At 42.6% G+C, this 71,672-nt stretch overlaps 2 protein-coding genes across 3 annotated transcripts; both read left to right on the top strand.

Annotated features, from left to right (window-relative positions):
* Positions 1 to 18,254: 18,254 nt before the first annotated feature.
* Positions 18,255 to 51,908, top strand: RASSF1 (Ras association domain family member 1). Of its 2 annotated transcripts, XM_063121092.1 has the most exons (6): positions 18,255 to 18,697; positions 31,304 to 31,428; positions 47,369 to 47,473; positions 48,093 to 48,390; positions 49,426 to 49,541; positions 51,307 to 51,908. In XM_063121092.1, exons 1-6 carry the CDS (start codon positions 18,367 to 18,369, stop codon positions 51,451 to 51,453), a joined length of 1,122 nt encoding a protein of 373 aa, XP_062977162.1. In that variant the 5' UTR covers positions 18,255 to 18,366; the 3' UTR covers positions 51,454 to 51,908. The 2 variants fall into 2 exon arrangements, with proteins under 2 accessions (XP_062977162.1, XP_062977164.1); XM_063121094.1 differs by lacking the exons at positions 18,255 to 18,697; positions 31,304 to 31,428 and adding an exon at positions 34,543 to 34,723.
* Positions 51,909 to 57,217: 5,309 nt separating this feature from the next.
* Positions 57,218 to 68,655, top strand: TUSC2 (tumor suppressor 2, mitochondrial calcium regulator). Its single transcript, XM_063121091.1, has 3 exons — positions 57,218 to 57,435; positions 61,043 to 61,163; positions 65,415 to 68,655. Exons 1-3 carry the CDS (start codon positions 57,290 to 57,292, stop codon positions 65,478 to 65,480), a joined length of 333 nt encoding a protein of 110 aa, XP_062977161.1. The 5' UTR covers positions 57,218 to 57,289; the 3' UTR covers positions 65,481 to 68,655.
* The last annotated feature ends 3,017 nt before the right edge of the window (positions 68,656 to 71,672 follow it).

Below are 71,672 nucleotides of genomic sequence, written 5' to 3'. Positions count from 1 at the left end.
CATTATATATAACTTCCCAGATTTCTATTACCTTTATTACTCAGCCCTATCTGCTTAAGTATTCCAGCTGTCCCTGGTGCCTTTTAATGTCTTTCATCCTTAAAAGGAGGGATGCAATGCACAGATATTTAGACAGCTCATACTTAATTTGAAAATTCCGTGACTATTGAGTTCTGGGTTGCAGTTGGAGAGAAGTGAAGTTCTATTGAAATGTGGAGGAAAGGAAGCAGTTGACGATTAAACTAGTGCTGAATGTAAATTTGAACTGATTAACTCAACCATGATGTAATTGCATAATCCAGGTGCTTAGTCTTAACCAAGTAAAACTTTATTTATTTACAATATTTATATACCGCTCCTCATTTAAAATTTTGAAGTGGTGGACAAAATAAAATAGACTAAAAACACATTAAAAGTACATTTTAAAAGAAAAAAGTGCAAAATAAACCGTGACTGGTCGCTAAGGGAAGGCTTTCTGGATCAACGTTTTCAGGAGGCTCCAGAAGGAATACAAAGTTGGTGCTTGCCTGACCTCCAAAGGTAGGGAATTCCATAAGAGAGGAGCCACCACAAGACTCTTCCCTTGGTGGACTCCAATCACACGATAGGTCTATTGGATGACCTCAGTGACCGGGCAGGTTGATAGGGGGAAAGGTATCTCAGGTATCCTGGTCCCAAGCTGTTTAGGGCTTTGTACACTAGTACAAGAACCTTAAACCTGGTCCAGTAGCGAATAGGCGGCTAGTGCAGTTCCCTCAGCAAAGGAGTTACATACTGGAAAGGGGCAGTTACGGACAAAAGCCGAGCTGTTGTCCAGGGGAATCCCAGAAATTCCAGGCTGGTTAGCTTGACATCTGTTCCAGGTAAATTGGTTGAAAGCATTATTAAAGACAAAATTAGTAAGCATATAGAAGGGCAGGTCCTGCCGAAGAAGAATCAACATGGCTTCCACAAAGGCAAGTCCTGTCTCACTAATCTGCTAAAATTCTTTGAGAGCGTCAACAAACATGTAGGCGGGGTGATCCAGTGAACATTGTTTACTTGGACTTCCAAAAGGCATTTGATAAAGTCCCCCACCAAAGACTCCTCGCAAACTTAGTAGTCATAGAATAAGAGGAGAGGTCCTCTTATGGATCAGTAACTGGTTAGAGAACAGAAAACAGAGGAATAAATGGTCAGTTCTCCCAATGGAGGGAAGTAAATAGTGGGGTCCCTCAGGGATAAATATTGGGACTAATCCTTTTCAACTTATTCATAAATGATCTGGAATTAGGACTGAGCAGTGAAGTGGTCAAGTTTGCCGACAACACCAAATTATTTAAACTTGTTAAAACACAAAGGGTTTGTGAAGAGCTCTAAAGGGATCTCTCCAAGCTGGGAGAGAGGGCATCCAAATAGCAGATGTGGTTCAATGTAAGCAAGTGTGAGGTGATACACATTGGGGCAAAAAAACCCAACTTCAAGTATAACCTAATGGGATCTGAGCTGATGGTGACTGAACAAGAAAGAGATCTTGGGATTGTGGTAGACAGCTTGATGAAAATGTCCATCCAGTGTCCGGCCACTGTAAAGAAGGCAAATTCCATGTTAGGCATTATAAGAAAAGGAACTGAGAAAAAACTGCCAGTATCATACTTCCATTATACAAATTTATGGCGAGACCACACTTAGAATACAGTGTACAGTCTTGGTCACCACACCTAAAAAAGGATATTATAGAGCTGGAAAAAGTGCAGAAAAGGGCAACAAAAATGATTAAGGGGCTGGAGCATCTCCCTTATGAGGGAAGGTTACATCAACTGGGATTGTTTAACTTGGAAAAAAGGAGGCTAAGAAGAGACATGATAGAGATGTACAAAATTATGCATGGTGTGGAGAATGTGGATAGGGAGACACTTTTCTCCCTCTCTCAAAATACTAGAACCCGGGGTCATCCCATGAAGCTGATTGGTGGGAGATCCAAGACAAATAAGAGGAAGTGTTTCTTCACACAGCACATAGTTAAATTATGGAACTCACTACCGCAGGATGTAGTGATGGCCACCAATTTGGATGGCTTTAAAAGGGAGTTGGATAAATTTCTGGAGGCAAAGGCTATCAATGGTTACTAGCCCTGCTGGTTGTGTGCAGTTTTAGGCCCTCCAGGCTTCCATCCGGGCCCCTCCACTGCTGTGACATCGACCAGCCCTGGCTGGAAGCCTAGAAGGCCTTAAACCACGTTTTCGAGCCCCTCCCACGCTTCCATTCGGGGCTCTTTGGTCAACATCACAGTGGCGACCAAGGAGAGTCCCAGTTGGAAGCATGGGCGGGCCTTAACCTGTGTGTTTTGGAAACGTGCAGTTTAAGGCCCTCCAGGCTTCCATCTGGGACTCTGCTTCTACTGTGACGTCAACCAGCCCCGGATGGAAGCCTGGAGGGCCTTAAACTGCGCATTTCCGCATTTCAAACCGTGGGCAGGGCCTTAAACTGCGCGTTTCTGCATTTCAGAAATGCATGGTTTAAGGCCCTCCAAGCTTCCATCCGAGCCTCTCCTTGGTTGCCGCTGTGACGTCAACCAAGGAGAGGCCTGGATGGAAGCCTGGAGGGCCTTAAGCCATGCTTTTGTCAAAACTGAGAAAAAACAGGGATTTCCCCCCAGACACGATTCCCCCCCCCCGTGTCCAGACATGTCAGGGCAAAACCGGATGTTTGGTCACCCTACTGGTTGGCCACTGTGTGAATAGAGTGCTGATCCAGCATGGCACTTCTTATGCAGCATTCTGCACTAGCTCCAGCTTCCGGAACAGCTTTAAGGGCAGCCCCACATAGAATGCATTGCAGTAATCCAATCTTGAGGTTAACAATGCCTGTACCACCTTGGCCAAACTGTCCCTGTCCAAGAGAGGATGAAGCTGGTAAAAGGCACTCTGAGCCGCGGCACCCACTTGAGCCCCCAGCGACAGAGATGGATCTAAGAGTACCCCCAAACTACAAACTTGATCTTTCAGGGGGAGTCTGAATCTCTATTTATTCCACAGCTTCTTTAGGTTCCAAGCTGTTTTACAAACTGTGCATACATTGGGAAGCTTCTTCTTTACCCCTCAGATGGAACAATTTCTGGAGCCTCACTCCAGAGGAGTAAGATGAAGAATGCCTTTGTTATATCAAAAGTTCATTTTCAAAACTTAATTTCATTCTACAAATATATGAATATCATTTCTGGGGTGTATAACAATCTCTGCAAACTTTCCAATTACAAAGGGGAAAATAAAAATGATATACTGGAGTTGTACTTCCTCTATAGCGTCTAAATGTTTTTGTTAACTTGTTCTCCTCCTTTTCGCTACTCTATTGCCCAGTCCTATACCAAGTTTCATAGTAGTAAGCCCCAATGGTCAAGTTGCATGATTGACATGTGCAGGCAGCAATTTGAATATTCATGCCCCCACTGTGACTTGTCTTGTCCAAACCTTGGGTTATGCAACCATGAATTAACCATATGAATTAAACAACCTTGCATAAACCATGGTCCCTAGGGTTTGGATGGCATGGATATTTAGAACCTTCCTGGCATGCACTTCAGCCCACCATGGCTTAAATAAACCATGGTGGGCTTTTTTCACTGACCAGGTCCAGACAATCAGTGGGGGAAACATCAAAATATGGTTTTTTTTCCCATCCCCATAAATACTGGTTGTGTGACCAGCATTTTCCTAATTACCTGTGCCGCAGGTTGCTGTGTCATCTGAACCTGGCACCCAATGCACCTGGATGGCTTCTTAGCCACTCTACAACCCATGGCTTGCAGTTAGGGTTGTGGAGTGATTGAGAAGCAACCCCGCCACATCACGTGCTGGGTTCAGACAACATAGTGACCCATGACATGGCACAAGTAATTAGAAAAATGCCAGTTACATGAACAGCATGTGTGGCAGTGGGGGAGCAACCCATACTGCATTGTTTCCCCTACTAATCCTCCAAACTCTGTCATTGGATGAACCAGGACATTGTGTAGGATTTTGCGGCCAGTTCATTTATAAAGTCTCAAAATTTAGGATGTAGTAGAAGTAAAAAACAAAACAAAAATGAAATGCTATTGTTACACACTCACTCTTAAAGGGAATTACTACATTCTTCAGAGAGACAACGTAAGGAGGTTTGGGAATCCTAAGGCTCTAGATTTTAGTCTACTCCAGGGTATCTCTCTATATATTGGCAAATTACTTTTCCGGTCCTGAGTTTCCTACATTAGAATAACTGGGATAAAAAGACATTGTTCCATTATGAAGCAATTTAAGGTTTTCAGAGGATATCATCTGTGTAAGCAACAAGCATTGTTTTCTGGCAGGGAAATACGCAGTGACACACATAATACTATATAATAGAAATCTCTTTCTTCCTTTATCAATTTCCGCTTTCCTTCCAGGTCACATATGCTACTAACATGACTTGTTCCAGTAAAGTGGAGAACAGCAAACCAGAGGTCATTGTTTTGTAAACAGGTTTTTAACAGATTAGCCAGCTGGAAGGAAGGAAGGGGACAGCCAAACTACAAGCCACAAGAGAGGAAAATGTTCCAGTAGTTGTGTTAATGTTAAAGGCCTCAGTCCCTCCTAGCTGAGACATGGGAGTGGTCAGATATAGAAACGGAAATTTAGAGTGTTGTTATCCCCACAACAGTGGTTTCCAATATCACCTACTGCTGCTACAGTGGTGTGGCTACTGCTGCCAGCAAGGTATATTTGTGTAGCTTTTCTTCAAAGCAAATAGTTTTTTGATATCCATTGATAAACACATACAAACATATGTTGCTTACATTGCTAGGATTTCTATACTGGCTTTTTCTCCACTTTCTTATATAATAAAGGCTAATGACCATATCAAAATAAACTTGAATCAAAGATTCATGTTGAGCAGGAAAACATCCAGACAGCACTAGTTTTTGAACTGCCATCAGTTCCTGCAAAATCAAAACAGCACTTGGAACCCTATCCTAGGAATCCTACTTTCAGCCAGCAGCACAACTCAGATTTCTGTTTCCTTTGCTGGTTACAGTTACTCTCCAAACTTTTCCCCAAGCCCCACCCGTGTGTCCCAGCTGCTAGCTAATAGCCACCAACAATCTACATTATCTGCTGGCCATCTTTCCCCATTAGCAAGCAGTCAAATTATAAAAGATGGCCATCTCCTCATGTGACACCGACACAACACAATACCAGTTACGTTTCTCTCTCTCATTTTTACAATACTCTCGCTTTAAAGCTAAGAAAATGTATTAAGAAAAATGTTCTATATTAGAGCCAAAGGTCTACACACAGTCCTAGTGGCACTTATAGTAGTACATATAATGTAGTTGATGCTCTGTTTCCTTGATTGTGCATATGGACCATGTGCAACTGAAAGATTTTAAAACACGGCTTTAACACCCATGATCTCTCACCATTGGCTATACTAGCTAGGGCTGATGGGTCCTAGAACAAAACATCTGGAGGGCCACAAGTTGTCCACCCTTGCTTTAAAGCAAGACATTATAAAATAGAGGCAGAGAAGCTCCAAGAGTGGACAAGAGGGCAAATGCAGAGTCTTTCCCAGTGAGTAGAATGCCTTCAAATTTGCACTAGCCTAGGAATCCCATGGCAAGAATTCCATATAGCAGAGCAGCTTAACAACAATTTCTGGCCAGATCATGCACATTATGATACAAGTGTGAAATTTGGTATGGTGGTATTTATTACCATGCAGATGAAAATTAAATATACGGACATCTTGGGAAACCATTGTAATGGCCACCATCTTGGAAAATGGTGCCCAAAATTCAGTTTTCTCACAATAACTAGGGTGACCATATTTTGGAAACCAAAAAGGAGGACAACATGGCCACCCCCAAAGGGGTGTGCTCACCAACATGTCCATCCCCCAAAGGGGCGTGCCCACCCAAACATGGCCTTGGTCACAGGTCTGATTTCACAGCACACAATAAAGACAAACCTGTTCTATATAACATCTTAATGTTAAAATCACTGAAATAAAGAACAAGTGAGACATTCAATGGATCTGAAATTAACTTCACTCATCCTTACTCATTCTTACTTTTGTAGCTTTTGCTGTACTTAGAATCTTTTGCTATACTCTGTGTGTTACAGTCTCCCCTTCCCTCAAATATCTTTTCTGACTGCAAATCCTTCACTGGATGACCATAGTCTCACCTTTCTTAACATTTAACACTCTTTCCCCATCACCTTTCTTATATCTACACTCACACATTCAGCATACTGCTACCACTGAACAAACAAAGCAGTTGACAGGTGCAGAAAAATGTAGTGGAACAAACTAGTAACCTAGCATTAAAAAGAGTATAAAATACAATTACACACTAGAGGCATTCAAGAGGGAGCTAGACAACCATCTGTCAGGGATGCTTTAAGGTAGATTCCTGCATTGAGCAGGGGGTTGGACTCGGTGCTCCCATAGGCCCTTTCCAACTCTACTATTCTAAGATTCTATGAGAACCATTCTGGGACAAGAGAATACTTTGCAATCAACCAGACATAACAGTCATAAACAAAAAAGAAACACACATACCTACCTCATTGACATAGCAATACCTAGTGACAAAAATGTTGCACAAAAGGAAGAGAACAGAGAGGAAAATATACACCACTGCCTATGGAAATTAAAGAACTATGGCAACGGGGAAATTACAATAATTCCGTTAGTTAGATCAGTCACCAACATCATATCATTTTAAAATTTTATTTTCACAGAAAACCTTCAGAAACTAGGCCTACAAAAATACATCCACACCAATATCCAGAAAGCAGCCATAATTAAAACATGCTCAATTGTCAGGAAATTCCTGAATCTGTAAAAGACAGCATGACTTGGCAAAGCCTGTCATGTTCATCAAGAAAAAACACCATGAGTGAGAAAGAGATAATAATAATAATAATAATAATAATAATAATAATAATAATTAATAATAGCAAGCCTGTTAATTTTTTAAAAAGATTTTTTTAAGAAGGATGAACAATTATCACCAATTATTACAAAATATATATCAGGCCAATTATAGCAAAAACTGGAGAGGAAGGTCTATGGATCAAAAAGCATTATTAAAAAAACAAATTACTATATTCTAGCACCAGTTTTTGTTGTTGTTATTATTATTATTATTATTATTATTATTATTATTATTATTATTATCCCACCTTTTGCCCAATACTGGGCCTCAAAGTGGACTTACAAAGTTTAAAACATACATTTTAAAACATAGGAAAAGAAATGTAAAAAACAAAAACAAAAAATTGCAGAGCAAGTAGGCACAAATAACTCAAGCAAGCGAGCCAAACCACATAACCCAGAGGATGGCTAAAAACAACTGTCTATGTTGGGAAAGAATTTCCTTCATGACTCAAAATTCCTGATCCCAAGTATGATGACCCAGCAAAGATTTTAGGAAATCTCATTCCTATTGGCATAGGTTGAGATATTGTGCTGGTCAGAATTTTTATCAGTAGGACTCCAATGGAAATACCTTAATGGGAGACTGTGGCAATCCTATACATGTCTACTCAGAAGCAACTGCATTGAGCTCAATTGGGCATACTTCAATTGGCTAGCAAACTTGGGACACAATCATATGCATGCCTGTTTAGACAGAAAAAAAGTCATACAACTTCCAGAATGTCATGCATATGTTGTGCTATTCTGAAGTCCTGTCTAAATGCTAAGTTTTTATTTTAAAAATCAGCTGCTTGCTTAAGTTGCTCAGTTTCACAGGCATTACACTGCACCAGCTGTGAACTTTTATTTTATATATATATATATATATATATATATATATATATATATACCTTGGCTGAAGTTTTAGATATTTTAAAACATTTTCGATCTATTAAACAACTAAACATTGCATCCCTACTCATTAAAAAGAAATCAACGAATATTTATTTATAGATTTCATGACAACAACAATAGCAGTTTGATTAAAACCCTTGGTAAACATATAAAAATACACCCAGTCCAGAACTTGGTGTATGCTCAGATGCTTACATGAAGCAACTGTGCACATGGGGTCACTTTTCATTTCAATGAAGGGATCCAATTGAGGTCTTCAAAGGAATGTGTATGTGGATCTAGTCCCTTCTTTGAAATGAATCAGCATGTTCTTGTAGTTAGAAACATTCTATATCTATATTGGAGCACTTGGATGCATAAGCAAGCTTGAGTCTCAGGCCTCCTGTACTCCTTCTCATGAATTTAATTTGCCTTTAATAAAAACTGTGCATTTTTTCCTCATTGCCTCTACTTTGAATACAAGAGGACGAAGCTTTGATACAAGCAGCACAAACCTATGCATATTTATTCAGGTAGGACAGTGCTCCTGTATCTTTAACAGATGTGTAGAAAAGGGTATTTCAGCAGGTATCATTGCTGAAATATCATACAGCACCTGGAAAAATCCCTTTTTATCACAACACATAAAGCTGCAGGAGCCTCTTTTGTAGCTTGTCACTCGAAAGAGGGCAGGACTCCTGCAGTAACACACTGGTAATGCTTACACATATCAGTCATCAGATTCTTACATCCTCTGTGACGATAACCCATAAAAAAGAGCTTAAAGTGGAAATAACTACATTTAATACAAATTATTTACCTCATGCTCTATATTTCAGACTATATATACGTAAGTGAGAAAGGGTGGATGTTGTGCCTTAAAACAGCCTGCAACTCCCAATACTCACTGCCTGGAAGGCTGCACTTACCAGGGGCCCAGAAACAGCGAGCACTTGTGGCGTTGCTGCTGCCACCAGCACAAATGCCTGCTTGTGCAATGCAGGAGGGACAGTCTATGGAGGGGTCATCTTCACCACTGCACATTTCCAGAGGATCCCACAGCTACCTGCTTCTCCAGAAAGCTCTGTATGAACAGCCTACAACTCCCTGCATGCATGTGAGAGAGGGCAAGACTGGGGGGGGGGGGAGCTTTTCCGGGCCTCCAGAAAAGCCCCCTTCCCCATGGCCCCTGCATTGCGGGGCTTTAGAAAGGTCCTCAGAAAGGGCCTGTTTGGGTGGATGCCATAGGGAAGCTGTTTTCTCTACCGCCACTCAAATGGCAGCCGCCATTTGAGTGGAAGGAAAAACAACTTCTCTATGGCATCCGCCCGAAACAGGCCCTTTCTGAGGCCCCACGTTTTTGGGGGCACTTCTCCAGGCCTCCGGAAAAGCACCCCCTACCCCTGCATCACAGGGCCTGTTAGGCAGACGGGGTGGGTGGGATCATGCTAGGAGGGCAGAGCCAAGCAGTCTCCAGAGCCTAGCTTCATCCCATCTCTGGACTACCACTCCCAGAATCCTCCCTGCTAGTCCAGAATGCAATATTTCTCCTTCCTTGGTCTCATCAGTGTCCATGTCCTGCAACTCGCCTCCCAGACTTCCTGGAGAAGCAGAGACGGTGCGTTTTTCCAGACATTTGAATAAATTATGAGAAAACTGGCTGGATTTCTCGAATGGATTTCATTTCCGGACATATCTGGGCATTTCCTGTCAGATGGTCACCTTACAATAACTCTATTATTTTCAATCTTCACAGAAAAGATGTCTCAGTACAAAATTAGAGAGCATAAAAGTTGCTACAAAAAAGTTTATCCACCTTTTCTCAGAGCAACTCTTCTTAAGATATTAAGGCTTTATTCCAACCCATTTGTCTGAGAATTCAACAGCAGGCACTATCTCACCCTCATTTCAATCTTACAGTTTGTGTTGCAAGCCTTAAACTTTCAGAGGTCATATTTTACACCTTTTTGAACAAGAATATATATTGAGTCATCCACGGGTGTGCGGGAGTGAAAATAATGTGAAATTTCCATAAAAGGCTGCTTTTTACTTGAGATTGATCTCAAGCATAATATGATTCATTATTATTTTTAACTTTTCTTTCTTTTTTGTTTCAGATTAGATCACAATTAAGAAGTTTACAGTGGAAAAAAGTGTCAGCAGGTTACTTTTACAAGGTATATCCACATCAGGCCCACAACCCAACAGAAGTGAAACAGATTGGACAAAATGCATATTTTGCCAAGAAGACAGTTCCAATGATCTTCAGTGCCCTGCTAATTCCAAAAGAAAATATTTTTTAAAAAAACAACAGTTGCTGAAAAGCTGATTTCCTTTGAGCTTTACCATGTAACATTGAGCTCACAAGATTAAACCCTGGAGAAGGAATAGAAACTACACTAAGAAAATATTCTGCCAAGTGGCACAAAAACTGCCGACTAAAATATGAGACAGAACTAAAACGGGCAATAAAGCTCTGATTAATACTGGCTTATGGGTTAGATGTAACAGAATGGGACACCTAACAGGGTGAATCCGACCTTCAATGGAGTAAAACATGGCTGCACACTGGCGCCCACATTTTTCAACTTTTACATCAATTAACTAATGAATTCTTTGGGGAAGGTATTTTTCCACCCTCCGAAATGAGCAAATAAACCTCTGTCTCTGTGCAGATGATGCAGTTCTATTATTGCGGATGAGTATAGGTCTAAGACATCTCTTAAGAGCTTTAGACTGTTCTTGTAAAATTGAACTATTGACGATGAACTATGCTAAATCTAAGGTTATGGTCTTCACTCACTCCCCCACCTCCAACTGATGCCTCAATACATATTCTTGTTCAAAAAGGTGTAAAATGTGGGCTCTGAAAGTTTTGAGCCTGCAACACAAACTGCAAGATTGAAATGAGGGTAAGATAGTGCCTCCTGTTGACTTCTCAGACAAATGTGTAGGAATAAAACCTTAATATCTCAAGAAGGGTTGCTCTGAGAAAAGATTGATAAGCTTTTTTGTAGCAAATTTTATGCTCTTTAATTTTGTACTGAGACATCTTTTCTGTGAGTTTAAAAATAATAGAATTATTGTGAGAAAAATGAACTTTGGGCAGCGTTTTCCAAGATGGTGGCCATTACGATGGTTTTCCAAGATGCCCTTATGTCTAATTTTAATCTACATGTAATAAATACCACCATACCAGATTTCACACTTGTATCATAATGTGCATGATTTTGATGCTAAGCTGCTCTACTAACAGCCATGATCTGGAAATACAAGTCTAGCTCAGCCTAGCATAATTGCTACCTCTGAATGTTAAAATAATAATTGTTCAATCCAAAAATGAAAACTTTCATTAAGTAAATGTTTGGTTCTTTTTATATCTTCTGATAGTCATTACAGCATACTCTGAAATCGTTTTTCTCAGATGCACCTTTTTTAAATTAACCTTTTTACCATTTATAAGCATAACAGCAGGCATTTAAAACACATTTAGGCTACAATCCTCTATGCACTTACCTGGGAATAAGTTGCACTGAACTCAGTGTGAGTAACTGAGTGGATGTGCACAGAATTGTAACTGAGTGGATGTAGGGTGACCATATGAAAAGGAGGACAGGGCTCCTGTATCTTTAACAGTTGCATAGGAAAGGGAATTTCAGCAGGTGTCATTTGTATATATGGAGAACCAGGTGAAATTCCCTCTTCATCACCACAGTTAAAGATGCAGGAGCTATACTAGAGAGACTAGATTTAAAAGAGGGCAGGGCACTTGCAGCTTTAACTGTTGTGATGAAGAGGAAATTTCCCTAGGTTCCCCATATATACAAATGACACCTGCTGAAATTCCCTTTTCAATACAAGTGTTAAAGATACAGGAGCCCTGTCCTCCTTTTCATATGGTCACCCTAAGTGGATGTGCACAGAATTGTTCTGTAAAACTCACAAACATTTTGATAAAATACAGGGAGAGGGATCTCCAACAGTAAGGGGGTACCATACATGAATATAGGACTTTGACTCTTTCTGTGTGTATCAACATACTAAGAAGAGACTGATTTCTACTTGTAAAGTCCATAACTTTAAAGTCAGTCATTATTATGAATACACAATGATATAAAACATTACGCTGCCTATCACAATTCATATATACACTGTGATGATGGGCCAATCACTAAATCCCTAAAAAAACGTGTAGCACATAAAATGCTAAGCAGATGCATACATGATTTGAAAGGAAACAATCATCTGAATATCCTGGGATTACAAGGGGCAGCAAACAAAAATCTCCACACATGAAAAAAACAGCCAAATTACTAAAACATCTACTTCTGAAATCATTCTAAATGTAACCTTTCCCTGTCAGAAGCTTACTCCCAGGAAATGGCAAAAATAGAACAATTTCTAGCCTCTTTCAAAACTATTTTTGGAATTATTCACATGGATTCTTTTTCTTGCAAGAGTTCAGACTTAGTGCCCCAGAGCAAGCGGAAGAAGCCTGTAACGTTCTCTCTGGCTTAATTTTTTTTTTCCATTCCAAACTGGGAAATGATTTTTAGGAAAAGAAGCAAACCCAACAATGTGGTTCCATGGTAACCACCAGCAACAGTCTGTTCTGGATAAGACGCAGTCAACACCTTCAGCAATAGGGCCTTGGCAGGAACATTGCCAAGGGTTTTGCTCAGCAGTATAAAAATCAGCTTGAGTGGCTGCTCAGGCCAATCTGTGCTATCATTTACACCAGGCAACAAGGCTGTAGCGCATTCTTAAAGCAGGAGTAATGTAAGAGTTCTAGCCCTTCTCCCAGGCTTGGGAGAGGAGGAGAATAATAATCATAATAATCATAATAATCATAATAGAGGCTCATCCCTATGGTCACACTTGACTGGACCAAAGGCTCAAGGCTGGAAGACGAGCTAACGCTCATCCTGCATACTACTTCATAGAGGTATGTGCTGCTTCTGAGTACCCCCAGAAGGTCACCAAGCCCATAACCTTACTCCTTCTGGATGCCTCTGAAGCCAGGTGCAATGTCAATGGGGGGGGGGGGAATCTCCACAAAACAGGTGGTGGTGGTGATGGTGGTTGACAGACAATAGGAACCACAAAGTTGGCTGGCTGTAGATGCTATGTAGAGTAGACTCATAGACATGAATTAGACTTAAATTAGTCATGAGTAACAAGTCCCATTCATTTCAATGGGTCTATTCTAAGGACTTGGATTCTATCCATAGAATGGATCCTTCTGTGTGGAGTGGACTGACAAAGCCAATTAATTCTTCTCTGCCTCACCTTTACCTGTTATACCACTGTGTTACTAGCACAGCTTGATATGAAGGGGGAAAGGCTGGATAGTTGCTTTGAAGCCTCCCTCTGCCCTCAACAACCTAACCGTCAACAGAACTACATGTTATGTGTGAAATGTGATGGCCTCAAGGTTCCCAAGCCTGTATTTTCCTCAGAAGTCAAATGTGGGTGAGGGGTGCAGAGGAGAATGAGCAGGCAGAGAGGGAGTGCTCACCTGTGGATTGTTCCCTGGAAATGCCTTCCAAGACTGTTCTTAAAACTTTTTTCCACACCTGTTTTGAAACCAGAAGTTAGCCTGGTTGTAGGGACAATGGCTTGGAGGGCATTGTGGCTGGGAAATTGCAAGTTCACCTTTACAGTGTCCCCTTCCCTTGCATTAACATGGATATAGGAACATGCATAATGTGAAACAGTACTCTAAACGTAGGCTGTTTATAAACCAATGTATGGCTCAGTATGCTGGATTAATTCACCCAAAGTCCAAAAAATCTTCCACACAGAAGTGTCCTTAGTATTTCTGTTTTGGGGTATTGCATCCCACTTGGGTGGGTGGGTAGGAATAATGAGGCTGAGGAGCAGCTTTGACTTGAAGAAGTCAATAGGAAATGATAAATCTATGCACCACAGAGAATTTTTAATGAAAAAGGAAGACCAGAATATTATGACTACACAAAAGGGAAAAAACAAATAAGACAATGGTTTTAAGCAAAGACAAAGGATAGAGATCTGTTTACAGGCAGGAAATGTGGGGAGGGAATTAAGATGTTCACCCAAATCTCCATGCATTGCTTGTGGTTGCTGACCTCAAAAGAATGCAAACAGGAAGAACACAGTAAGCGTCACCACACGGGGAAATCGCATTTGCTTACTGTCACTTTTCCGCCCACGTGATTGTCCCTCATTGCTTCCTCTTTTGAAAGAGGAAGTAAACAACATTCAGTGGGCTGTTTTGATCGCGCTGCTTCTCCTGCACATAGCAGGAGATAGCGGCAACTTCCATCTTTAAAAATAAGTCAGACTTACTGAGGGTTTTTTTGTTGTGTGAAGAAGGCTAGAAGAGGCGGGGGACACATGGGAGGCAGCCAACATCTTGAGAGGGGCCTGCAAACATCCATAAGTGCCCAGTAACAAGCATGCAATAAAACACTTGTCTGATGGCGCTCAATAGTGACATCTGTTAGCATGTGCACAACAGGTAATTTAATGGCTACTTTAACAGTTGCTGTCCAGAGTCCTATTCAACCTTTGCTATGATGCTTGTTCCCCAATACTTTGTCTATAGCTGAAAGACAGCAGGCTTTCTTGGGCACTAAGCAAGAACTATTTACATCTACACAGTCCCAACAGCACTGCCAGTTACAATTTATTTGAGAAAACAGTAATGGGGTGGGGGTGGAGAGAAGGAATGCTCACATACAAGGACAAAAAATAAGAGCAAAATAAAAGTCTAAATTATTATAATAATAGGCAATGGCTAATAAAATCTATTACAAGAGGAGTTGTGATATTATATTAATAATAGTAATTCAAATACAAAATCAAGTGCAATAAAATAAGAGTGCTAATACAAAGTTGAATATAGTAAAACAAAGCCATTCAGAAAAATACAGCCAAATAAAATACAAAGGGAAGATTTGCACAGTAATCAATTATATGACAGAATAGATAAGCAATTTCAAAATATCCAGAAATAGTTTGGTAGTCCTGCTGCTGCAGATTGTACACATCAAAGACAGGCTCCTCAGATAGTTTATTTCATAAAGATGTAGTTGTGAGCATAAACAGAGAGCTTCAGCTATTGGGCGGTATAGAAATGTTAATAATAATAGAAAAGATCCTGATGTATATACTGAATATAGAAAGAGGACTTGATTTCCCTGCTAAGTTGTTGCTTTCCATCAGGGCTGTTGATCCTCTGAGCTCCATCACACCAGCAATTTATCGCACACTCGCCATGCCTGGTATGCAGTTTTGCAGCCCAGTACTCTCATGACCTGCACGCATTTCGCCTCTTCCCCTCCATTTTTCATTTAATTTTGCAGCAGGGAAAATCTGTTTTCCCCCCTCCATGTGAAATAAATGCGCTCCTCCCTCTCGTGTATTGCTGTGCTCTATCAGACCATCCCATTCTTTGTTGGCGCTGTGTGTGTCTAAGGGCAGTCTCACTAACAAAAGAGAAGGGCGGGGTGGTTCTCCGTTCAACAGGGAAGGGGGAGGGACAGAGGTCCCATTTAACTCTATGTTCTTACTCCTGAGTAGGCATGACCAGGAGTACATTTTCACTTTAAAAGAAATTGCGGAAAATGCACTGGGACGGGGTAGTGGTTGTTCACCCCCACACCTCCCTAGAACTGCGAAGCTTCGCAGTTAAAAGACTCTCTCTTTTTTTTTTTAGAAATGGAGCGAGGCAACGATGCACCTGGTACTTGAGCTGCAGTGCATGTTCACTCCTCCCCCCCTGTAAACCTTTCCCAAGCCAAGCCGCAGGAACAGTCTCGGCCCATGCGCTCCCTCCTGCTTCCTTCAAGTGGCCTCCCTTCCTTCTCTCCCCAGAGTTTGTTTAATATGATCTTAGGGGAAAGTATAGTGTGTTGTTTTACAGTTTCAGGCTGCCTTACTATTGTATTTGCACAGAAATAAATAAAAATTTAACTGCAGGGGAAAGGAGAGCATGGTGTGGGAGGGGAGAGATTTTACCGGCATAGTAGCACTTCAGCTGAGAAGATACATGAGCTGAAAGAGCACAACAGTGCACAGACGTGAAAGTGCCCAGCGCTTAACGGTGGGGGAAACCATGGATGAAAACTGGATAAAAAAGTAGGTGTGATGGAACTCTCTTTCAGTCTAAGGACCAAATTCCATTTCAGAGAAGCTCTTGGGGTCATGTTCCAGTGTTGGGCAGGGCTGAAGGCCAATGGTTAGCAGGGGTGGTGGTATGTGGGGCCAATGGCAGGATATTGTTAGCGGCATTTCAATCTTTTAGAATGGGGAAAACTGCATAAAAGCCAGGAAATCACGAAATGGTTAGTGATGGGGGGGGCATGGCCTTATGGGAACTCCAGAGAGCTGCATTTGGTCTCCGGATTGATGAGCTACATGCCTGCTTTACATGAGTGGGATCTTTCTAAAGTGCTGGAAATATTCAGCATTTAGCCAGTTCCAAAATCAGGAAAACTGAAGAATGTAGAGATTCGGTGGTTAGGCATCACAACAAATTGTGTGGGAGATTACCAAGATTAGAGATTTGATTTCATTAAAGCTAACGGTTTCAAAAGAGCTGTTAAATTAAATGTGTTGCAATTTTAAAAAAAAACTGCTGCAGATATTTGAAATTTGTTGCAGCATTTTCAGTGAGAGAACAAAAGAAAGGCATATTAAATCTCTTGAGATAGTTTAAATGAGAAATTAATGGATTATCTTTGGAGAAGAAACAGGATACGATACATTCACTAGTTTATTAGCTGAACAATTGATGCCGTATATTGTATATTAAAATGTGCCTTGTAGTTTTGAAACTGTAAACAGATATGTCTTCTATATTTGCATTGATCTTATTTGTTTGGCTTTTAAAAAGAAAGAAAGGAAAACAAATATTAAAGGCAAAAGATCCCACTTCTGAGAGAGGGGTGTGTGGAGGGAGGGGATAGCAATTGTTCCAGCCCCATGATTTGTTGGGCCTCAATCAAGGCATCTTTGGTGGGTGCCTCCACTTGGAAGATGTGAAGTGTGCAGACTGAGTAATCCTACCTGACTTTCTTGGATGCACCATGCAAAGTGAGATTGGCAGCTGCCTAGGGGACAGTGGTCCTTTTGTCAGTTTTGATACCCCATTAAGCGCCTGACCTTGCAGCCCTTGAGTGGCAATCCTAGGAGTAAGAAGAGAGGCTCTGCTGCTCTTTACAGCCGAAGCCCAAACTGATAACCAGAAGAGTTTCTTACACACACACACACACACACACACACACACACACACACACACACACGCTCACTCTTCCACACCCAACCAAGCATCACAAACTGGCCGTTGAGGGTAGGTGGGTCCTTCGCCGCCTGCCTCTCCGGGCTGTTGTCTTGCTGGCTCCCTCTCCCCAGACTTGACGTCAGGCTCTGGCCTCTTGAAGCGCTGCGGTCGCCGGCTTCAAAACCAGCGGCATCGCTATAGAAACACAGCTGCGGAGGGCGAGCCGAAGAACCTCGCTGGGAGCCAGCAGAGGCCGACGGACACACGGGGCGGGGTGGGGCGAGATTCACCCTACCTCTCCCCACAGGCGCGCCGCCCCTCCTAAGAGGGACGCTTAGAAGAGCCGAGGAAAATAGCGGCTCCCCTGGCGGGGTCTTTCTCGCTGATGCAGTTGGTGGGATATGAGGGAAGCCTGGAAGCACCGCTGCTTTCCTGTGGAGCTTTTCAGTCGTTCTTTCTCTTCTTTTCATCTTAAAACACCCTCAAGTCTTTTCTAAACTCTCCGCGCTGCTTCACACTTCTCTCTCCCGCCTTTATTTTTTTTGTTCCCCCTGACCCGCGGTCAGCCTCTGTCAGTCTAACCCCCTCAAAATGACACCGCGCAGCTGTCAAGGGGGAGCTGCCTGGGGCTGCGGCTCTTCTTGAACCTGCGCTGGGGCGCCTGTGCTTCAGCCCTTGCTCCGGAGGTGCCTTAAGGGGGTGGGGAGCGGCAGCCCCGAGGCGGAGGAGGCACCGCCTGTGCAGTTTTTTCCCCAGTCGTGAGGAGGAGAGACATGAATGAAGAGGAGGGGAGTTGGGGTTTTTCCTCTGCTCGTTTGCGCGCATTAAAAGAGAGAGAGAGACAGAGTAACGAGTAGTACTTTTGAGTGTAGCTTGAAGTAATGCAACCCTCGTCGGCTTCCTCTCGTATAGAGCGGACGATTACTGCACCGAGAAGGCCGAATCCAAGAAAGTCCTCCCGTTAGCTTGTTCAAGGGACGGAGGAGAGTGGGGGGGGGGAAAGCCCCCCTGAGCTCCAACCATTAGATCTCTTGTGACTTTTCTGGCTGCTTTAAAACGGAGGGAGGGAAGGCGGGTGGGGGAATGGAGAGACGGGCGGAGAGAAGAAAAAGAGTGAAGTTCGACTGAAAAAGGAGCTAGCAAGGAGAGAGGCTGAGTTGCTCCGCGCAGCGACCGGACTTCCGAGCAACACGGGCAGGGTGGGAATGGTTCTCTGCCGCTGATGGGGACATCGAGCTGGTCTCCAGGCCCTTTCCTCGCTAACATCCTCAATCCAGGAGGGGGCCATGAACCGGCCCACGGACCAGGAGATGATCGAGCTGAAGAACCTGGGGCTGGAGAAGCAGCTGGACCTGACTCGAGGCCCGCGAGGCACGTCCGAACGCCCCGTCCGCTTGGAGCGGGCCAACGCCTTGAGGATCTCGCCGGGGAAAGTGCCCGAAATCCTGAGCCGCGTGCGCCAGATCCGCCTCCTGGGCGGCCAGAGCGACCCCAAACTGACCGAGGAGGTGGGCGAGGGACACGTCTTCAGGTGCTGCACCCAAAGTCAACCGACCTGGTGCGATCTGTGCGGGGAGTTTATCTGGGGCGTCTACAAGAAGCGTCTGCAGTGCATCCGTGAGTACCAGCCTCCAGCCGCACGTGGCGGCCTTCGCCAGGCTTGAGCTCGCAGGCAGTTCTGGGAGAAACAGAAGGGCAGAGTGGGTCGGGCATAGAGCAGAGCTTGCATGATGTGGTAGTAGTAGCAGCAGTAATAATAGTACAGCAGGTAGCTCAGAATATTGTGACCATATTGATTCCACAGCCCGCATCGGGTTGTTACCTCCCCCCCCTCCGCTCGCTTCCTGTAACAGCTGTGAAGTACAGACAGAAACTCAACAGGGGAAGCTTCCCCACCACTTCTCAGATTGATGAAACAAACTGCAATTTTGTTTGCCCTGCAGCTGTTAAGGGTATAGGAGCCCTGCATGGGAAAAGAAAAGGCCACAAACCTGCTAGGTAAAAATAAGTGGTAGTTTGGCTCAACCATGTTTGAAAGCGGCACATCTTGAAAAGTTCTTAAATTCCAGCGACGTTGATGCCTGGGGCTAAAATAACATACAGAGTGACTACTGAATGTTAGGGCAACTTGTTTGAATTTTGCCCAGTAGTGCAGTTAGGTAATTTCAGATTCTGGTCTTATAAGGCTCCTCTCTTTAGGTGGTAATGACCTGGTTCACATGACATGGCAGCCCTTTGGTTGTTTAACCGTGGGTTATCTGCATGAGTGGGAAAGAGCAGGTGTACTGGCTCTCATGCACCCGCCAATTCTGCTTTTTACTCAGCAACCTACAGGCAGCTCTTTTGCAGGTTGCTGAGCGTGTTGTCTGAACCTCAGACTAAACAACTCAGCAGTTAACCATGGTTTGTTGTTGGGTTAACATCAACATGTGGTAAGACATGTTGATGTATTTGGGGGCTCTCCTGCTCCTTCTGCTGAGAGGGGTCCTGAACTTCTGCCCCAAATTCCTGCCCTATTGGCACCACTGATTTTGGCTGAATGCCTACAACTTTAAAAAAATTTTACTTCCTTGTACCCTGTTCCTAAACTGAAGTCCAACTGATGTGAGTGGGACTTACTTCTAAGAAAGTATGCCTAGGATTGCAACTTTAGACTGACAGTAAAGATGAAGATGGAAACTTTTCACCTTTTCTTAAAAACACAGCTCTGCACCCTTCACATGTGACACTTTTCCTAAGCGAATTTAGAAAAATGTGTACAATGTGGGCCATAATGCATGAAAAATGCAATTAGTGTCTATTATACTGCAGCTACAGATACTTAGATATGACTCTTAATGAATAAAGACATGGATCTACATCTAATTCAATATTAGGGTTCATGCCAATACATTAATTTTGAGGTACAATTTTGATCATCCAGACTGGCTGATTTGGGAGTTAGTTTGAACAGTCTGTAGCAGAACTGGATCCTCTTTAGTGTTTTTATTTGTTTTTACTAACTCTGTCAAGGGGTAGGGTACCTCTGTAACAGCAATGAAGAACATCCTTGATGAGAATTTACATGCTTGTTACAGCCTAGCAGCTCATGATCATCACAATATGGTGGTACTTGGTAAACTCTGGCTATTATACCTCAAATGACCTGCAGTCATAGGTATTCCCATTTGGGAGGCTACAGAAGACCCACACCTAATGTCAATGTGCAATCCAGATAAAAGGATAGTGGTCACGGAATTTGGAAGGTCAATGGCAGCACCTAGCCAAGGAACTGCATCCATCTTAATGGCGTAATTACAGTTGCTATCCTTTTAAAAGTTCCTCCAATGACCTTACTAATCAGAGACTATGTTGGGGAAAGAAGATTTATTGAACAAAGCTTGCTTGGATCAGATCTGCTAGTCTTTCTTCTCTGCCATTGAAATATGGTGTTTTGGTGATATGTGTGAAAGCATATGTGTGTGTATATGAAGACAGATGGGATTTAAGGGCAAAATGTTGAAGTCTAGGGCTGCATTCGAACAACACAATAGTCAACGCTGTGCTAATAGTCAACTTCATGTTGTTTATTCATTCAGTCGCTTCCGACTCTTCGTAACTTCATGGACCAGCCCACACCAGAGCTTTCTGTCAGCCGTCGCCACCCCTAGCTCCCCCAAGGTCAAGTCTGTCCCCTCCAGAATATCATCCATCCATCTTGCCCTTGGTCGGCACCTCTTCCTTTTGCCTTCCACTTTCCCTAGCATTAGCATCTCCTCCAGGGTGTCCTGTCTTCTCATTATGTGGCCAAAGTACTTCAGTTTTGCCTTCGGTATCATTCCCTCAAGTGAGCAGTCTGGCTTTATTTCCTGGAGTATGGACTGGTTTGATCTTCTTGCAGTCCAAGGCACTCTCAGGATTTTCCTCCAACACCACAGTTCAAAAGCATCTACCTTCCTTCGCTCAGCTTTCCTTATGGTCCAGCTCTCACAGCCATAGGTTACTATGGGGAATACCATTGCTTTAACTATGCAGACCTTTGTTGTCAGTGTGGTGTCTCTGCTCTTAACTATTTTATCAAGATTTGTCATTGCTCTCCTCCCAAGAAGTAAACGTCTTCTGATTTCCTGGCTGCAGTCAGCGTCTGCAGTAATCTTTGCGCCCAGAAATACAAAGTCTGTCACTGCCTCCACGTTTTCTCCCTCTATTTGCCAGTTATCAATCATAGAATCATAGAATAGCAGATTTGGAAGGGGCCTACAAGGCCATCGAGTCCAACCCCCTGCTCAATGCAGGAATCCACCCTAAAGCATCCCTGTCAGATGCTTGTCCAGCTGCCTCTTGAAGGCCTCTAGTGTGGGAGAGCTGGTTGCCATAATCTTGGTTTTTTTTTAGGTTTAACTGCAACCCAGCTTTTGCACTTTCTTCTTTCACCTTTGTCATAAGGCTCCTCAGCTCCTCCTTGCTTTCAGCCATCAAAGTGGTGTCATCTGCATATCTGAGATTGTTAATGTTTCTTCCTGCGATTTTAACTCCAGCCTTAGATTCGTCAAGCCCAGCACGTCGCATGATGTGTTCTGCATACAAGTTGAATAGGTAAGGTGAGAGTATACAACCCTGCCGTACTCCTTTCCCAATCTTAAACCAGTCCATTGTTCCGTGGTCTGTTCTTACTGTTGCTACTTGTTCATTATACAGATTTCTCAGGAGGCAGACAAGATGACCATACCACCAAGAACTTGCCACAGTTTGTTATGATCCACACAGTCAACTTCGTGAATGACTATTAACATGTTGTCTTGGGTACCCCCCTAAATAGTCATCTGTGAAATAACCAACCATTGTGTGGGAAATGCTTGCCAGATGACACAAAAGTCAACATTGAACTATTTAGTCTACCGTGGCCTATTTAATCAACCATTGACTATTGTGTCATCTGAACCTCATCTAGAAATGGCTTCATTTCTGCACTGGATTCTCAAAGAAGGCAGCTGAGTGCTTGGGAGAGTTTTAGGGTTCTTGTAGATCAGGGACGCATAACCTTTTCAGCCCTGAATGCCTGATGTGATGTTGCCTTGGGAGTCAGGGGCCACACACACACACATGCACATACAAACAGGCACACACACACAAACACTCTCACACAAGTACTGTATTCTAGCAATCCTGATACTGATAATTCTTTCCTTGGTTCTAGCAGTGGTTGGAAAAGAACAATGTGAAAATCTCTCCATGAGGGAATAGAGTGTAGAGGCACGGTGAATTCAGTGTGTGATGGTCAGAATACCTGTGAGGGACTACAATAAAGGCCTTGGAAGCCAGAGGTTGTGCATTCCTATTGTGTAGATCCCAAATGTGTTCCATTTCTTCTGAATGCTTGTCGTATCAGAGTTGATGTACTGCCGAGGGCAGCTATTACATGAAGGATAAGGCTACTAATGACTTTTAATGATGATGGCTATATGCTACTTCCAGTATCAGAGAAAGTATGCCTATGTATTCCAGTTGCTGGGGAACACAACCAGGAAGGGGTTATTTCACTCATGCTCTACTTGTGAGTTTTCCACAGGCAGCTGGTTGATTACTGTGTGATCAGAATGCTATACTAAATAGATCTGATCCTGCAGGGTTCCTCTTATTTCTTAGGATATATTTAGCATGCATCCTGTAGAAGAGCAAGGTCTTTGAAATAAGCTAGCTTTCCTAATTCCCTGGTAATTAACATTCTACATATTTTCTGTAGCCCAATGGTTTTGCCTCAGATTGCAATTCCCATTAAAACCCTTTCCAAAAAGAATAATGGGTTGGATCCAGACTAAGTGAGTTGAACTTGAGTCCCATTGAAAACAATGGATCTAACTTCTCCCATTTAAATAAATGGGGCCTAAGTTTTGACATGGATCTGCTGTGAAAGGTTGGTGGCGCAGTTCTCAATGTGCTCAAAATGATTACTGAAGAAAGTGACTATTCCACCACCACCACCACCATGCACACATGCAAAAGCGAAAGCTGTCTTGTCTTGGAGCTGTAAGCCCAGGCAATTAAGCATGTTGCATAGAAGGTAATTAGGATTCTAGAGAATTAAATAAATAATAAGGTAAATAGGGAGGAACCGGAGCTAGTTCACACTGAACTTTAGGTAATTGTTATCAAAATGAAATTGCCAAAGCAGTTTGGAAAATATCCAAGGAGAATGCTGAATACATCATCACCAAAGATGAAAAGGATTATGTGATAAAATGGAGTGATATCAAACCGTATTATTCAGTGTCTGAGTGAACTTAAAGGTTTCACTTATAATTAATGAGCAAACAATATTTGTTTAAGGTATAAACATGAAATCTTATATATAGATGACTAGAAAATGTATGTACTTAGGTTCAATTAGTAAACTGAGTAAGAAATTGTTTTGCCAAAGACATCCAAATTAATTGTATCTAGTTTACGTATTAATTTTCCTATGTGTGTTTTGATCATCAACAATTCCTTTAGAAGTCAAGATTGTGAACTTAGATTCATGAAACAACAATTGGTATTGACATATTGGCAGCAGGGAAGTAGTATTTTAGAAACTGTATAAATATGGTCTGATTTGGGGGGGTCAGATAACTTCTTTAATATGAAGGTAGCAATAGTGTGGCAGTATGTCAGGCAAAGTGGGCATATATGTCAAGCATGTATCAATAAAAGAAGGAAATAGATTCAAAGTTTCCTGTACTATAAGTACTGTCAGTACTACACCTCGATTGCAACCCACCAAACAATCTTAGGTGTACACCTTGTTTAGAAATATTTTAATCTGCTATAGGGAGTAACAGGCAACTAAAAGCTCCCAAAGTACTGAACTATAGACAAATAGCTCAAACAAACCATAACAGTTCAACTATCTTAGTCTGGAACCAACCAAACTTGTGATACAACACCACGTTGCACAAGGATGCTGAACTCCACACCAGAGTTGCATGTGTGTCAGGGAAAGCCATGCAATAACTATTACTGAAGCATGCACGTTGGTTAGAGGGGGGTGGGATGGTGGCCTACAGCTTTGGATTTTGGGGATCTCTGTTTCTCTTGATAGAGAGGTCAGGACACTGGCAAACTCAGGAGATAATGATTCCTTACTTCTTACAAGGTGATGAGAATATATGTAGCAAAGGCAAATCCATCTACCTCACAAATGACAAGGAAATACTCTGACAGTGACTGTAACCTATGTGATGAACTGAACCCTTGCTGCAAATCCAGGCATTCCCAGTGTTTATGATGCATTAGAGGCTGGGAAGGTTGCTACTGTTTAATTTCTGCCTGGCATAAACAACTGTTAAAGGCACACACACACAAAAGAAAGAAAAAGATGGCATCTGTTCTGTCTTGTCCATCTATTGCAAAGACCGCATAAACAATATGGCCTAGTTAAGATTTGCTTCCAAATTCTATCAGTTACACTCACCATAAGGAATGGCTGAGACTAACTTGATTGTCCTACTTGCATAGGCTCCAACCTTCCAGCATCCAAGCACAAGGAAATGGCTACTGGAAACATGATCAGAGGGTCTTGCTTAGAGCTCCTTAACTATGCATAATAGCGGACTTTGCACTCCTGAGTTTTCCTGTTTCTAGAACTTTGTCTTTGCTTGCCTGTGAATCCTTTCTTGACTCTTGTCTACTCTGACTTCCTTCCTAAAGTACATGGGGTTGTCTCCTCTGCCTGGTGTCCCTATATTTGATCCTGCCCAAAATGTGCTCTAATTTTTCAAGATTGTTATTGGCTAACAATTCTGAACAGCATCTAGCACACTGTTGTTGCTAAATAAATGTTTAACAGTGATAGTAGCAGCAGATTTTGAGGGGAACTGCTGAAGCAAGCTTGCCACCTCTTGCAAATTTCCATCTTAGTTGGTCCTGTAATGTTAAAGTTAGACCTAATAACAGAACTGTTGGAGTTATTTTTAAAATCTTTGTTCAAGTTTATTGCTGGTTTTTAAAATTGATTTGGGATCCAGAGGGGGAGATGGAAGTAGTAGATAAAAAATAGATTTGCATAAGAATGCAAATTGCCTAAGATACTTTGGGGTACTCAGTCCTAAAAGTGGTTGTTTGAGGCAATCCTTCAATCAAGAGCAGTTCTGCCTCTAGACTGCCAGTAGAGTAAACATTTGATTGAAAAGGGGTTGATTACTCCAGTGTAAATTAGATTTGTTGTATAGATTATTCCTTTTAATGCTCATCTGTCAGTAATTATGGATTAAGGAGCGAAACTATTCCAGATGAATTAATTCAGAATAAAACAGTCTGATTTGGGGCATCTTAGAAAGTGGGGTGTACACTAATGGAAGTGCATTCTTTCAATGCCTCTAAAATAGAACAGAAGTCACTGCTTCAGTCACTAGAGGGTGACAGAGTGTTTGAAGTCTTTTCCTCTAGAAATGAACAAAGAACAGGCAAAGTTGAGTGTACATAGTCGAGCAGCTTGTAGTGTGGAACTGGGTTTCACTGCCCTTAAATATTGTAGATGCTGACAGTTTCTTGGACCTTCATTTCTGCTGCTGAGGTGTTTCTTTAAAGAATCCCTTTGAAAAACATGCTACAGTTCAATACTACAGAGGTTTGCAAAAAGTCCGCTTCTGTTGCACCAGCACTTGCACTAATGCAAAACAGTAGACTGCTTGGCACCCTGATCTCCACAGTTCCATTATTCAGTGTGATTCAACTTCTCTGTCCCCAACCCTGTGAGCTCTGTGGCTAGTGATGGACCTGTTGTTTGACATTCACAAATTGGATCAAGCTCCTAAAGTCATAAATGATCTAAACTGATTAAATTATATTTGTCTTTTGGTTTAGGAGGAGGCTTTAGGGCACATATTGCTTTCACTTTTCATTATTATTTTCACCATCCTAAAGGCCAAAAAGATACTTTTTATGAAAGCAAACTTAACTGTGATTCAATTTCTGAAAAGAAAGCTATAAAAACAAAGATCTGACAGCCTTGCAATAAGAATCTGTGTTGATGATAAAGATTGCTTGGAGAAAATATAGATTTATTTTTGCAAAAAGTTAGATGAGAGGCATTTATTTATTAATCTGTCCAGACACTGCTGGATCACAGATAAAGGGAGCATTAACTTTACTGAAATAGTTAAGTACACAGACAGCTGAGAGGCATCCAGCCAGAGATGAGTTAATGATGGCTGGTCAAGGTCTCTGCACAAGAGTGTCAGATTCCAGCTGTTGTAAGAAGTCAACTCAATTCCTTAACTATCACAGTCTTTTATTCTTTTCGATTAATAGAACATTTAGAAAAATAAGAGGCTTCATTATTTCTTTGCCACCTCTTTTCTGAGCAATTTCTTAAGGAAGACATATAAAATGTTGACCAAACTGTCTTCCAAACACACTTCCAAACACACACACACACACACAAACACACACACACACACACCTCTTCTTTTACAACAATTTCTTATAAATAGCAAATTGCAAGTTCAGTGGCAGATAGTAGCGTCTGCCAGGACAATTAGGAATAAGCTTTCCTTCCACAGGCAGTGAAATCTTGTCCTTGTGAGTTAACTTTAAGCTTTAATAAAACAATATTTGATTAAATAATAGACATATATTTGACAGAAAATGCCCCAAAAGGTATAATCCTATGCATGTTTAGACATGCACAGGACTGTGCCCTAAACCTTTTGACAAGCAAAACTAGAAACTTCTGGCTTAAGACAGTCAGGTCAAGGGTGTGATAAACAACTCCTATGAAATATAATCTAGATGAATACTACAAATGAGAAGGATCTTGGAATTGTTGTAGACTGCAAGCTGAATATGAGCCAACAGTGCGATATGGCTGCAAGAAAGGCAAATGCTATTTTGGGCTGCATTAATAAAAGTATAGCTTCCAAATCATGTGAGATTCTCTCTATTCGGCCCTGGTTAGGCCTCATCTAGAGTATTGCATCCAGTTCTGGGCTCCACGATTCAAGAAGGACGCAGACAAGCTGGAGCGTGTTCAGAGGAGGGCAACCAGGATGATCAGGGGTCTGGAAACAAAGCCCTATGAAGAGAGACTGAAAGAACTGGGCATGTTTAGCCTGGAGAAGAGGAGATTGAGGGGAGACATGATAGCACTCTTCAAATACTTAAAAGGCTGTCACACAGAGGAGGGCCAGGATCTCTTCTCAATCCTCCGAGAGTGTAGGACATGGAATAACGGGCTCAAGTTAAAGGAAGCCAGATTCCAGCTGGACATCAGGAAAAACTTCCTGACTGTTAGAGCAGTACAACAATGGAATCAGTTACCTAGGGAGGTTGTGGGCTCTCCCACACTAGAGGCATTCAAGAGGCAGCTGGACAAGCATCTGTCAGGGATGCTTTAGGGTGGATTCCTGCATTGAGCAGGGGGTTGGACTCGATGGCCTTGTAGGCCCCTTCCAACTCTGCTATTCTATGATTCTAGATGTAGTTTCCTACATTCTCCATTTTGTTCTGTCTTTTAGATTAAATGATGGATGAACAATAAGAAAGAAGATGTTCCAGTAACTTTGAAAGGAGCTTAAACAATTTAATAGAGAATAAGTTTAGCAATATTTTACATTCATGACGGCTATATGCAACTTCTGCATTCATAGGCAATGACTGGGTTCATACAACCCACCAACCCACATTCAGTGGTTGTGTTTGAACCGTGGATTGTTTGTTGAACCATGAGTTAGTGTCTTGCCTAAACCCAAGTCATTTTCCACAGGGTGGGTGCGTTCAGATGACACTTTAGTCCACAGAGTAGAAATAGTCCACTCCATGGTTGGCTAGTTCTGGGGCACCTTTGGGCAACATGGAAGTACTGCTCTGTGGAGTGGACTATTTCCACTCTGTGTTGTTGTCGTCTCTCCCCACCAGCTCTCAGCTCTCCTTAGCAAATGGTGGAGCTGGTTACCGCTTACTTTACCGGGGCGCTGCCATTCCATAGGGAAGAGCCGAGGGGAGGCCGAGGATCGCACCGCCCCACCAAGGGACGGCACGATCGGTGGCTGCCCAAGCACTTGCTGGCACAGGATTATTTCCCCTGTCAGTGGAGCCCCGCTGGGCAAGAGTAGCCGGGGTTTCTGCCACTCTTGTCTCGCGACTCTATCAGCAGGGGAAATAATCAACAGAGCCCACCACACAACACAATAACCAACGGTTGTGCAGAAAAACAACTCTGCAAACTGTTGGTTATCTTCGTTGTTGTTGTTGTTTTTGGAAATAACTAACTGTGGCGTGGTTTTTGCCCAACAAATGACACGTTAGTACACCATTGACTAACGTGTCATCCGAACTAAACCGGTGTCTTGTAAAGCATGCAGTGTGGCTTATTTTTCCTGAACAAGCCACTTTGAGAACAAGCCACACTAACTCATGGTTAATCACTACTGACTGTGGGCTATCATGCTGTGTGAAAATCCCCAGCAGTTGAGTGTGGGTTGTTGTTGAACCATGGGTTGATAGTTGAACCGTTCGTTAGAGTGTTGTCTGAACCCAAGGCATTTTCCACAGAGTGGCTTTTTAATCATGCAGTGTGGCTTGTTAATCACCCTGAACAACCCAACAACAAACCATGGGTTCTCAAGGTGGCTTGTTAAAGAAAAAATAAGCCACACTGCATGGTTAACAAGCCACCCTGGCTGCGTTCAGATAACATGACAATCCACGGATCAACGAATACTCCACAGTTCAAAACAACCCACATTCAGACACTGAGTGTGTGTTAGTGTGTTATGTGAACAGCCCCATATGTCTCTGAGTGCCAGTTGCTGGTGAGCAACAATGGGAGATGACAATTGCCCCTATGTCCTGCTTGGGGGCTTACCAGTGATATCTAATTGGTCATGGCCACTGAGAACCAGGAAGTTAGACTAGAGGGACCTTTGGTCTGATTCAGCAGAGCACTTCTTATCGTAGGCACTTATAACCCTACCCCCATCCACACACTCCATCCCATTGCATGGTGTTCTTCTGTTCAGTATCAATGCCATGAGTTCCCATTTCCACTGAAGTGAAGAGGGAGTATAGCCGCTCTGCAAGGCATAGCTATAGTTCTTCTTTTAAAAAGAGACAAGTGTTATGTCTGATGCAGAACTGGATAGAGCCATTGCACAAAACAGAAAAGGGGAGGAAAGGAGATTTATGATGTGGGCATACCTTTTGTGGGTGGGGAGTAGTCTTGTTGGTACTCCTGTTTATCACCATAGGAAAAGTGAGTGTAAAAGGCTGGATGAGTGCTCTCCCAGTCTAGTAGTACAGCTGCGGAGTACACAGCTTTTAAAGTTTTTTTTTTTAAAAAAAATAGAAATGACACAGTATTTTTTTTAAAAAGTATACAAAATGGTGCTGGGTTGGTGGGGAAAATTATGTGCTAGTAAGCAGAACTATCACCGGAGCTAGCTGACAAGTGTCTGTGACACAGGACAAGCCACATTTCACACAAACTTACAATCCTAGTAAATGTGTTTTGGGGAAAATAATTTCATTTCCCCAGCAAGTTGAATGGTCGCAAAGGGCAATTCCTGTAACAAAGGTGTTTACTGCAGAGATGCCATCTGGATTGTGCTCAGTAATAGTTATGCTGTCTCTGCATGAAAAAAAAACCCACATCTGAAAAGGCTCTCAGATAATCATAGTGGACAAAAGACTCCAATTTGCACGTAGCGTAATGATTCATCAAGCCCTGTTGAAAATGCAGATATGGAAAGGTTTTACGTTGTCTTATTATACCAGCATATGTAGAGAGGGAAGTTCTTTAATTGCCAGACAAGGATTGGAAATGGAATCCTTCAGGGGAATAATCTTTTGAGGACACAGGTTCTCACAAGATGTATGTGAACATGCAACGTCTGATTTCCAGAAATATGTGCCATATTTCTTTTCTCCCAGCGTGTTTCCAGTGTGCCTTCTATGATCGTTGTGCCTTCTCTGAAAAGAGTGTGCTGCCCTTTCCACATTATAAAAGAAGACATCTTACAATGCCCCCATTCAGACAACACGCTAAACCATGCTGCTTAACCACAAAATAGTTAACGGAATAAATTAACGTTAATACATTTCATTAACCACTTTGTGGTTAAGCAGCATAGTTTAGCGTGTTGTCTGAACGGGGCCACTGTGTGTGTGTCAGTGAAAAGTATTTTAAAGTAGGCAACATGCTTAGAAAGTGTATTCTAAACCAGCAATGCTTGTACCATTGTTACCTTGTATGAAAGATACATAAGGAAATGCAGATGAGGGGGAAGATAAGGGATGGACACGCCCATTTGTGTATGTGATCAGTTATAATTGTGTTCAGTCCAGTTCAAGACATAAGCACAGACTAACCAGAATGTAGCTACTAAGCCCTAGGCACTCCACTGAGGCCAACATTGTGCCTCCGCACACCATGTGACTGGCATTAGGCATTCCTCTCACATGAGCATATATCCCATGCAGCAATTCCAGCCCATCCAAGCGAAGAATAATCAGCACAGGCTGCCTCTTAAAATGAGGCCTTTATGCAGGCAGGCGGCAGAGTGGCTGCCAAGGAAAGGTGATGCCTCAGGACAGAGAGGCTCTTTCATGCCCGTTTCCTTTGAAGAATGGAGGATCGCTATCTTTTTCTGGCCAGCTCTCTCTTTCTGTCAAGAGGCAACAATGGCTGCATAATGCAGGGACCCATTAAAAGCAATGCCCTGGAGCCTGGGCCTGCATATTAAGCATGGCGGCAATGAAAATTATAGATTGTAAAAATGAAATGCTAATTAGGATTTTAGTGAAATCACATGCCTCCAAGAGCAGATGACTGGTACACAGATCTGTAGGTCATATAAGATGCCCTGAGTGCTTATTTTGTGTCAGGGGGGATGGTTGTTGATGAAAGAAAGGTAGAACAGAAGATTTAAAATAAATTAATACTAGCCCTTGTTACATCTCAGTGCTTAGCCTTTTTCTGGGAATTAGATGAAAGGAGGTGCTGAGCAGTTTGAGACCTAATTCACATATTGCTACTGTGATTCATGTATCATCTCTCCCTGCCCACAAGCCCCTTCCTGACTATTCCCAGCTGCAAAGTTTGGATAATGTGCAATGACATTTGGTCTCCCCTTTTCCACACATTGGAAATCTGTCACATGGGGACTCCCGGGAAATGTGTTTCATTTTACAGACTAAACCTGTGAGTTCCTTTTTCGACTGAACTTGGCCCTCGTGCCTTGTGTCTTCTCATCCTTTTATTTTCCTTAGACTGCAAGTTCATCTGTCATTACCGATGCCGTGCCCTAATCCGGCTTGACTGCAGTGGCCCCAGATATCAAGACAACGATCAGAATGAATGCAATGAGCAGACAGTGGAAAAAGACACCAATGTGGTAAGCAAATAGTTCTGAGTTTTATGTAGGCTGTAAAAAGTCAATGACCTTCCAGTTAGAATAGCAAATACTAGGCTAGAGGGACCAATATCCTGACCCAGTAAGGCAGTTTCGTACGCACATATGTAACTTTTGCAGTGGGTGCTTCCCAGTATGCATATAGGCAAATTTCTGAAAGAATCATGTCAAATAACCTTAGCATACCACTGAAAAAGCAGGGCTAAATAAGTCATCAATTAACCTTAAGGATGTGTAAACCTGTAGCAGGGAACTATACAACCTGCCCCACTCCAAAGTGGACTTTTAATGTGCTATCCAGGTATCAATATCTCTTTCTAAGATATTCAGGAATGTTCTAAACCAAAGATGGGGAACGTGGCCCTCCAGATGTTGACTGCAGCTCCCATCATCATTCTCATAATTGGCTATGCTGGCTGTGGCTAATGGGAGTTGCGGTCCAACAAGATCTCAAAGGCCAAACATTCCCCATCCCTGCTCTACACTAAGCACTTCTTTTCCTTTATATAACATGAGCTGCCATGTTTCTCTCATTTTCTCTTAGATTTATTATAGCAACAGGCACACACTGCAAACATTGGAAGATGATTTTATCACTGCCTGGCCTGTGTGCTTGAGAGAATCTTGCTATTGGGATACATGGGAAACTGTTGTCTTTCCCTCAAAATACCCAGCAATTAGCTTGTATTTTCGGTACAAGTTGAGACTTAGCAGAAAAAGGGAGGGGATCATAAATTTCAACATGGTCCTGGCAGATCCAATTCCATCCTCTTATTTCAATGCCTTTCACTGCAGCTGGGGCCAGATGCTGCTAACATGTCCCTAGGGACAGGGAGTGCTGAAAGGGCAAGCACTTAGAGACGCAAGACCCATCAGCTCAGCTGGGATTGCTCATTGCCAATTAACACTTTGCCACGTGCTGGAGTAAAAGCTTTTGCTGTGGAACCACACTGCCTAGCAACAGCACTTCCCAAGACAGAAATATATAGACATGCACACAAAAGGAAAGTGTATGTGGGGAAATCCCTGATTGTACCTCACAGTTATATATTCTGCATTCTTCTATCTCTTTGAACTCTCGCTTTGCCCTGCCTTGTAATTTAAGTCAATATACCTTAAAAGCCCTCTTGCTTGGAATTCCCTTCGTTTCTGTGAATTGCTCTGAATTACCTGGAGATAGCTATAGAAGAATGGTGGAACAGTCATAGTGCAATCCAGGGTCTAAGGGACATCTGGATTTAATTCCGTGTCACAAGGAACCTTTGCTACTTTACAACAAATCCTTGTGGCTGGATCTACTCATGCATAAAGTGGCAAAATGAACGCTATCGTTTCTGACTGCAGATTTGTGATCACATTTTAAAATGTTCCCACATGTAAAAATTTCCCCCTGTAAATAGATTGCTAGTACAGCAGGGAGAGAGATGTGTATGGACAAGAACTTTTGTCCTGATTTACTAGTTTTCTTCTTGTAGGAAGCTGTTTATGTAGGAGCAATGAAATATTGTAGACCTGCAGTCTGAAGTAGTGTAGCCCACTATGTGGGTCTGTTCTGATGACATGCTAATCCACTATGGATCACCCATAAACATGACTCATAGTGGGTTAGTATGTTGAGTGTGTGTGTGGGGGGGGAGGAGATTTCCCTCCCCACAGTGGGTCAAGTTCCCACACCTACCCATCTTCTGCAAGACCTACGGTGGTCCCTATGTTGTGTGACAGGAAGTCTGTGGTTTTTTTTACTTAGATTAACAGATTTTTTTATTTTAAAAAAATGGCAGTGACAGGAGAGTCTGCCGGAAGAGTGACCACCATTTCCAGCAATGCTTTTCCTGCCACAGACATTTTGGTGGCTGGGGAGGCTGCCATGGCCTGAGTTGAGCCGCAGCACCCGCTGAGATACCCAGGTACTGCAGCGGGAAGCTGCAAAGTTATCCAGAGCAGGAAGGAGTAAACCCTTGTGCTCTACAGGCTAATCGTTGTCCCACCCCGTGATCATGTGAACAGAGCCTACCATTTCATTCTGTGATCTTGGACAAGTTACTTATTTTCCAACATTTCCTGTCTACGTACTGGGAAAAGTGGAATGAAAGTAGGGCTGGTTGTTGGAATAAGTACGTTGAATGACTGCAAGATACACATGTGCTGCAGCAATAGTCATTTATTTTAAAATCCCCCAATAAAAAACCAATAAATGACTATGTTCTATAGACTCCATGCAATGCTACAAAGCATCTGCCCCGATGAGTAGAAGGGAAAATCCGTGGGCTTTTGAAAAGCTAAACACACACACACACACACATCCGGAAGTAAGCGCCGGGAATGCTTATCCCTGCAGCCGGCAATTCTTGAAACTTTTATTGGCAGCAATGTGGAGCAGAGCAGAGTGAATCGGGGGCGGAGGAGAAAGGCTTGCTATTCCGGGAGGACCTGAAAGGCGCGCTGAAGAGAAAGCCAGTAAGCGTGACTCCACCTCGCGCGGCTAGTTTGGGGATGAAATCACTGCCGCCGCCGCTCCAGCGAAGAGGAAAAGGGCGGGACGCGCGAGCTCCGCACCAGGGAAGAGGCTCCCATGGCCCCTCCCTTCGCCCAATCAGACAGGCGCGTGCGGAGAGTGTATACGTTTCAATCCCAACGGTTGCCGGGGGAGGGCGGCCCTGGCGCTTCTCCAGCAAGGATTTTTTTGTGCCACTCTAGCAGCTCGGCGGGGAGCGCGCTGTCGTCCCATTTTAGGTGGTTCCCGGCCGGTGTGTTTCAGCGGCGGCGGCAGACCCTGGAGCCGAAGCCTTGTCTTTTTCGTCGTTAAGGAGCCGAGTTAATTGCCCACTTCCCCCTCACCGCGAGGAGGAGGAGGAGGAGGTGGTAGTAGTGGTAGTTGTGAGGGATTGAACCCTGCTCTCCTTCTCTGGCTCAGTGTTGCTTCCTCGGCACGCAGAGACGTTTCGGCTGTGGGTGAGGTCGGGGCTCCGCCGGGCGTGAGACGAAGGAGACCGGTGTGTGTGTTTGTGTATGGTGTCGGGGGACCGGTTCCTCTGGGTCGCCGGTAGTACGAGAGAGAGAGAGAGAGAGAGAGAGAGAGAGAGAGAGAGAGAGAAGTCTTCCTCCTCGGGTTAAGCTGGGCATGAGCGAGAGTGAGGCGGCGACCACCCCATCTTTCGAGATGACCTGGAGCAGCACCACGAGCAGTGGCTACTGCAGCCAAGAAGACTCCGACTCGGAGCTCGAGCAGTATTTCACAGCCCGCACCTCTTTCATCCGCAAGCCCCACAAGGAAAAGGTGAGGCACGCGCCCTGCTCCCCTCCTCTTCCTCCCCTTGCTGAAGCCCCTTGGCGTCTATGGCCCCGTTCAGAAGACACCTCAAATCATGGCTTTAACCACGGTGAATAAGGCTTTTCGCCTTTATTCCGTGGATTAAGGTGTCTTCTGAACACAGCCTATGTCTCCGAAAGGGGCCATTCTAGGCTGGCTGTGTGAAATGCTCCCCGCACTAATATCCAGCCTATCACTTGCTGTGAACGCGATCGATTCCCACCTCGTGTTAGGATCTCCTTCTCAGGTCCCGAGTCGAGTCGTTTAATTGGGGTGGGGCGGGCGTTGCATTGTATTACTCACCAGCTCGTGTCTATCTTTTACGTGTATCGGGGAGAAGTACAAAATCATTGGGAATTTCAAAGTGTAAAATACCCCAAACTAAAAGCGATTAATGAAAGTGAATGAGTTCCTGCTTCTCAAGGGTCAAACTTCCCTGGAGAACAGCTCAGGGGGGAAAAGGAACAAGGCAGGAGTAAACCACGATGGTGAGATAGGAGAGATATCTTCATTTATTTCCCCGTCTTTTAAAGGTTGGCTCCAAAATGATCAAAAGAGATTGCCAGAGCAGTAGGCAGAAGGGAAGATAATTGTGTTGAGGGGTGCCTCTAAATTGGGGTACCTATTTCCATTAAGCAGTGAAGAGCTGAATAGCAGATGGGAGAAGTTCTGCTGTATGTAGAGTTGGTAAAGCTCCACTGAGAGGGCAACGGTTGTACACATGGAGTGGGGACAAAACCAATAAACAGAAATGGAGGTTAATGTTGATTTTGCTAGTACCCTATATAGTTTTGCCCCAGCTGGATTATTGTATCATTTTTGTTCTTCTTATACTATGAAGAGGGCAACTGAGTAGTATGTATATGGCAGTAAACTGTGAAGGGGACAGTAGTCTGGGTTTTGTCTCTGTGCTAGTTAAATTGCTCTGCTCCTTTGCATGGTGTAATTCAGACACCATGGTGAAGGGGAAACACATGTACTTGGGGGAGGGAGGACTGACAGTAGTGACAGGTGTAGGATTATGTCTTAAAAGGGTCTACATCCGGAAGGCCTTAAGCCACTATTACTGCTTAACAGACTTCATTCAGGAATAAAGAGTGAATGGTCACTTGGGGACAAGGTGGGATTACCACATTATGCTGCAGTGTGGTGACAAGCAGCTGACATAACTGTCATCCAGGTTCATTTTGAATGGCCCAAGCTCTAGTGAATATACGGTTGGGAAGATCAACATAGCTAATTGGTTGTGCAACATTTCCTACTATAAATTTACTTGTGATGAACTAGGGTTGGAATGAAGATATCTGTGGATATGTGCTGCCACCAAATGAAAGTCCCAGAGGTTTTTCTAGTTTTCTGGAAACCGCTTTACTATTCTTCTGACTCTTTGGGTTCAGATATGCAGTGCCTTGTTACACCATTTTCAGAGCATCGCAGAAATATATTTGATGTCCGAAGGGAGAACCCCCTGACTTGTTGACACCTAGGTACTGCCAGTGCCTTTTGCTTACGTGAAGTATTGAAAATTAGCTTATTTTGGGCATGGGGCAACCTTGGTGCTTCAGACATTCTTCTGTAAAATTGTAAAGATAGGAGCTTTCCACTTCCAAAGATACTAATCTGTATTATAGCTATATTGACTGTTAGGGTTCTCAGTGCTTGCAAAATACCTGCATCTCTTTCCTCTTCATCATGATTAGAATCAGTACTACCACCGACAGGAGGAAATGTATATGGGATCAAGCTTGCCTGGAATACATTCACTCTGCGAGGTGGTAGCCTTGTACCTCATCCCATGCTCTGGTTGCTCATTTGTATATTCTGGAGCTTTCAAATCAGATTCTGGAGTATGCATATTAAATCCTGCTACACTGCAGTTTGTCTTTGTGAATTAGTAGAATTGCTCTCAAAATATATATTAAGGGACATGTCAAGAACAAATCCAGGTCCACACAGGAGTATACTTTGCAATATTCAAAAATATACTTCTTATGTTTTAGTCCATTGCTTTCCCTTCTCTGTCTGCCAGTGTTGTGTTGTCAGGACTATTTGAGAGGAATATGGCCATCATAGAGAGTATCTTTTTTATTGCATAAGTAGTGTATTTATTAGGGGTGCCGTGTACTTCTATATTACAAGTGCTCTTGATGAAAATCAGTGTGACACTCTTAACACCTGTAAGACTTCTGTCATTGGGAACTAGGCTAAGTAATATCAGGGTTAGGTGATGAGGTTTTGCCCTCACAGCTAGAATGCTCAAGTTGAGCACTGTACTTTTCTCATAGGAGTGAATAACAAACATTCATTTATATGGGAGAAAGTAAAATGTTACTCTCAAAGATAGCCGTGGCATGGGGACTAAACGTCTCCTGTGGACGGTAGCCATTTACAATAAGTGACTGCCATTTGTGTAGCCATATCCTGGGTTCTGTTTCTTGGTTATGCTAGACACCTGGACCTGGCTTCTTCTATATAGATACAGGCAAGGTATAAATCGGGGATGATGAAATTCGCTCTGGAAATCTTTAGGCTTGTTCCTGATAGGGTGGAGTATATTCATATGACTGCTTACAAAAAGAAGTGGGTGAACTTGTTAAACTTCCTTGAAGGACATTAAGTATTACTGGTAAAATGCAGAGTGGTGCCATACTAAGAATGATTCTCCTTGATTTGGGGAGGGGGGTGCAGAAAAGGCAGCTCCTTCAAAAAACTTTTCCTCCATACTTCCAGATGCTCTTTTCCAGTGTGCCAGGAAAGAAAGTAGCCTAGTTGTTATTATTGTGTAACCACAAACAGCTGAGCCTGCCCAAGGATTCAAAACAAATATGGGTCTGGGCATCCAGGTGCAAGGCAGCTTGGGCTTGTCTGCATAGTGACAACTGCTTGGAGCCTTCCCTGAAGCAATACAGAGCCCAAAGATAATGCTTTCTGGAGATGAGGGGGCATTTAATTCTGTCTCTGCTCCCAGTGGATCTTGCTTTTGATTTATTTGCATTGGGGTTAATGAGATTAACAGCTAAATGGGCTCTCCTCGTGAGGTCCCCATATGTGAGACCAGAGGGTGATGAAGATTTAGTAGGTCCCTTTGGAAAGCAGGTTTGGAAGACGGAGATGTTAGTCATCTGTGATTAAAGATGGTAGAGCAGGGTAATAACAGTTCATCTGCATCAGAACAAGAGAAGAGTGGGAGGAAGAAAATAATAGGATAGAGGAAAAAAGTTGGCAGAAGATCAGAGATGCATTTTAATGTCCAGATCGAGCAAGTCCCTCATACATGAGAAGTGGAATTAGCAACTGTTAACCCATTAATATAGCATTTACTATGTGTTCAGCATGAAGTGGTTCAGAAGGGTTGAAAAGAACATGCATTTACTCTTCCTTGGCCTTAGCATTTATTTATTACATTGTGAACTGCCCAGAGGGCTTCGGCTATTGGGCTGTATAAAAATGTAATAAATAAATAAAAATTAGCATGTCATTTGATATTGTAAAGCCTAACCATCATGATTTGCTACTCTAAAGTTCAGAAAAGAGATGTTCCTCTTGTCTGATTTGTACAGGATAAGGGAAATACATCTGGCATTCCTGCAATGAGCCTAGAAAGTGCAGCATGCCAGAAGGGAGCAATAACACAAGAGAAAGCAGAAAGATTAAAGGGTTTCATGAAAGCCCTTAACCCTCTTCATTAGCCAGGGAATGTGGGTAGTGCAGAGTTAATTTTTTTTGTTGAGATCCAATCATCTTAGACTTCTCAGATATGTAAACAATTTCCCCCCTCTAGGCACAGCAGATCCAGTGAAAAAGTAAATTGAATTGTTCTTTAATCCCTATTGGTCAGCTTGCTAGCTGCTGATAAGTTATGCTGAATCGAGCATATCCTTCTGGGGCAGCAAGACGTCCCTTGATTTGCTTACATTTGGAGAGGCTATATTGTGCATTCGAGAAAGAAGAATTGGCATGTCGGCTGTAGCTCGTTTTGCAAATCTTTCAGTTTCTGGGTGTCTCTTCCACCTCATGAGGAAAGGCAGTGTACTAATGGCATAGTATGCAGGTCTTAAGGTACCCTATTCTTATTCCATATGGCATGCATGCCTGTATATGGTCAAATAGATTGTTTTGGGAATGGTTCCAATGCTGGCATCTGGGCAACAGAAATGAGTTTTTATCATAGGGTATAATAAAGGCTTACACTGGATCATAGGAGGAAGAGTTACTATACTGTTTACATGACATCTTGTATTAAATATCCCTGTCACAATACTAAATATAGACTAAATACAAAATAAATATAAAATAATCATGAGCCTCAGGAGATGACTGGGGCATTTAATGCAGATATGTCATGTATTAACTAGTTTACCTGAAGAACGGATTAGTGTTTTTTTTATATAATAGGACTGTGTTGGAAAGCTGTATTGATCAGAAGGCCATAGCTAATGGTTTCACACTAATGTATGAACTGAGGGAGAGCTGTGGTTGACAATCATTTTTGAGTGTGCTTGAGCAAGGATATTTTTTTCTTGTATATGTTACATCAGATCATTGTATTGTAGTACACATAAGAACAACTATAATTCTGACAGCAATTACAGCTCTTGAATGGTTGACCAAATGCCCTGGAATTTCTGATTCTGAAGAGTTCCAGTCTCTTGAGTTGGCCTCTCGGATTATGAAATAAACTTTAGAAATCTCTCTCTCTCTCTCTCTCTCTCTCTCTCTCTCTCTCTGTGTGTGTGTGTGTGTGTGTGTGAGAGAGAGAGAGAGAGACACACACACACACACACACACAGAGACAGACAGGGAACATTTTTTTTTAAATCAAAGTTCAGGTTTTCAAAGAACTTGAACTTTTTTTTCAGTTCAGGAGAGCAAAGAGGTGGGAGTGGCAAGGAGATGGGGTTTATATGGCCAGTAGTTCCTGGGGGCAGAGTAGATGATCCATTAGTAATGAATTTTGGGGCCATTGGAAGGCCACAACCTGCCACTGCCCACCTATTTCTAAGCTTTTCTAGTTTTCCTGGTTGCAAAGAAACTTTAGTGATTTGCAGAGTAAACCAAATGGGTTGTTACCAAGCTTTTAGACATGTTGTAAACTGAAACTGACAAAAAAAACAAACTAATGAAACCCCAGACAGCAGAATGTTCTAGAAAGCTAGAAAATGTTCAGTGTTCTTTTATTGAGTGCTATGTCTTCTGTTTTCTGCTCATGGTGCAATCACTGAACACACAACTTCCTTCCTATGCATCATTTGTATCTGTCATGTTAAACCTAACAGATAAGAATATCTACCAAGCCACTGTATCATGAAGAACCTCAGTGGTGGGCCTTCTCTGTGGCGGCATCCACCCTCTGGAGGACCCTCCCTCGTGCGGTTTGGGAGGCAGAAGACATAATATCTTTTAAACACCTCCTGAAGACATACTTTTTTCCACAGGCTTTCCCTGTTTTTTATTGTACCTGGTTTTATATTGCCTTTTAAACTTTTTATGTTTTAAATTTATACCTGTTATATTTTATGTTTTTTAATTGTGCACTGCCCAGAGAGCTTTGAAATGTAATAAATAAATAGTTCAAAACCTAATTTAAACTAAGTTTTAAAAGGGCAACACTTTTAAAAAAAAGTTTGCAAGTTTAGACTAAAACGTAAATGCAGATCGTAGAAATAGTTGTCTTTAGTTCAATTTAAAGGCTAAGTTTTAAAACTGATAGCAGTTTAAACTGTAGATAAGCTAAGTTTGAATTAGATCATATTTTTGACCTCGCTTTTACCTGAGCTGACCAAGTAACCTTTAATTATCTTGAGTTATAAACAGCTGTAACAACCTTGAAACATGAATTCCAATGACACAAGTCATTGGCTTGACTGAATAGACCTTGGGATTGCCAGATTTCCACACAATCTCTTTAGAACCAGGCCTGGTTACCATAATAAGAGCTATAATAGCCACACATCTATTTAGAAGTTGCTAGTGAGAGCACCCTTCATTGATAGGTTAGCCACAGAGCTCTCAGCCCAAATAGAATAGGGTGGTTGTTTTTGCTATGTATACGTAATAGGAACTTTCAGCTTGGTATTAACCAAATTTTTGATGCATGGTCATGACCATAGGATAGGTTTCATTCCGTGTTTGCTTCCCAGCCTGTGTGCACCATGAATCAGTTTTGTGGCCCAGCCACTAGCATGAGAGTGGTTTGGTGGGGACAGTGCAAAAGGGTTTTTGTCCTCATCATGGCTTGGCCACTGTGGGAAATAACCATGCTGCTGTGGCATGGTCAGATACAGTAGCATGGTCAGATCCTTTGGTCTGATCCAGCAGGACTCTTATGCAGATGCTGCTACTTATTTCAATAGGGATCTAGTTTTTTCATTTCTTTTCCTGCTAAACACTATAGTATTAAAAGGGTAGAATCCTAGAATTGGCATGGCTTGTATGTAGCTGGCATTTCTGAGAGCAATCTGTTCCATCTATGTATTGAGACTTGACGAAACGAAAGAACTGATTGCACAGCAATCTTTCTTTAGTATTGATCTTTAAACTACTTGAGCTGTGTGTGTCTTTTTTTTTACTTGAGGTTTGGTCTCTTCCTCTCTCTGGGTACCTGCTTTTCCTGCCTGCCTGCATACTTTTTCACTGAGATGATTACCACAGGCCATCTTCTGTTCTTTGCAGATGACCCAGATGTACTGCAAAACCACTCTAAAGAAATGCAGCAAAAACAAAGCAGGCCTGGCCTGAGCAAAGCACCTAAGAAGCCGTACTGTATTGGAATCCAGCAATTAGCCAGGCTAACATTTCTTTTGTGAACGAGTGGGAACCTATTTGAGAGAGAGCTTGATCTTTGTGGGAGAATTGTTGATGGTCCCATGCTCCTTGGTGACAAATGGCAACACCTAGAAGTTTACCAACAGTCGTTTCAGTCTACTTTGTAATTTTCAAGGTTTTGGGGGCGTGGGTTAGCATATGAAAGAGCACTCCTGAATTCTTCCTTCATAGGATAAGGTATTCAGCTGCTTTAACCTGTAGTTCAATCAACTCCATGAATTAAAGCATTTTTAATATATATTTTTGGTCTAAAGCCTGTTTTTTTGGAAGAGGTCATGCAGGTGGTAGAGAATCTTATTTTTGAATCTTAATTGCAGCAGGGGCATTTGGGGCAGACTTTTCAAAACTTAGAGAGCAATCCTATGGTCCCTGGGAGAGCGTCCCAAGGACGATAGGATATTTTGGGTAAATCTATCACTGGCTACTTGTCATGATAGCTATGTATTGCCGCCAGTATTTTAAAAAGCATATCCCACCCTTCTGTTCTTAGGTTGGCTAATAAAAACAAACAATAGAATAATTTTCAAAAACATTAAAATAGCGGAACCATTAAATGCATTAGAACATCATTCACAGCAGCAAAATAAAACCAGTAGAGAGGACACTTAAAGAGACATGAAAAAAATCTCTGGTGCTGAAAAGACTTAAGAGTGGGTGGCAGGTTAGCTTCCCTAGGGAGAGTCTTCCAAATACAGGGCACTACAGCTGAGAAGGCCCTCTCTTCAATTGCCACCTGTCTAACACAAGCGGGCAGGAACATTCAGAGAAGGGGTTCTAACTATGATCTCAGTATATGGACACGTCCTTGTGGAGAAGGTGGTCCTTCAAGTACCTGTGTCTCAAGCTATATAGAACTTCAAAAGTGAGGACTAGCACTTTGAATTGTGCTCCGAAGTGGACTGGCCGTAGTTGTTTAAAAATTGGCAACCTATGTTCTTATTAGCTGGTCCCAGTTAGCCTAACATCTGCATTTTGGGCTAACTGAAGTTTCAGAGATCTTTGAAGACAGCTACATGTATAACATACTGCAGTAGTCTAATCTTGAGGCTACCAGAACATGATTTGGCCTAGACATCTATGCCTCAGCAAGCCAGGTCCAAATTGACATTCTACCCATTAGATAATGTTGGCTTATATTATATACTGTGAAGCATTTTCTGAGGTGCTTTAGATACCATAGTAACAGAGGCCATGGTTGTCTTCATAAAAGCAGTGTGTTCTAACATTTAAAATGGAATTGGGTCCTAAAAGACATTTTGTCTTGTAAACAGGATGTCTGTGTCCCTGACTTTCCTAGCTTGGGGGTGGAGGGTAGGGGAGAACAGCCCTTCCCATCCTATCCAGAGCCATCTTCCCCTTTGTTTGTCCCACTCTTGCAGATTTCCTTTTGCTCTTTTCCACAGGATGCAGCTACTTCCCATTTTGTTTCTTGGGTCATATCTTTGTGCATGGGAAATGCTTCTCACCCTGACACACCCAGCTTTCCACAATCTAGCCATGATTTAGGCTTCCTTGGATTTGCTAGATTCCTAAGCTTCTGCAGAATGGTGACTGTCAAATATGCTAACAGGCAAATAATTCTTCTGTAGAACTTCTTACAATAAGAAGTTGCTTGGTTAACTGATGGGCAGCAAAACATGGGAGGAGTTGACCATAACAACTCACAAGGAAGCATGAAGAACAAGAGAGAGTAAACGCCAGGTAAACAATGTCTACCGGATCACCCCTGTCTACATGTTTATTGACACTCTTAAAGAACTCTAAAAGGTTAATGAGACAGGACTTATCTTTGAAGAAGACATGTTGATTCTTTTTCAGCAGGGCTTGTCCTTCTTTATGCTTACTAATTTTATCTTTAAAAATGCTTCAACCAATTTACCCTGGAACAGACATTAAACTAACTAGCATGTAATTTCCCGGATCCCCCCGAATCCCTTTTAAAAATTGGTGTTATATTGGCTATCTTCTAGTCCTCTTGTACAGAGGCTGACCTTAGGGACATGTTGCACAGTTTGGTTAGAAGATCAGCAATCTCTTATTTGAGATCTTCGAGAACTCTAGGATGGTTATATAAATAACTGTGCCCTGTTATTTATTTGCTTTCAATTTATCAATAAGGTGATAACTTCATCTTTTGTCACCACTATTTGCCTCAGTTCCTCAGACTCCTTTCCTGAAAACATCAGTTCAAACAGAGGTGTCTGTTCAATATATTCTGCAGTTAAGATGGATGAGAATAATTCATTCAGCTTCTCTGCAATCTCCTTATCCTCCTTCAGTACTCGTTTAACACTATTGTCATCCAATGGTCCAACTGCCTCCCTTAGCTGGATGCATCTGATACATTTAAAGAATTATTTGTTAGTCTTGATATTGTTAGCAATATGCTCTTTAAAATGCTTTTTTGCATCTCTTATTGTCCGCTTGCATTGCCTTTGGGGAAGCTTGTGTTCCCTTTTGTTTTCTTCAATTGGACAAAACTTCCATTTTCTGAAGGAAGCCCTTCTTTAATAGCTCCCTTGACACTGCTCATTAACCAAGTTGGTGACTTCCTGTTCGTTGCTACATTTCCTAACCTGTGGTATACAATTTAGCTGAGCTTCTGTTGTTGTGGTTTTGAGTAATTTCTATGCATTTTGAAGGGATTTAACTCCCTTGACTCCCCCTTTCAACTTCCTTTTCACCAGTTCCCTCATTTTAGAGAAGTTTTCTCTTTTGAAGTTAAATGTGACTGTGTTGGACATACTGGGCAATTTTCCACTTAAATATATATTAAACCTGATAGCACTGTGATCAATTTCTAATTGGCTCAACATTTACATCTTGTACTAAGCCCTGGGCAACACCACAAATTGTCAATGCCTTGTAGTTGCTTGGCTCTGTGTCTCCAGCTAAATTTATTTTGTTTGTAAGATTTGTATTCCATCCGTCCTCCAAGGAACTCAGAGTAATTTTGTCTCTCACGAACTTGTGAGGTAAATTAGGCTGAGGGATAGTGACTTGCCCAAAGCTAACTATTAAAATATAGGGATTTTATTCTAGGATTATCACATCCAAACCCAGCATTTAAATCACTGTGCCATACTGGCTTTAATTATACAGGAATGAAATGTCTAATGGTGTGCAGCTCCAACATATGTATGTTGTGTAGCTTGATTACATATTCCTGGAAATGGGAACCGATCTCTCCCACTTCCGTTTGCTCATGTGTTACTCTTGCAGTGGAAAAGGAAGTGGTTTCCAGTAATCCCTGGAGATTTCTGATTGGTTTTTGGTGATCTCATTTGGAATTCCCCACAATCTCCCTTCCCCCATTAAAAAGAGTGATGTCAACAGGAAAGAAGACTGATGCAACTGGGAGCAACTAACTTCTGCTGAAAAGCTGTAAAAGAGATTTGATGCATATAGGAGGGTTCTCATTCTGGGCATGTAATTCTATAGGTGGAGAGGAGTTGCACTTTAGGAGAGGTGCTGCTGTGTTCTTGATGCAATAGAATTTGTAAAGCAGAGATTCCTGGCTTTCAGCTGGATGGAAGATATATATTTCATTCTTAATGTGAGGATTTAATGTCTTTAAGAAGCTGGTCTGCTGAGTAGGGTTAAATATTCCTCTTATATTTTTTAGCAAAGGAGACCAGAGAAGGTTAAGATTATCCAGATACCATATGAAAATGCTACTATGGTGCATGGTGACAATTTCAAAGTAACTCCAGATCCTTGAAACAAGCACCCATATTGTACCACAGTTAAAGGGAAAATCATGGCAAACTGCATTAAAGTACAAAGCAAGGGTTGCACAAAATAGCTATACCACACAGTTCACAATTGCTGAAGCACAGATTGCATCCCGGTAAAAGTTCAAAACATGCTTTGGCTTGGAACAGGTAATCTTGCGGTCTGCATAGTAAATCCTGCAGCTACTTTTTTCTGTATGCTGAAGAGAGTTGGTGGCATATGGCTTTCCTTGATGCCTAGTAGTGGCTTCTTAAAGCACCGTGTCCTTGTCCTATGCAAAACATCCTATTTGTGATACTGTGAAATCCTTTGAGGTTTAAATATTATCCTTCTATAAAAACAAAACTATTTTTTCATGACAGTATGATGCTAGTCTATATATTCAGCTACAGGTTTTACAAACAGCCTGCTATGTACAGCAGTAACTCAAGGCAGATGAGTACAGGTGTCTAGGAGTCCTCATTCAGGGGGTGCTCCCAAACATGTTCCCCCCCTTTAGTTATCAGAAATAAGAAAACTTAGTGGTAGTCTAGTAATTAAAATACCAAGTTGATTAATGCTGTATTTGCATGGCTACAACAGATTCTGTACAATCAGGGCCCTTCTACTCATGATTATCTTGTATTGAAAACCTATTTTGCCATTTCTAGGAATGCAAATGGTGGTGAGATGCTATAATCTGCAGTGGCACTAAAAGTATATCTTCTAGTCTTTCTGGTAGAATTAGGGTCCTGATCCTCAGTCTGCTGCATATTAATCATAGGGCCAATGTAGTCATGTCATTGGGTTGGCATAAGAACAAATGAAGGTGTGGTGTGATTATTTCAGTTTCTCTGTTCACACCCACAAGTGTGATGGTTACACAGAAGGATTTTGTCATGTGGCTTACAACATAATGGAAATCAGGAAGCTATTAAAGAATTGCAGCTTGGTTCAGTGAGTTCATTCAACCCCAGGGCAAGCAAAGGAGTGGGGTAGCATGGATTATTTTTATTTATTTATTTATTTATTTATTTATTCATATAGCACCATCAATGTACATGGTGCTGTACAGAGTAAAACAGTAATGTGGTATTAGCGCTTCACCTGAAACCTGTAGTTTCTCTTGGCAATTCAGCCTTGCTATCTTGACCAGATACAAAAGAGGGCAGGGCTCCTGCAGTTTTAACTGTTGTGATGAAGAGGGAATTTCACCAGGTGCTGCATGAATAAAAATGACACCTGCTGAAATTTCCTTTCCTGTACAACTGTTAAAGATGCAGGAGCCCTGTCCTCCTTCTCATATGGTCACCCTAAGTAAGACTGAGCATCAGAGAGCTGTCTGGCTTTTTGAAAGGAAAGCTCTGTATAAAAAGCATCACCCCTGGGTTATAGTGTGCTTAATAACAAACAATCCTATAAATTAATGTATAGAAAGCGTCCACAAATCTTGGCTTGGCTTACCAGTCAAGCTATTATTTATGGTGGTCACCATTCTTCCCTTCCAATACTAGCATGGCATGCACAGTGAACTTGTGGAAACATTTTTTGTCCTTGTGCTGGGCTTTTGTAGAAAATTCAGATAGCACCTTGCTCCTGCCTGACACACAAGCTCCGTGTGAGGAAAAGAAACCATCCCATTTTTGCTCCTCTGTTCTATGTGGAGAAAAGGAGGAATGGCTTCTCTCCCTCATGATCAGAGGTGGCGGCAGAAGCAACAATCAGGTGCTTGTTGGGGAGAGACCACTCTTCCTTTCCTCCTTGAAAAATTTGTGGGGAGCAAGACAGAGCTGGGAGGGAGGAAAAGTGGTATAGCTTATTTCTCACAGAAACTGGACTTTGGTGGAAGGGTTGGTGCACTCAGCTGGGGAGTGAAGTGGTGGTTACCATTGGCAAGCAAATTTATGGTGAATAGCTTGGGAAAACCAGCCTCACAGTCATAGTGGCCTAATAGAGGTCATAGTGGCCTAAGAGTTTTTTCTTCCTGTCCTTCCTTTGCACCCCAAGAATTGGGAGAAGAGCCTGAAAGGGACTGAGCTGTAGACTAATTCAAGATTATCAACTCTTCTACAGGATGAGCAGATTGACTGGGAGAAACCTGTTCTGTCCCAAGTTGAGATTGAGCAGAAGATAAAAGAGTACAACAGCCAGATCAACAGTAACCTCTTCATGAGTTTGGTAAGTTTCAGGAGAGTTAGAATTTGGACCTCTGGAATACCTCAGAACCTGAGCTTCAAACACCTGTTCTTGCCCTCCCAGCCCCACCATTTAATACCTAAAACATATTTTATTTATTTATTTATTACATTTATATACCGCCCCATAGCTGAAGCTCTCTGGGCGGTTTACAAAGATTAAAAACAGTGAACATTAAAAAATATATACAGAATTTAAAACCATAAACATAAAAACAGACAATATCCATTTAAAAACTATTCTGGGGTCAGTTAAGAAAAAATCTCAGCCTATGTTGTTAAATGCCTGGGAGAAAATGTTGACCTGGTGCCAAAAAGATAACAGTGTTGGTGCCAGGCAAGCCTCTTCGGGGAGAGTAACCATCCCAAGACTATGGTATGTCATCTCTAATTTTGTAGCATCCTGCAGTTATTCCAGCAAGTGTAAAAACAGTCTATATCTTTTCCTTCCCAGAGACTGCATGTAGAGCTCTCTCTAGGACTTGTGGGAATTCAGCTTGGCTTCTTTGCTGTTCAAAGAGGCAGTGACCTGTTTGAGTTGTTGCTGAGTTTTGTTGGTATGTGATCCTTCTGCACATCTCACTGTACCTCTACTCCCACAGAACAAAGATGGTTCCTACACTGGCTTCATAAAGGTACAATTAAAGTTAATCCGGCCTGTCTCAGTACCTGCCAATAAGAAGGCACCCTCCATCCAGGACACCAGGAAGAGCTCCTCACGCAGCCAGGCTGTAAAGCGTCGCACCTCATTCTACCTACCCAAGGACACAATCAAGCACCTGCATATAATTTCTTGTACACGTGCCAGTGAGGTCATTGAGGCCCTGCTCAAGAAATTCATGGTAGTTGACAACCCCCGCAAGTTTGCCCTCTTTGAGAGAACAGAAAAGGATGACCAAGGTACTTGATCTCCTTTTCCAACTTCTTGGAAATAACAATGTGCAACTTATTCCAGGCCTGTAAATAGCCACTTGCCTGACAACCTGCAGCAAGTAAGAATTGCTTGCAGGCAGCCAGGAAGAAAAGTTTTTATTATTTGGAAGAGAGTTTTTCTTTGTAAGTGCTATGAATTGCCAGCATAAGTGCATATGGGCAGGCAGCCTAGTAAAATTTGTGGGCCAGTATGTTTTGCAGACTGACCTGTGAGGCTGATTTGTTCATACATTGTCAGCTCTCAGATGTAATCTAGTCCATTGAGCTCTAGAATAAGACATTGGGAGAAAACAGTATATAGATCACCCAGGGCAAGTTAACTTTCTCTTGAAGATAGTAAGTACAATCCTGACTTTTTGTAAAGAAACCTGCTTGTGTAGAAGAGAAGCTCTATTTAAGACTGTGGTTACATTACTGTTAATTACAGGCCTGCATTGGACTTGTCTCATAATTTTATGTTGCCTCTGAGATGGGCTGGAAGGAAGAGTAGTTGAATCACCTTCACATCCTTTGCACCTCACCTGTTCATTGTAGCTCTGACCTGATCACACAGCACAGTGCAACTTATTGTGGGTTATTTAAGTCATGACAAGTTGTGGTGCGTATGGGCACCATTTCGCATATCTAACCACCACTCTGGAATTGAGGTGTCGTGCAAACTTAGTGAGCATGGGTTATGTGAGGGTTAAACAACCGTCATATAACCCATGTTCTGTTGTTTAACCCTTGCATAATTCACACTTGCCAGTTTGTATGAGGTTTGGATATGCAAAATAGTAGCTGCACATGCCACCACATGCTGCAGCCTAACTGTGTTGTGTTGTGTTGTGTTGTGTGAACTGGCCTATTCTCTACTGAGAGTAATTAGCAATTGAAAATTAGTGTGTTAACAGCACCCTCTCCTGGAAGAGAATAGATTGAATATTAGATAAGGGCTAGTCTGTCCTGTCCAGAGGATTGAATTCTTTATTTAATTCCATTTCTGATGTTTTTGTCTGTCAGTATATCTTCGCAAGCTTTCTGATGAGGAGCAACCCCTGCGTCTCCGTCTGTTAGCTGGCCCTAGTGAAAAGGCACTTAGCTTTGTTCTGAAGGAGAACGAGACAGGAGAAGTCAATGTGAGTATAAGTATTGATGGTGTGTTGGAGGCTTTGTGTCAAGTTATGTGGGGCTGGCTACTGATTCATCTAGCAGTGGTGCGAAGCCCATAAGTACTTGGGTGCTATCAAGCAGTTGGGCAGCTTTTGTCTTGACTTCACTAGGCAGAGATGGGCACTGGGCCTTGGGTTCCAAGTTCATGTTGCAAGATTCTTTATAACAAGTGATGTGGAGTGGAAAATGTCCACTACTGCAATTTTTTTCTGGACAAAACTTTAAATACTAAAAATGCACTATCAGATTACTATTCATAAGAAGCGTCCATACACATGTTATCCACTACTCTTAGGGCTTGCAAAAAATTAACATGTCAATAGTTTCTAATGCCTCAATTTTTAATTAAAAAATTAAATAATGAGGGAAATGTGTGCAATCTTAAAATATTTGTAAGTATTCCACTTTTAAAAAATCTTCCAAGTAAAGCTTTGAATTTGTTTGAATATAATGTTTAAACCACAACAAATGTTCTTTATGGATTTTTTTTCTTTAATGTTTTTTTCTAAAACATTTTCTTAATCAAATGGTTCAGTTCTATTAATTCTGGATGTTGGAAAAACTTAAAATCAAACATGCAAAATTGGATCCAAATCAAATTTAAGAATTCAAGATCCTCCAGAACAGCCCACGTTACAGCTTTATAACTAGAAATTAAAGTCTAACTGGAAACTAAAGTGGCAGGATACAGCTCACTGCTCAAGAGCAGCTGCTATCTTTTCTTTTCAAATATCCATTCATTTGATCCGTCCCAGTAGATTTGTGTCCTGTGGATAAGGTCTGAGCCTTCAGTAAGGTAATTTCTAGAGCCGACCAAAACACATCGACTGTTGTACAAGGGCCTGGTCTGCAGTGGCCATAGGGATGTCCTAGCACTTATTGTTAACACCAAATGCACACTCCTGCTTTTGATGGGAGGCAAATGACGAGACTTGCTAAGTAATCCACAAAGCTTTTATTAAGCAACAAACATCTCTTCTACCTGAAGAGAGTCTAATCTCTTGGAAACTTCCCCCTAGGCAAAACTATGCAAATTAAGCAAGACAATTGTCTGCTCAAGAAGAACAAGAAGGCTCTTCCCAAAAGCCCGTAATTTCAGAGAGCTTGGTGCGGAGGCAGGTTCTGCCGCAATCCTAATCGGACTGACTTTCTCACACCTTCCTTCCACTCCTTGCGTTTTAGCTTCCGGCGGACCCTAGCATCAGCTAGCTTGTCGGGACACTCTCCTCCAGAAGAAAGCTCACTTCCCACTGAGTGTGTAGGATTTGGCCTTGAGGAAATAAGCTCTGGAGAGGGCTGACTCCCAGCTGGGGTATCGCCTGTGAGAGCTTCCTCCCACAGTGGTACAGGCTGGCTGGTGTCTGGCGCCGCCTCGTCTAGTTCTGAATCTGATTCTGATTGATTACCTGAAACACCTTCTCCCAAAACAGGGGCAGTAAGGTTAGACATGACAAAACCTTCCCTGGAAACTTGTAAACACTAGATACTTGTGTAGGCATTTCAAAACAGTTTATGAGCATTAAGTTATGAAATACAGATGCCAACCTGGTTATTTTTTATGAACCTCCAAACCTACATATTAGCACCTCTTGACCTAAGTCTGGGTTCCCTCATCACTATTAAAGCTTTGCTTCTTTTTTCTGGGCTAATATTGTATTCATGACTGTGTAATGTGAGCGTTCTTGCCATCAACACTGTGATTATTACTTTCCTTCTCTCACACTTATGCAGTGGGATGCTTTTAGCATGCCTGAGCTACAGAATTTCCTGCGCATCCTGCAGCGTGAAGAAGAGGAGCATGTTCGGCAGATCCTGCAGAAATATGCCCGTTGCCGCCAAAAGATGCAAGAGGCTCTGACGACTCGCACTCCGGGTTGACAAAGTGCTCCATCCCAGACCCGGCACTCCAGAAAATATAAGATACCGGATGCAGAGAAGCAGTGAAGCCAAGTGGACTAAGAATGAAGTGATCCTGGGACTGTCTGTGGGCTGAATGTATCTCTGGAGGGGGTGGGGAAGGGACAACAGGGATGTGTGGATCTCTTTGTGAGCCCATCATTGGTGCATGTGTGTGTGCTCCCCATGGAGTGAGTGGTTAATTGTGTTGTTGCATGCATGACACAATGGGATCAGGTAGGGAAGTAAAGAAGTGCCTGTGGGATGCGTTTGAAGAACAGAACTTTAGAAGTACTGCTGTAGCAGCTGCTTTCAAAGTGCCAGGTTATTAATGCCACTGTTGCACCCACTGTATCTACAGACCGACTGAGTGGTATTATCTGGGTGGTATTAACTAGGCTTGGATCTAGTGATAACTTACAATTTAACATAAACAAGATCAGCCAAAATGGCCTCAATCTCAGATGTATTCCCAAGAAGAGAAGTGTCCTTGGCAAGCACTTTCCTTCAAAATCATTTTTTAAAGGGCCATAGATTGGTCTAATCTACTCAACCCTGACTTAATCTGCCTTTGGTTTGGTCCACATAACAATAAAACTTATAGCAAAGTGGAACCCTTGGCCTACAGGCATTAGTTAGACTGTGGTTATACAAAACAATGGAGAATAAAGTCTGCTGGAAGATCTGTGTGAGGGGAGAAGACTAATTAGACAGAAACCTTGCAGTCAAAATGCCAAGGAAACTACAATCACAGAACCCAAAGAAAAGGCAGGAGAATTCTTGCTAATTTTTCTGATATACAATGAATAACATGTAGACCAAAACACATAATTATTGCAATTCCTGTGGTTACTATATGATTACTGTTTGGGCTATGGATGATTTTGAAGAAACAAGGATGTAAAAGGCAATATTATGTAGAGCAGCCTTCAAGGGACCAAAATATCCTATGAAGAAAGAAATATAGGGACACCTTTTCTTGCCCAGCCACCTCCTTTGTATGAAAAATGTGGAGACCAAGGATATAACAAATCTCAGGATTCAGGTTTCTCTTCTACTGAAGACAACCATAGCTTTGACCACCCTCATTTTGTGTGGACATGCATAAGTGAGGTATTAATATGTGTCTGGGGGGCATTTTGACTTGGGCAGGACCTAGTGGGAAATTCTCTGAGTAGTAGTTGAATTTCCTCGGTGTGGGGACATGTCCACTCCTGCAGTATGTGGTCTGTTGTTTCTAAAGTCAAGTACATTTTCCAGAGCAGGCATCCAAAAGAAACTGGGCCTACTATTAGAGACTGACCCTTCTAGTGTTTAAAATCGGGATTGTTTCTTAACTTGAAATGAAAACCCAATGAATAAAAGCCTTGGGGTTCAGCTTATGAATGGTGCTGCTTGTATACCAATCAATAAAAGATTCAGGGGTGAGAAATGCCTGTTGCATGTGCTGCTTTAGAACCAGTTTCTTGGTGGAACAATATACTTATTCCATACTCCAGAAATCTGCTTGCAGTAGCAAGTCTAGTTCTCCCACTGAAATCCTGTTCATGTTATGTGTTCTAATCTTGGCCCTTTGCCACCCATCTCTTAAATTCTAACACGGATGCCATTGGTACCAAACCAAGACATGGGAATGTGATACATTAGGATCACGTCACAGTCCTAAATTGGTTTCAGTTCGATGTAGTTATCAAGGAGAGAGACCCTAAAATCCAATCCTTGTGGTCTTCCAAAATTATTTTCTGTTGCTAAATGTCCCCTCTGATTCCCAAATGCTTGGTTTTGAAGCAAGAAGCAATGGGCAACTAAGATGAATTACAATGGATTAGGAGCCCTAAACAGAATGGGGGGGAAATGGGATTTGTGGGGAGACCTAGGGACCCCACAGATTGAACTTGGACTAAGGAATTGTGCGATAGAGAATGAGAGCTGGGTTTCTGTAGCTTGCATGTGTGGTGATGCTTTTCACAAAGAGTGAGCCTTAAAGTTGGGAAGTAACAAGGCAGAATGTAAGCCCAATTCTGTAAAGATTGATGACAACACCCATGTGTATATCATAGATTAATTTCTGCATAAATAAGTCTATTATATTTCCCACAGCTGTCTCAGTGCCTGCTGCTTCCAGTAAAGCTCTCCTTCAGCCTGTCGGGGCCAGCAGGCCACTTCCATCAGGTCTTGCAGTTCAGGCTTAGTTAGTCCAGTTTGCTATACTTAGACATGTCAGCTGCCAGAGGAAATCTTCCTCTGTGGCTGCTAGCTGTCAAGAGTTTGTTGCTGAAGCTGCACTAGACGCCACGGGAACCCCCAGGATATCACAGAGGCTGCCGAAAGACCAGACTCACTGCCATTCATATCAGAGTGCTGCCAATGCACCTGTTTCCTTCTTGCCAGATCTATTGCCTTGTGGCCAAACAATTCCCTTGTGCGTACTCTGTCAGGCTTGTGCGCTGGGCGCCATCTGTTGGCCAAAAAAAAAAATCCAAAATGATTACCAGCGTGAGCTAGATTTGTATAGCCAAAGAATGGGACTGAGCTTGCATGGGGCTAGTGGTGGGGGATGCTTCTCCCAAACATATTTGGCACCCTCAAAAAGTGTCATTATGACTGCTGCGAAAGGACTCAAAAATATTCTCTGACTCAGGAACTATTGTTCTCAGTCTGAACTAGCTCTGAAATGTATTGCCAATGTCATGCCATCCCATTCATTATGCAATCCTCATTTTGGCTGGGGTTTGTCCATGTGATTATTCCCAGAAAGATGACTACCAAGAAATTATAAGGAAGGAAAGGTGCAGATCAAGGAACCAAGGCAGCAAATTCTACTCCCCCTGAAAGCATTATTTTGATCTGAAACTCAAGAGGTGAATTTTCAGTGCAGTCCTACTAAGGAACAAAGGATCAGGGAAAAGGAGGGCTGCTGACAATACATCTCAATCTTAAATATATTTACTTGGAAATAGTTGGTATGGTCCTGGCAATAGAGCTGAGCTTGAACCTGCACATGCTGTGGACTCATTCTGTAGTTTTGAAGTTATTTTGGGGTTTTGTTTCCCCAGAGATTGCACACCACACTGAAGGTTGACACCCTGCTCCTAACTGTCCGTTTAGGACAGGTCCCATTAACTTCAATGGGATTTAATAGTGTTCATCATTGCAACCTAACATTACCTATAAAGCTGAAATATGTGTTGGCTGTATGTCTGGAAATGTTTACCCACTTGTAGATGAGTTAGGAACTTGAAATTTGCCATGCTGATAGGTCTGGCAATACGATGTACCAGAAAAATCTAAAAACACAAAATTTGGGGTTTTAAGTATGTTTAAAGAAATTAATAATAAAAAAGCCAGACTTACTGGCTTTTGGCGACCATTACGAGTGTGCAGACGGGTGGCTGCTGCGTACCTTTCACAACCCAGACTCCTAAGGTCACTCTTGAGTAGTCAACCCAATTCCACATAAATGCCTTGCGTCCATTTGCAGTGCTTCCTCCCACCCACCGTATGTGGTTTTAAAATCATAGATACAACAGGGTAATGAGAGGCCGAACTCTGAACATGCTCAAAGGCATCCTGTCCTGATATCGCTGTTTTCTCAGAATCTGGAGGAAGTGTGCATGCAGCCATTGCCCTTAAGGGGGAGTGAGTGGGAAGGTACTCTGCGTATACCCAGAAACAGGCCCAATGAAGAGGGACAAGTGCCTGGTCCAGCCCCAGCCCTACAGTACAGGGTCCTGATAGAGCACTTGGTGGGCAAGAAGTGTGGGCCAAGGCAGCGCCAGCAAGACTTAACCGGAGCTAGGTATGTCCACTGACAGCTGCTTACCTCCCCTCCTCAGTGATGCTTCTCTTCGAAGTTCTATAAAGGAGAAGCATCGGCAACAACAGGAAGGAAGTGCCTCTCAGAGGTTACGGGCCACCAAAGGCATGCTGGGAGATGTACTGGCCTGTAGAGTAGCTGATTTTAAATAAAGCATGGGTTAGCAAACCAGGTCACTGTCTCTCAATCCTAACTTGGCTCCCACTTTCCTGACCTCTCACTAATTGTCTTAGTTCTTTCTCCCTTCTCCAACTGCCACTAATCCCACCCACCAATCCATTCTAGCCTCAGGTATCAGTCATTCGTCCATTCACTCTTCTGTTTCAATGGTATAGACAGGCTTTTTTTCCATAAAAATCAACCTTTATTCAGTCATTCCTGCATCTGTCTTGGAATGTTATGGTTTAGTTATAACAGGAAAGAAACTGCAGCTTAAAAAAATCTCAAGTTAAAAGGCCTTGGAATTTTTATTTTTATTTTAACTTGGCAAGTCATTAATGCAGTCACTAGGCAAGCTTGCCTGGTATAAAGAAATCCATAAGCAGGGTGCCACACCTAAGAAAGGCCGCTCTTCAGTTGTCTTTGACTTGTAGAGATGAGACCTATTAAGTCTAACCTCTCTACGATTCCTCCCGGCTTCACTTCTTCAGTCAGGCAAAGAGACAGCAACAAGATTTGTACCCAGCCATCCTTCCTCCCCATATGCCGGCAGGAGCGCTGGAAACACATAAGAACTGGCGTAAATACCAAATAAAGCTGGCCGGGTTCAAGACCGTGCTTAGAAAGAAAGGTGTCTGCTATCTCTCTCTTTTTTAATTATCTTAAAAAAGAAAAAGATAGCTGGATGGTTGAGCGTAGGAGGAAGACAACAGCAGAGTTTAAAGTTGGCACTCAGTTTATATTCAGTTTAACTACTTGTCATTTATACGTTAGATTTAGAACAAGGATTTTGGAAACACACTATTCTTGCTGCTTCTCAATGCAAACAATGTTATCCAACTGTCAAAATTTGACTTTAGAGGAACATTTCACTTATTTGATTTGCCAGAGTGACAGAGAAAAGAGATTTAAATTAGGCAGTTAGAACAAGAAGGGGCAGCAAAGAGTGAACTGTGCCAGAAGATAAGTCGGTTGAGCAGATCTTGACTTTGAGAGAAGTGTTTGTTTGACTTGAAGAGGTTTTATATGTGGTCGCTGCCAGCCAGTGCCCACCAAATATGCATTGGACTATTTTCTCACATTACACATACTTTCTCCAGTCCTAAGTTTCAACTGGAGAAACCTGTGCTTTTTTAACAGATGCTATGACAGGCAGAAAGTACTTTATATATTATACACACACACACATATGACAAATGCAAATATAATTTAATTTTAATTTCTACTTGTTTGGGGGTTTGCTGAAGGCATAGGAAACCTGCTCTTCAAAAGTACTTTAACTCTATGTAGTTTTTTAAAAATGCAAACAACTGGGGTGGGCTAGGTGATACTTTCAAAACAAAAGGCACTCTATATGCTATATGTTGGTGCCTTTGAAGCTAGGTAGCATAACCGCATCTCCCCCCCACCCCCGTTAAATTCCTGCGTTGAATTCACGAGGCATTTAAAATCACAGGCACCTCGCCAAGAAAACAAGTCGTCATCTAGATTTTGTACTTCTTGGGGGGCATTATTTCAAGGCACTGCAACAAAAGGCGCCCCTGCCCACTGTCTTTGCTTCTTTTAACATTACTTCTTAAGCCGTAACACACGGAAGACTCTTATCGGCTCCACAGGATACCGGAAGTTCCGTTAGAGCGCCACTGGGATTGTAGTCCCCCTTCCACTTTTCAGAGCGCACTTCCGGAGGCGGCAGAGGCGGAAGTTGCGTCGACAGGAGAGGCGGAGCTTTCCATTGCAGAGAAGGTGCCGTTGCTTGTCTCCCCGGAGGCACCGGGTGACTCCTCCCATCCCATCCCTCTGTTGCCCTTCCCGCTCCCGGTCATGCCGCCGCTCTGAGCCATGGGCGCCAGCGGCTCCAAGTCCCGGGGCCTCTGGCCTTTTGGCTCGGGTGGGCCAGGCGGCTCCGAGGGGCCGGGCGGGGAACAGGCTCTGGCCCGGGCGCGGGGGCTCTGCTCGGCCACCCCCTTCGTCTTCACCCGCCGCGGGTAAGAGTGGAGCTGGGGGCGGTCCCTTGTGCAACGGCGGGAGGGAAGGAGGGAGCTGCGCGGAGACAGAGAGGCTGGCTTGACCTGACCTGGCATAGGAGCTCGAGGAGGGCGGCAGAGTGCACTTTCAGTCCTCCTCCTCCTCCTCCTCCTCCTCCTCCCCTGACATTGCCAATTTCCTAGGCTAGTGCCTTCGCTGCCGGGCAGCCTTCCGCAACCTGGTGCCCTCTAAACGTGTTGGATTACAACTCCCAGGATCCCCCAGCCAGTTGAACTGGAGTTATAGTCCAGCACATCTGGAGGGCAGCTGGTTGGGGGAAGCTGCCTCAGGTTGTGGAGTGGGTGGGAGGGAGAGAGAGAGACAGGTAGGTCCCCTTCCCCGGCCTCGTGACCCAATACCTGGGGCTCTGCTCTACCTGCTATATGTCGTTACTGTGTCGTTTATAATCGTAAGCCGGCTTTCCACGGGAGACGCGCCCGCTAGCGCCGCGTGTTGGGCTTCTAGTAATAGCGCCCGCTTGCGAGGTGCCTCTTTCTAAAGCGTTGGACAACGGTTCGAGGACAAGTTCATTGTCGCTTTGCTCTGCCATGAATGGCTCCCCGACAGACAAGTGGTAGCGCAGCTCCCTCCAGTGGACTTTGCTCTCTCTCTCTTTCTCTCTCTCAAAAAGCCTCATGGATTTATCCTTTCAGTTCTGTATTCCAGGCCCTTCTCGTTTTGAGCTAGGAGACTAATAATGGCTCAAAGGTTTATTCCTCAGTTAAAGACCATGCCATTTGTTTTCTGTATGACACGGAGCACACTTGATACTAAATATGGCAAGTAATGATGGCATGTAGGGAGGTTCCAGTGGAGACAGGGATACTGTTTAGTGACTAAACGTTCGTCCCTGAATATTTATTTCCAATTCAGGCAATGGTATAAGGTGTGTATTCTTGAGCAACACCTTCTTGTTTGGAACTGCAACCATACTGAGTATCTGTTGTCAGCTGTGATCAGTTGGCTGAGACTGGAGTGTCCTAGTTTATAGGACTTCATTACTCCAAAGCTCTGTCTTTTTATGGTGGTGTTGATTCAGTGTCTAAAGTATTAGGCTACAACAGCCCATTCTGTAAGATCTTTGGGGAGTTCATTCATAATTTAGAAGCTGGTCCTGATTTGTGGAGAGAAAACTGGGCTTGTGTAGAGTTAGCTGAAGTTATCAGCATTAGTACCAACAGCTGATGCACCTTGATCTGCTGGGAAATGGATGATCTCCATCAAACCAAAGTCTTTCTTTGCCAGTTCTTAAATTAGTAAAACCATAGCTGTGCCAAAATGCTTGCCTTCTTCCTGAGTAATGACTAGCATTTGTATCTCCATTCTTGCTAGGCGACCAGCCAAGTGTTATTGAATCAAATGCTGGCAGACTGGCTGCAAGTTTCTTCATCATGGAAGTGATAAAGGATTAAGTTTAACATTGAGTTGTATGAGCTTGGCAATCCTCTTTCTTATCCCCACACCACCTTCTTCATTCTGCTGCTGCTTATCATTGTATAAGAAATTCAAGGCATATGGTTTCTAATGCATCATTTAAGAATTACAAGGGACTAGTCTTGAAGCATGGTGCAAGCTGAGAATTCCTGTGGGTTTTCCTGTGGCCTGCTGCAAATGCCAGAAGCTGGACAACAGAAATGCAAAAGTTTTCAGCTAGTTTTTAAATTCTGAATGTTGTTTTGCTGAAGAAGCTGAGGTTGTTAGTGAGGAATGGCTTAGACTTGGCAAAACTCTTGATTTATGAGCTGTGGGCAGTTGTTTAAACATTTATTTATTTTTATTGTGACTATTAATAAAACAGAATAAAAAATAAATCATGAAAAACAAAAACAAAGAATCATTACATATATAAGAATATCATCATTTCCCCCCATCAAGTATACTGTTCATTTTTAAAAAGGGGTGGGTTATGCATAGGTTTCAAGAAAAGCAGTCCAAATATCCATGTACTTATCTGGTCACAAGTTGCGCCTGTATAACAGCCGTTTAAGGATGTTGAAAGCATTGTTGTCCTCAGTCCATTGCATTATGGGAGGTGAGCATTTATCCTTCCAACAGGATAGTGTAAGTCTTTTAGCTGTCATAAGGGCTCTGAAAATCCATTTGCGTTGACCATGTGCTAACTTCCAAGAAGCCAGTAGGTAGTTTAGGAGGACATGCACATTGTTCCATATTAAAGATTGTTTCAGTACAAAGTTTATCCTTATTGTAACCTCCTCCCAAAAGGAGGCAACTACTGGGCATTGCCAAAACATGAATTAAAGAAGCATTAGTTGCATTACATCTCCAACAATTATGCAAGTTGTTTAAACATTTAGTTGCTAGTGAGAATAGCTCGCATTTACATAGCAAAAGTGATTATTAAATTTTGTCAACAACTTCTCCCCAAAATATACCAAGAAGGCAATCTCATATAAATGGTCCTAGTTGATTAAATGCTCATTTTTCCTTAATCCAGCCGTGGTGCTTTTCTGCACATTTTCTTTGCTTTAATGTAAACTTGTTAAGAATAGAAAACTTATTGATGAAGCTTACATCTTATTGTTTAAATAGTTCCACCAAGCTCCTTGCTTGTTCTTAGCAAAAATGAAAAAGGATCTGTAAACTACATGCTCTTGAGCATCTCATGCACGTACCGTGATATGTTAACTGTGGTGGACTGTGACCTTCTTAAATTTTCCACATATTTTTTTAAAATAACCATTAGTGACTCAAATCAACACCTGGTAAAAGTTATCTTTTTTAGTGTGTTGATTGTCTCCTAATGCTCAGGTATTCATTTTACCTATATGAGTTATTCCCTTGCTAGCAAGTAAATAATGAATAAGATTGCTAAGACTCCGTCCAATGATTGATTACCAGTCTTTGGATTCCAATATGCTGCTTACCAAGCAGGTATTCTAAACTGCAAATGGTTATCTACCTAACATACACAATCTGTAAGCTTTTATTAACACAAAATATTTCAGAAATTCACATGGACGTTATTGGAAGCCACATTGATGGAAGTGTTGTGGTGCTATTTTTGTTGCTTGTCCCAACCTGCAAAAGATAGGCTGCTGGGATAGTTCTACATTGCTCCTTTCAGTCAGAAGAAAGATCATGGACAGGCAGAGCAGGTAGGTTAGTAACAGCAGGAGAGGGGCAGGCTTGGCTTGACATTTTGCATCTAGACTGTGGGCAAAGTACTGCCTTAGGGGTCATTTATATTCTGGTTCACCTTGGAGTGTTAGTGTCTCAAAATAAAATCCACCTTTGTGGGCTTTCCTGAAATTAGTGCATGTCACTACATGGTTTTTAAATTGTAGTTTCATAACTCTGTTGCCAGCCATGCTTAGGAAACAATATTTCTCCTAGTTGACAACTGTAATGTAGAAATAATTCCCCACTAAATGAGCCCCTCTTTTAGTGTTATATGGAGGACAGGGAGCTAGCAAATACATGGCAGCAACAGGTGCCACGTAGCTGACTTGGTGCCAACAGTCACCTGCAGATTTGAAAAGTGTGTGTGTTTGTGTGTTTGCTCTTTCTGGTAGGTACTTTTTCTTACTGTTTTTCATTTCTTTACAGCTCCATGTATTATGATGAGGATGGTGACCTTGCCCATGAGTTTTATGAGGAGACAATAGTCACCAAGAATGGGAGGAAGCGTGCCAAGCTGAAAAGAATCCACAAGAACCTGATACCTCAGGTAACACAATCAGAATAAAAATGGGGCTATTGTAGCTTATCTTCGTATTCAAGAATATTGAGAAAGCGAGAATGTCTAGAGGATGCTTTGGGGGATTTGCGGAGTTGTTTTATATCTTGTAAAATTTATACTTTATTTTGTGTACTCTCGTATTTCATTGTTTGTGGGAACCTATAGCTATATAAATTTCCTGCATCCATCCTCTGAGGCTGGTTCTATAGCAGCCATCTTGAAATCACTGCATCAACCTGCTTCCTCCTCAGGGATTTTTTTTTTTGACAGTGACTGAAGTCAATATGGTTCTAAAGGGCTTGTTTAAACTGCTGTAATCGATTATGGTGATAGTCAGGGTGACCCATGTTCTGTCGCTTAAGCTAAAGATGGAGGTTCCACATGCCTCATTTCTGGACCTGGGTTATATAATAAGTAAATATGAAAGCCAGTTCATTTTCAAACGTTCCGTATTGGTTTCATACTACGACAGAAATTAACACATGAATTCAGGAGAAGAGAGAACAGCTCCCAGCCTAATTGAGGAAGTAAAGCAGTAATGCATTATAAGAACAAACTGCACTCCAGCCTGTGTTGATGACCCAAAAGTATGTTAACACCTCTGTTAAATAAGAATGCTGTTCTTGTATGGTCTCTAAGTAGTGGTAAACATGGGGACCAAGGTCCATGATACTGTGCATCTAGTAAAGTGTTCCCAAAGGGAGGTTTGAATTTGTTTCAAATTGTTTGAGGGGATGATCTGCCATTCAAAAGAGGGGGGAAATCACTGGACATGGCTAAAGTAGCTTGTTATATCCTAGCACACATTAAAAACATAGCTAGTCTTACTTTTTAAGTCCAGTTCACTGTGAGAATAAGAGGAGGGTAAAAAAGTAAACTTTCTTGTATATGAATGGGTGGGTACAGAGGCTAGTGATACTCTGCCCTCGGTTAAAACCGGTGTGAAATGCCATTGTGGACATATCTGTATGAACAAGAGAAGAATATAGGGCATGGTAATAGATAAAAAGGGTGCAATAATAATGGATAATCCTTTGCACAAACAAACAATTCATGTTCTTGAGAGTTACAAATGGGAAAGAAGGCACTGAGGTAGATGAAGAGGAATGAAGAGGAAACTCTCTGGAAAAGAGTGACAGTTAGGAGCAGAAGAACTAGAAGGCATTCTGCACCGGCGGAACCATTAGAGTTAAGCTTTCAGCTTTTGGAGGATGAGTCTGAAGGACAGTTTGCAGAGGAAGAAGTACAGGAGACACCGTGCAACAATGAACAAGAGGCAGAAGGTAGGTCAACCAAGAAGAAGAGAAGAGTAGTCGTTGTGGGAGACTCCCTGCTGCGTGGGATTGAAACCCAAGTATGTTGTGAAGACCCATGGACTCGCCAGGTGTGCTGTCTCCCTGGAGCACAGATTAGAGATGTGACTGAAGGGTTACCGAAGCTCATACAGTCCACGGACACATACCCCTTACTTCTCATCCATGTGGGAACAAATGATGTCGCCAAGCAGAGCTACGAAGAAATCATTTCAGACTTTGAAGCTCTGGGAAGGAAACTGAAGAACTTTGGGGCCCAGGTAGTTTTCTCATCCATCCTCCCGGTTCTTGGAAGAGGATTAGAAAGGGAAAGAAAAATACTCCGGATGAAAGACTGGCTATGAAGGTGGTGCCGACGTGAGAGTTTTGGATTCTGGGACCATGGGCTACGCTACTTGGAACATGGACTGCTGGCAAGGGATGGGTTGCACCTCACAAGGGCTGGAAAGAATGTGTTCAGCCACAGCATGAACTTGATCAGGAGGGCTTTAAATTGAATCTTACGGGGGCGGGAGACGTAAACCTCGAGGCAACAAGGGATGAAGGCCAAGGCACCACAGTACAGAGAACAGCTCCAATAGTGCCCCCAAATCACACCTGGTTGCTTCCAAACAATTTTGAAGACAGATGGGTTACTGGAACAATATTGATTATGCATGATTTAGGGTGCAATCCTCTGCATGTTTAGACAGAAAAATGTCCTAGGCTTTTTCCATCTAAAGATGCATAGGACTGGTTGTCACACAGAGGTTGTTACACAAAGGTTGTCACACAAAGGTTGTCACACAGAGGAGGGCCAGGATCTCTTCTCGATCCTCCCAGAGTGCAGGACATGGAATAACAGGCTCAAGTTAAAGGAAGCCAGATTCCAGCTGGACATCAGGGAAAACTTCCTGACTGTTAGAGCAGTACGACAATGGAATCAGTTACCTAGGGAGGTTGTGGGCTCTCCCACACTAGAGGCATTCAAGAGGCAGCTGGACAAGCATCTGTCAGGGATGCTTTAGGGTGGATTCCTGCATTGAGCAGGGGGTTGGACTTGATGGCCTTGTAGGCCCCTTCCAACTCTGCTATTCTATGATTCTGTGAGATGTTGGGTTAGGACAAGCCAGCCTCAAGCTTTTGAAAACTGGCTAAAACAGGTGTACCCAAACTTTTTGAACTTGTGGGCACATTTGGGAATTTGAGATACTGATATGGGCACCGTCACAAATGCCTAATTAATGGATTGCCCCTTTGGTGTCTGCCTGTCACATTATGGATCTTAAACTGTCTTAATTAGCAAAAACTTTTGGTTCATATCTATTGGACACCACAATGACTCTTTAATTAAGGGATTGTCTAATTCAGCTAATTGCTGATGGTGCAATACAGCTCATGCTTCTTTTAAACATGTATTTTGGTAGTGTCCAGTAGTTGCTTCTTTTTGGGAATAGGTTATTACAAAGATAAATTTTGTACTGGAACAGTCTTTAATATTTACTGATGTACATGCTCTTTTAAGTTATTTACTGCTTCATGGAAATTAACAAATGGTCAGTGTAAACTGATTATCTGCATCCCTTTGACAGCTAAAAGAGTGATATTGCAACACTGGAAGGATAAACACTCACCTCCTATAAAGCAATAGATTGAGGAACTTCAATGCTTTCAATATTTGAACAGGTGGCATAGATACTACCTTCAAATGGATACTTAATAAGATATTTGGTCCATTTTTGTTTAAGCCTATGTATAATTGCTGGAAAGTTGTATGAATTTCATATATATTCATTGCTATGGATATATATAAATCATGTATATATTCTAAAAAAAAGGTTAAAAATATTAGAAAGTTTTGCAGATGCCTTTGGGTGCTACATTAGAGATCTCTGAGTTAAAACACTTATTTGAGCAATTCTGTGTTTCAGCAAGAAACTTAATCTAATTTTGATGGCTGCTTCAGTGAAATTGTAGGTGCTTCTGGTTGATATAATTTCATACTGACAACATGATATGTATAGTTGTTGGAACTGGTCTCCCTTGAATTGAAACTGTTCATGATGATCAGGCACTTGAGAAGTGAAGGATAAAGAAGGCATGTTCTTCTATTGCCTATTCAGTATTAATTTCCAAAGAGTTTTCTTGCACACTTCCATGAACACTAAAATACTAAGGCTGAAGGCAGAGGAAAGCAATGATCTGACAGTGCCTGTTATATAGAAGTTAGAGTAGCTTTACTGAAACATTGGCGGGGTGTTGGTGGTGGGGAGGTAATGTTATCCTTGGGCCAATCATAATGGTTGTCAGAGCCTGGTTTGGCTTTGCCTTGACAAAAGGTTACTCTTCTGTCCATGCTTCTTGGTGACACTCAGTGAAGGTTGGTTCCATCCTGTACACCTCAGCTGGGGAAATGGGATGTTGGGGAAGAGTCCCCCCTCCACCCCAGAGCTGCCTTGATCTCCTGGTCACATCTAGTTTGAACAACCTAGCAGCAAAAGTTTCCCGCAACAAATTCCAGGTGATGCTACCTTCAGATCCTGTTCCGAAGTCTTTTTCTGCCTAGAAACGTCTACTTTCTGGGTAGAGTTTATTCCCATAATATACTTGGTAGCCAAGTTGCTTGTGTTGGGCTTTTAGACCAGATTTTATTAAGTAAGGAACTATTATCAGCACATTCTACGTCATGTTGTGGGCTCTCCCACACTAGAGGCATTCAAGAGGCAGCTGGACAACCATCTGTCAGGGATGCTTTAGGGTGGATTCCTGCATTGAGCAGGGGGTTGGACTCAATGGCCTTGTAGGCCCCTTCCAACTCTGCTATTCTATGATTCTATGTGTGCCTCTATTCAGTATTGGTCGAAGAGAATGGATCATTTGTAGTCTGTTTCTTGAGAGTGTTTCTATTTGATATTATCTCATCCTTGTTGCATCCTTCTCATTACAGGGCACAGTGAAACTGGAGCACCCTCGGATTCACGTGGACTTCCCTGTTATCATCTGCGAGGTCTGAGCCATGAGGGCAGTGTGAACAGTTACTGTGTGCTGTAAATGCACTTTAACTTGCCCAGTTTTACTGTACCTCGTGTAAACCACGCTAGGCAGCCACATGTCCTTGCAGAGTGATGGATCTGGAGCACAGACACATGGTTGGCTTTGAAGCTACTGTGCTAGGAGAAGGAGGAGGCGACAGCGGCTGCAGCACTGGGGATGTCTTGGAACTGGATAGTGATCAGGAGTAGCACTGGCTAGGGATGTGTGTTGAGAGGACCTGCGTCAGCGGAGCTATCTGGCCTTGTTTAGGAGGATGCTCAAAATTCCCCTCGCTGAATCGAGTAAAATTCTTTTATCCACCACTAACTGACATTTAGGTAGCAACAGATTTCAAGTGTCTCAAGACCATGGAGAATCAACCTGCACCCTTTTCTGACCAGATGTCCTGCTTGTTGAGTACCCCAGTCAGTTTCTACAAAAGTTGACAATGAAGTTTCAGTTTATATGCTGTAGATGAGTAAAAGTGAGCAGCAAGCTTCTTATGCCTTTCCCTTCTCCCCTCCCTTCCTCAACATAACATAGCTGAATACCTAATGCTGTACGGTGTCCTTGTGGGTTGGTGAGAGGTGATATCAAATGCTGCACTTAAGAGGACAGCTGAAGCTTTCTAAGATGGATGTAATCTTGAGGGCTACACTGAAGCAGACGGACGCAGAGGTCTTGCGCTCTCTGTAATATCTCCCTGGGGAGTTGCACTATTTTCATTTTATTTTTTGCAGTCTGTGTCTTTTTCAACTTTGTTGCTTGGAAAATTCCACTGAACTAGTGCCTGTGCTGTAGCACATCAGTAGAGGCTGTTGGCAGCAGCAATATCTGAGCATGTAGCTTTTCTGTTAAGATTTACCAAGCAGGCCACCTCTTAGAAAGCATCTGCCTTGGCAGATTGTGGTTTCATTCCAGAGTGGTCTTCTCTCTTCTGAATCTACATCCCACTGGTGTGTGGAATGCAAGGCAGGCTGTGATCCTCCTGCCTGCTCCATTCCTATTGTAGGAAGGCTTTTCTCCTAAAACAATTAAAAGTTACAGTTCCTTCTTGACCCCTTAGGACAGGTTATGCTGTCAGCACTCAGGCAACTTCGTTGCTTTTATCGAGATGGTTGCCAACCTGCTTTTGAGTCCTTTGGCTGTGCACACATGCATACAGCCCCCCGGCAGAAAGTCTTTTTGACTCCTTGGATTGGACCAGGTCTAACATGAGGCAATGCAGCACCTTTCCAAGGAAGGCTGGGTCTCCTCTTTTTGAAGGACTCTCCCCTCTCCCCCAGTATGTTGAGTGTTAAATGTTTGGTTGTTAGGGCCACTTCTTTTGGCCAGAATGGCATTGGTCGCTGTGTCAGTACTGAAGCGGTACACTTGCCTCTTCATCATCCCACGTTTCTTGCTTCGATGATGTAGAGCTCTCTGCTACTGAGCCCTGAACAAGCAAAATCCTCTCAGAGGCACCTTGTCTTTGAAGAGGGTTTCATATGCAAGCCTGCCTGCCTGCCTTTTCTACCAACCCCACAGAATTTTTTGTACAAAGCTTTAAAACTGGATTGTAGATGGGTTAGCTGTAGGAGTTGGTTCATTGCCCGTCACATTTACTTCCCCAGAGCATGTCATTGCCTTTCTGAGCACTTCAGGCGTTTGCTACCTCAACGTTTCATTTAATCAGCTGGTATACAGTTATGCCAGCCAAATCAATACGACTGTGTTGTGCGTGTCTCCATCTCTGCAGCTGCAAGGGAATCCTCCTTAAACATTAGGAACGAGATTAGGAAAGGTGTGGAGAGTGTGTAGCCATGTTGTCAGAGGCCTTTTCACTGGCTGTCACCTTTGCTCCTTTCAGCTCCTACAGCTGTACGTTAGGATTGACACCCCACCCACCCCAGAGCATAGGAAGCATGGTGTTCCCTGGTGGCTTCCCAAGTTGCAACTGCTTTGCCATGCTGATCTCATTATGAACCTACAGTTCAAGGACCATAGTTACCCATACATGGAGAGCACATAGCTTGCTGACATTGGGCTTATGTCATATTTCCATCCTCTTGCCCCACCCACTCTGTCCACTTCGTGCACTGGAGCTTATCTTTTGGTTTGGTTTCATCTCGATGATGATGGGAAGCTGACATCTTCATCCTTAATCAAGGACGGATGTTTCCACTGCCATGAATCAAGAGCATACTGGGGATAGAGGTGTGTTTGCAACAGTCCTTGGCAAACAGAGCTCCATCTCAGCATCCTTGTGCATAATAAGTTAGAGGCTCAAATCAAGGCGCTGAGACATGCTTATTCTTGAATAGTATAGTTTAGAACAGGAGACTGCCTGTCAAAAAGCTTGCTGTCTGTGGCGATCATCTCTTATAAGGGACTTAAGTCATGAGAGAGACTGGGGCGGAAAGGCTTGTTGGTAATACCCCTTCCTAAAATATCTGATTTATGTTCTTTCATTGACGATTTTGTTTCTGAGCAAGCAAATACCTGTGATCAGAAAAGTACAGTGCAACGTTGGCTTTCATTTCCCTTGCCACTTCGAGTGCTTGTGCGCATCCTGCTGTGGGGACCTCCCTCCCACTCGAAGCTCAGTGGAGCCTCTCCCCAAAAGGAAGCTTCATTTCTGCCTAGCTTGAACTCTTCTAAGATGCAGCAGCCTCTCTGGAGCTACTGGCAGCTGCTTTCAGTCCATTTCTCTAAGAGGCTGGCTTGCCTGCTGGGACTGCAGCTGTGCAATTAGACGGCTTGGATGCTATGATCCCATCGACGCTGCCCCCGCCCGTCCCGGTCGTGCTTTCCGGCAGCCCTGCTTCTCTTGAGAGCAGTAGTTGTTGGCAGGAAGGGGGCTCGTGGAGGCTGCTTTATACAGGATGATGATAATGTGAAAGTTGGTGAGATATATAAACCTATTTATATATTATCACTATTGCTGGAACAAGCAAAAAGTTCTATTTCCTTTTTTTTTTAATGACTCTTCTGTGCAAATGTGTGGTTGTGTAAAAGACCTGAACCCACTAGCACTACACTTCCTGTTCCTGTAGCATATGGATAAGGAACCCTAAAGGCAAATGTGTACAATATTTATGGTCCGTCTCCTCTGCCTTGAAGTGCATTTGTCGAATTTTGTTAAATTTCAATAAAACTATTTGTAAGTCCCAGAACTTTCTGCTTCTTTTGTCTATGGGTCTGTACTTGGCTTTATTACCGGTTAAAAGAAAGGCCGTTACAGGTAGGCTGTGTTGGGCCTAAATGGAAGTAAATCTCTGTTTCCTTTGCACAGCTCTACCAAACAACCACCTCAGGCAACCCTGCTAATCTTGCCAGAGGCTTGACTTTTGGCCTGAGCAGCAGCATCCTTGAATTGTTGGGTCCAGGCCAAGAACCACACAGCCCCTATTTTGGGGACTCAGAACTGATTTTCTAAAGGTGAAAATTGTCTTGAATATTCTGAGGATGGGGGTTAAGCTCAAGTCACCGATCTATGTTTAAAACCAGTTTGTAAATAGAACAGCAGGTTGTAGCTTAGTTCTTCTGCAGCTTCTGCAAAAGTAAGCTTATCCCTTTACTAAGCAAGCTTTGAACAACTGTGCTGGCAATGCATAAGTAGCTGCAATGCTAAGGGCCTATGTTAGTGAATTCCATAGTTTAACTATGTGCTGTGGGAATTTGTACTTCCTTTTATCTCTCCTGAATCTCCCACCAATCAGCTTTATGTGATGACTCCGGGTTCTAGTATTATGAGAGAGGGAGTAAAATGTCTCCCTATCCACACTCTCTACAACATGCATAGTTTTGTACACCTCTATCATGTCTCTCCTTACTCACCTTTATTTCCAAGGTACCAATCCCAGCTTTCAACCCCTTTTCTAATTATGCCTAACATGGAGTTTGCCTTTTTTTACAGTAGCTTCACACTGGGTTGACATTTTCATCGAGCTGTCCATCATAACCCCAAGATCTTTTTCTTGGTCACTGCTAGCTCAGTTGCCATCAGTTCATTATATTTGAAGCTGGGATTTTTTGCTCCAACATACATCGCTTTGTACTTGCTTACATTGAACCGCATTTTCCATTTGGATGTCCATTCTCCCAGTTTGGAAAGATCCTTTTGGATTTCTTCACAATCCTATTTTGTTTTAACCAGCCTAAATAATTTAGTGTCATCAGCAAACATGGCCACCAAATTGCTCATTCCTAACCCCAAATCATTTGTGAGCAAGTTGAAAAGCATTGGTCCCAATATAGATCCCTCTGGGACTAGTAGTGATGGCCACCAATTTGGATGGCTTTAAAAGGGGGTTAGGTACATTCCTGGAGGAGAAAGCAATGGTTACTAATCCTGGTGACTCTATGCTACCTCTGGTATCGGAGACAGTAAGCCTGTGTAGACCAGTTGCTGGCGAACACAGGTGGGAGGGTGCTGTTGAATTCGTGTGCTGCTTATGGGTTCCTGGTTGACAGCTGGTTGGCCACTGTGTGAACAGAATGCTAGACCAGTTGGAACGTTAGTTTGATCCAGCATGGCTCTTAAGTTAGGTAATTTTAAAAAGTTAAGCATCCACCTAAGTGCATTTGGAGTAGGACTGTGCACCTTTTCAGATCGAATCCGAAATGGTTATTATTATTATTATTTATTTATATAGCACCATCAATGTCCATGGTGCTGTACATGGTGGTTCACCTGAGGTCCGAAACGATCCGAAGCGGTTTGGATTGATCCGAAATGCTTCGGAAGTATTCGGAGCTTCAAATGCCATTTTAGCTCAAACCGCGTTTTGTTTTGCCATAGGATTATGTTGGCCTAAAGAAACGCCTGTAACTTTTTATTTTTAATGATAGAACAATGAAATTTGGTGAGCTTACAGATACCTTGGAGATGCTTATGCATGTCCAATTTTAGACAGTTCTGTCCTTCGGTTTTCTTGCAATGAATTTTTAGAAATGTGAGTTCCAGTCATTTCAAAGTGCTATAACTTCCTCATTTTTCAAGAAACACACATGTAACTTTGCATCATGATAGAACCTAAGTAGGACTTAATGCATGGCAATTTTGAAGCACATCCGCGGATTTTTAGGATTATTTTTAAGATTTTACCCTCAAACCATCCCCCCATTTACAAAAATGCATTTATCTCCATCACTTTTAAAGGTAAAGACATGTAACTCGGCAACGTGATAGATTCTAAATATATCCTTAGGCATGGCAATTTTGAAGCACGTGACTTCATCTGCTGATTTTTAGGATTTTTTTAAGTTTGAGGTTTTAAAATTTTTTTTTTAAATACGCTGTCATTTTTCGAGATACACACCTGCAACTTTGCAATGTGATAGAACCTACATAGGGCTTGATGCTTAGCAATTTTGAAGCACATAGGTTCATCCACTGATTTTTAGTAATTTTTTAAAGGTTTTACCATTCCCTCTTAACAAAAATGCATTCATCTCCGTCATTTTTAAACGTAAAGACATGTAACTAGGCACCCTGCTAACCTCTAAATAGGGTCTTAGGCACCCCAAGTTTGAAGCATATTGGTTCATCCCCTGGTTTTTAGTGAATTTCTACAACTCAAAACTCATTGAGGACTAGTATCTTGAGAGGTAGTTTCTCCCCAAAAGAAATGAAATTACAGATATAGACCTGAAAATTAGCACCATAGTAGGTCTTCAGAACGGCTTGATGCATGGCAATTTTGAAGCACATAGGTCCATCCGCTGGTGTTTAGTGATTTTTAAGGGTTTTAGCCAAGTTCAGAAAGCTCTGTGTGTATTGGCAGCCGTGATTGACAAGTTGTTACCTAAATTGGCAGGAGGAACTACAGGATGTCCTTAGTATTGCCTTTGTAAGGAACTTTGTTGTTGTTGTTTATTCGTTCAGTCGTTTCCGACTCTTCGTGACTTCATGGACCAGCCCACGCCAGAGCTTTCTGTCAGCTGTCGCCACCCCCAGCTTCCCCAAGGTCAAGTCTGTCACCTCCAGAATATCATCCATCCATCTTGCCCTTGGTCAGCCCCTCTTCCTTTTGCCTTCCACTTTCCCTAGCATCAGCCTCTTCTCCAGGGTATCCTGTCTTCTCATTATGTGGCCAAAGTACTTCAGTTTTGCCTTTAATACCATTCCCTCATGTGAGCAGTCTGGCTTTATTTCCTGGAGTATGGACTGGTTTGATCTTCTTGCAGT

Source organism: Elgaria multicarinata, chromosome 3 (assembly GCF_023053635.1).
Source record: "Elgaria multicarinata webbii isolate HBS135686 ecotype San Diego chromosome 3, rElgMul1.1.pri, whole genome shotgun sequence".
Lineage (NCBI taxonomy): Eukaryota > Metazoa > Chordata > Lepidosauria > Squamata > Anguidae > Elgaria > Elgaria multicarinata.
The sequence above is the reverse complement of the archived record's forward strand: the minus strand, read 5'-3'. Positions and strand labels throughout refer to the sequence as shown.

What these genes read in the sequence shown, in the direction of transcription:
- TUSC2 (XM_063121091.1), top strand. Translation starts at nt 57,290, where the DNA reads ATGGGCGCCAGCGGCTCCAAGTCCCGGGGCCTCTGGCCTTTTGGCTCG. An exon ending in TTCGTCTTCACCCGCCGCGG is followed by an intron (nt 57,436 to 61,042) that starts GTAAGAGTGGAG and finishes ATTTCTTTACAG; the next exon opens with CTCCATGTATTATGATGAGG. An exon ending in ACAAGAACCTGATACCTCAG is followed by an intron (nt 61,164 to 65,414) that starts GTAACACAATCA and finishes TTCTCATTACAG; the next exon opens with GGCACAGTGAAACTGGAGCA.
- RASSF1 (XM_063121092.1), top strand. Translation starts at nt 18,367, where the DNA reads ATGAACCGGCCCACGGACCAGGAGATGATCGAGCTGAAGAACCTGGGG. An exon ending in GAAGCGTCTGCAGTGCATCC is followed by an intron (nt 18,698 to 31,303) that starts GTGAGTACCAGC and finishes TATTTTCCTTAG; the next exon opens with ACTGCAAGTTCATCTGTCAT. An exon ending in AACAGAAAAGGATGACCAAG is followed by an intron (nt 48,391 to 49,425) that starts GTACTTGATCTC and finishes TTTGTCTGTCAG; the next exon opens with TATATCTTCGCAAGCTTTCT.